At 40.2% G+C, this 72,089-nt stretch overlaps 2 protein-coding genes across 2 annotated transcripts; one reads left to right on the top strand and one right to left on the bottom strand.

Annotated features, from left to right (window-relative positions):
• The first annotated feature begins 28,042 nt into the window (after positions 1–28,042).
• LOC147631837 (uncharacterized) lies at positions 28,043–51,454 on the top strand. Its single transcript, XM_086807966.1, has 7 exons — positions 28,043–28,279; positions 28,372–28,949; positions 29,049–29,114; positions 50,148–50,259; positions 50,564–51,076; positions 51,172–51,224; positions 51,256–51,454. The coding sequence occupies exons 4-7, from the start codon at positions 50,179–50,181 to the stop codon at positions 51,452–51,454; spliced, it is 846 nt and encodes a 281-aa protein (XP_086664092.1). The 5' UTR covers positions 28,043–28,279; positions 28,372–28,949; positions 29,049–29,114; positions 50,148–50,178.
• Positions 32,249–34,264, bottom strand: LOC147631838 (uncharacterized). Its single transcript, XM_086807967.1, has 5 exons — positions 34,229–34,264; positions 33,061–33,866; positions 32,804–32,974; positions 32,580–32,669; positions 32,249–32,495 (listed from the first exon to the last, which is right to left on the bottom strand). The coding sequence occupies exons 1-5, from the start codon at positions 34,262–34,264 to the stop codon at positions 32,249–32,251; spliced, it is 1,350 nt and encodes a 449-aa protein (XP_086664093.1).
• Positions 51,455–72,089: the final 20,635 nt, after the last annotated feature.

Raw genomic sequence — 72,089 nt, 5'->3', positions numbered from 1 at the left:
GAAGAGGAGTTTCGGAGAGTCAAAGAAGTCTTAGGGGAGATGACCGCGGTGCAGGCTCCAAATTGGGAATAGGTTTTTTATGTGAATCCTTCAGTAGGAGGGGATGCTATTGGTGCTATGTTACTGCAAAAAGGGAAGGGGATCCAATATATGCACCCTGTCTATTGTGCTAGTAGGGTAAAGTCAGTAGCAGAGAGGGGACTGTCAGAAATAGAGTTGGTAATGGTAAGTGTGGTGTTTGCTTGCCGACGGTTTCGCCAATATCTTTTGACAAAGCCATTTGTATTCCTAACTAGCTACACATTCTTGCCTCAGCTAATCAATGGTGTAAACATGTCTAAGGCAGTGAAAAAGTGGGTGATTGAATTGCAGGAGTTTGAGTTCTCTTTCTTGGTGGAAGAAAGTAACAGAGCTACTTTGGCAGACTTGTTAAATTATAAGGAAAACCCTGTGCTTGTCAAAGAAGAAAGTATTAGAAAGGTAGAAAATGTGGCAGAAGTAAGCAATGCTCATGTTTTGTTCTTTGATGGTTCATACAGGAAGAGCCATGATGCAGCTTCTGGTGGTATAGCTCTTTATGACCAGCAAGGTAAGCTGATTTGTAAAAAAGGATTCAAAGTTGATGCTCATACTAACAATGAAGCAGAGTATTCTACATTGGAAGCAGGGCTAAACATTTGCATTAAGCATGGTGTAAAGAGACTATGCATAAGAGGTGATTCTCTACTGGTGGTAAAGCAAATACTAGGAGTATGGAAGAGCAAAAACCCTGCATTGAGGAACAAATGTTTCAAGATCAAGAGCTTGTTGAAGGAGTTTGAAGCATGGGGCATTCGGCATGTGGAGCGTTCTCTTAATACAGAAGCACATGAAGCAGCACAGGGAATGATTGGCGAGCTATATGTGTTAAAAGCAGATCTTCCACTTTATCGGGGTCGTGAAAGTCTGACACTGGAAGAAGAGTTTTTGTTGATAGGAGTCATTCCCAAGGACATTGAGAAGGCAAAGAAATATGGGTTTGTACGCAGAGCTTGCAAATACAAGCTCATTGGTGACACCTTATACATGCAAGGGGCTGACTTGGTGTTAAGGCGTGTACCATGGAAGGAAGAACTGTACAAAGTGCTTGAGGAGAATCATGAAGGAGCATGCGGTGGCCACTTTGCATTTAAAATCACATTGCACAAAATCTTACAGGAGGGTTACATATGGCCAAGTATACAAAAAGATGTGCATCACTGGTGTAGCTCATGCAAAAGGTGCCAGGCATTTGGAAAACGAGTTTTAAAACCAGAGTTGCGCAAGACAATCTTGGCCTTTGACATTTTTGAGAAGTGGGGAATTGATGCAGTAGGACCCTTACCCATTACCAGCAGGGGGAAGAGCTATATTTTGACAGCTGTGGATTATCTTTCCAGGTGGGCAGAAGCTAGAGCAGTGAAGCAAATTACGGCAAGAGATGTTGCAAAGTTTGTTTATGAAGACATCTGCTGTAAATTTGGGGTGCCCTTGGAGCTTCTTTCTGATCAAGGGCCTGGTTTTAGAGCTGACTTGCTAGAATACTTGTGTGCCAAAATGCGGATTAAGCATAATTTTACTACTCCTTATTACCCACAGTGCAACGGTTTGAATGAAAGATTCAATGGTGAACTTGTACACATTCTTGCAAAGGTGACAGAACATCAGGGCAAGAATTGGGATCTGGAGCTGTTCAGTGCTTTGTGGGCTTATCGTACATCGGTGAAGACAAGCACAGGTTTTACACCTTTTCACTTAGTGTATGGCAAAGAAGTTTTATTATCGATGGAAATTGAGTTGCCTGCAGTTAAAATGTTAGAAAAGCTGCTAGGGCCATCTAGCAACACATTTAAAGAGAGACTCTTACAGTTACAAGAGGTTCAGCTGGACAGGATGAGTGCCTTGGAACATTATGAGAAGATGCAAAATAGGGCATTGACAAAGATAAATGAGAAGATTAAGAAGAAGGGTATTGAGGAAGGTGATTTGGTGCTACGCTATAACAGTAAGCTGGATAAAACCTTTCAAAAGAAGTTCCAAGTGAAATGGGAGGGGCCCTTCAGAGTAATGAATTGCTTTGCTAATGGCACATATCAATTGGCTGACCTTGATGGGACCCCACATGTATCAAGGGTGAATGGTTTACGTCTCAAGTTATATCATGCACGACTGATGATGGTAGACAAGGATGAAAGAATTGAAGAAGTGAAAAACAGTGTCTTTGAGAACATGGCAATATCAGATACATTGAGTCTCACGACACTGTTTTCTGCTGACCATGAATGATCTAGCAGGCTAGGGGATGGGCAAACTATGTTAGGTATTTTTTGGTAATATTTTCTTGGCATATGTACACACTCATGCATGGCATTTACAAATAAAGGATGTCCATCTCCAAGGGCCAAGGGGGGTATAAGGCCACATGTGAACGGATCTAACAAAAATATGCAATGTGTACAGTTAATTATTGGTTTACCTGGATAAATAATAAATGGAAGAAGTGAGAGATGAGAATCAGTTTCACAAGACAGGTTTTAGCACTATCATGTATGGACAAGGTTGTTGACAAATAATGTGAGCATGCAAAGCATTATTTTTTTAAAGGCTGGATAGGGACCCGTTAGAGGAGGTCAGCTACAGTACCGGTCCTTGGCATTTCATGGGAAACAAAGGTGTGTGTGGTGCAAAGTCTTCCTTGAATGAAAGAGTCACCTTGGAATTTAATACAAGGCTTGCTAAAAATAGAAGGTGGCCTTGGATTGCCTTAAAAAATTCTTCAATTTGCCTCATTTTCAAAAGGGCGCCGTGTGGAGGTGGGGGAGCTCTCTGACAGGCCTTGGAGTATTATGAATACTATAATGGTCTTGGGTTGAACGGGCAGCGCACGCTGGTGTATAAGAAGTGGAGGGGAGCAGCCCATGTAGTAGAGAAGTAGTACTCGCAGCTCTAATGCAAAAGAGCGCAGCCCGTGAGCGTGAAAGCTACGTGTTCTGTAGCGCTTGTGTTTGTAGAGGGTGTGGAAGAGCTCAGCTCTAAGGTTCTCAAGGAGCTGCGCTGCTCTCTCCATTGGTGTGTAGGAGGGCTCTGAGAATCTCCAGTGGGGGGGACAGTGAGAGCTTGCCATTTTAATGTTCACGTAGAGCTCATCGCCCATGTGCGGGAGAGCTGTGTGTTCTGTAGCGCTCAGAGAGAAGCTGGTCAGGTCCATAAGTGTGTGTGGGAGGGGCTCAGCTCTAATATTCTCAAAGAGCTACGCCATACCCAGAGGACGAGTTCATCGCTTTAATGAATTCAGAGAACTGCGCAATACATGTGCGCAGCCCATGTATGTAGAGAGGAGGGAATGAGCCTTGTGTAATTTTCAGAGTGGTAAATGAGAGCTCGCCTCTTTAAGATTCTCAGAAAGGAGCGCAGCTATTTGTGTAGAAAGCTGCGTAGGTGTAATGTTTGTATTTGCAGAGTGTGTGTGGGGAGAGTTCATTACTCTAGAGCATTAGAGAACCTACGCAGCTGATGTGTATAGGGGATCTATAATTTTAATGTTCTTTGAGAGTGCAGCCCATGTGAGTAAGGAGAGAAGTGTAGCTTTTGTGTGAGAAGGTGCCGACTTCAAGGTGTGAAAGCCGTGTGTTTTTTTTATGAGTAAGAAGCTGCTCTCTGTGTTTGAGAGAGAAAGGGGACGAGCTCGTTTTCTTTAAAGAGAAGTACCCTCAGAACAGCCCACGGCACTCCAGTTTGGGAGGGGAGGAGAAGCTGCAACGCTACTTGTATGAATAAAGAGAAGGTGCCACGCCTTGAGAGTGCGGATCTCTGTCATGATGACAGCCCATGCAATGTAAGTGACGGCCGGCCAGCTTTTTTGTTCTTTTTTTGTGAATTAACTCATATACATAGGAGGAATCACCAGTTTGTGGCTTTGGAAAACCCATGTATATGATCACCAACTCTCTGATTTTGTGGAAAGCTCATGTGTATGAGAAAGACAGCCCTCTGGTTTTGCTTTGAGAGAATATGTATGTATGGTGGTATGCTTCTTCAACAGACAGACTAAAGACCATAAAGGGATTGTGCCTCCTAGTCACACACTGCTTGCCAGGTTGGGAGAATTGAAGTTCCTTACTGATGTTGACTTTTCTTGGGAAACTGAAGTCTTGCATAAAGCTCATATTTTGATGGAATGTAACCTTGCTTATGTCAAGTGGTTCTCTCACCACTTTTTCTGTGGTGATCATTTTGCTTACGGCCGTGAGCCTATTTCATAATAAGGGTGCACCCCTACATGCATATGTATCAATTGAGTAAAGGGTGGCAGATGTTGATGTGCCCATCTCCCCTTGCATGTCTTGATCAAATGTATGTAGGCTTCCCCCCGTTGCTTGAAAAATTGCATGAGGGTAGAGACAAAGTCTCATGCTTAAGAGGTTAAATGTTGTGTCAGCTCATTGAGAAGTTGACTGGTGTCCCTTTTTCTTGATGTTGGTGTGTACTCCGAACTGTGGAAAGGCATTGCTATAGAGGTGTTCCGTGTCTCTCTGCCTCCCTTCACAACGTGTCAACTCTGCAAAAAGTCGCGTGTATATACGCGGATACTCTGTGAAATGTGCGTGTATAGATGTGTCAACTCTGGAAAAGTCGTGTGTGCGGATACTCTATGAAATACGCGTGTATAAGTGCAGCTAAACTGACAAAACGTGTGTATACACCCTCCTATCAGTGCGTCTAAGCACAGCTAAACTAACAAAATGCATGTATACGCTCGTGTATCAGCACGTCTGACTATGTCTATACACGCGCTTTTACTCGCATGTCTCTGGCCGTGATGATACACGCGCTGATACACGGGCCCGTTACTTTTTTTCCACAAGTCATTTTTTGCGGCTAGGAGCGTGGGTATGAGCCCGATCCCTTGTAGTGTGAGAATATTCCCTTTAAAAAGTGAAACTAGGGGAGTATGGCTGATGTGGCAAGGTAAAAAATAGGGGTCATCATAGCCTTTGTCTCCCTTAAGCCTAGCTTTCTAAGCCCTAATCCCTTAAAATTAGGAATCCTTAGGAGGCCCTTTTTGGGTCCAAAAAATTCTTAATGTTCTATATTTGTGTTAAAGTTTTACTTGAAGGGCTGGTTCACATGCTTTGAAAGAAAGCATCTTCTATTTACCCACTCATCTCACAAAAGGGGTACATCTTCATAATGTCAACTTCTTGTGAATCGACCAATGAGAAACATATAATTAAGAAAAAGGTTAACAAGAAAAAATCTAAGCCTTTTTATTATAATGTTGCTAAAGCCATGAACTTCTTAGAGTTTTTATCATATTACATGCATTTATATGGGGATGGGGGCTTTTAAGCATTGTTTCAATCCTTGCATTCTCATGTTCTTTGTAAAGGGTTTTTTGACATTCAAATCTTGGTTTGAAAATGTTTATTTGGAGAAGGCGGGTTATTTTTAGGTATAGACAGGTTGTCGCGTGTAACAGCGCCTGTATTTTCGCGTTTATAATAAATCAGCCGCGTTTATACACGCGATTTTTAGGATTTAGCCGCGTTTATACATGCGATTTTCAGGAAGTAGTCGCGTTTATACACGTGATTTTCAGGATGTAGATGCGCTAATACACGCAATTTTAAGGATATAGACACGCTGTTAAACGCGATTTATAGAAATTTTTATACTTTCATTAAAAACTGATTATGATTTTGTGTTTGCTCTTTTGTACATAGGATGTCATCAACCTCCTCAAGCAATTTTGGTGAGGATGAGATAATGTGTCATCGTAATCGCGATGTGTGGTTGGGACAAAGGATCAAGTGTATGTGTAACCGATGTCAAGGATGCATTGTATGAGCACGTCGAATTACCTTGAATCACATCTCCATGTATGGAGAATGGAATCAAACAGGTTTAGAGGTGAGTAGATGTAAATTGATAGTATTCAAATGACTCATGGTATCCAAATTAAATTAATGGAGTTGTAATATATATACTCTAATTGAAGCAGGATGCAGTACCCTACGCGCGGCAAGAGCACACAAAGCGTCAACGAGATGATGCTGGAGCTTCGGGATCTATTGTCAGAGATGAGTGGGAAAGGGATGACAATAGCCCTGCACCCCACGAAGGTGTGGAAGAGGAAGTGTTTGATGATATGGTGCGGTATCTTTTTAGGGATGATCCCAAAGGTATGGACGACGATGATATGGAACAAGAGCATCTTTACAAGGCTTCATCGACACCGGTTTTTGAAGGGTGCACATTCTCTATTTTACGTGCTTCACTTGAACTACTCAATATACAAACAATTTATGGATGGAGTAATGCAAGTCTTGACGCATTATTGAAGTAAGCATTCTAACTTGCAAATTTGAATTAGTGGTTTAGGGTTTAGGATTTAGGACTAATTGATGATATTGGATGTAGGAGGCTATTATCAAACATGCTTCCAAAGGGGAATAGACTACCCACCTCAAGAGACATAGCGAGGCGCTATGTGACATCTCTTGGAGGATTGGATTATGATCGCATACATGCATGCGTCAATGATTGCATTCTCTTTCGTGGGACGCATAAGGAGGCTTGACATTGTCCCACTTGTGGTGAAGCAAGGTATAGAACAGATGTGAAGAGTTTTGATGATGTACCTCGTAAAGTCTTGCGACACTTTCCTATAATTCCTCGCATCAAACACATGTTCAAGTGCAAATCCATAGCAGAGCTCATGTCACGGCATTCCTCACATCGATCGGATGATGGCATGTGGAGAATTCCCGCAGACACTCCTGCTTGGAAGCATATTGAAGATGAGTGGCCCAGCTTTAAAATAGAGCCCAGAAACTTGAGACTTGGCCTAGGTATGGATGGAGTGAATCCATTTGGTTTCAAAAGTACCGCATACAGCGTGTGGCCAGTTGTGTTGCAACCTTCCACCATCAATGGCGATCAAGAAGAGACATCTTATGTTATCCCTTCTAATTCCAGGGAAACATAAATTCAAGCATATGGATGTTAATCTCAAACCGTTGATTGATGAGTTGGAGGAACTATGGAGAGGTGTTGCGGTGGTGGACATTAGTAGGCCTCCCTCCTCTCGACACTTTGACTTAAAAGCAGTGTTGATGTGGACAATGCATGACTTTCCAGGAAACAGCGATTATTCTGGTAAGAATTCTAATTACCTCCCTACTCTAATACTATTGGCTATATTAATTATAACTATTGGCTATATTATTATTCTAACTTATATTTATATTTTAACAGGTTTGAAAACATCGGGTAAACATGCATGTCTTGTTTGTGGCCCTTCGTTATAATACATGAGTATGCTGACGGTTTGTGTAAGACCATATTCGATAATCATCATCGATTTCTCCCGTCAGATCATCCTAAATATGTTGCTAGTAAGTTGGAAGCGTATTTTTTCTTCCTCCAGATGGCATGAATAGGCATAGTAATGTTTTTCAATCTTGTTTTGTGTAGTGTCTAATTGGATTAAAGATCTCATAGAGCAATCCCTTGTGTAGGTACTCCATTCATTTTCGGCTACCATATTGGACCCATCTTAAGATCAACCATCTTCTTGATCCCATGCACATCTTCAAGAATGTGGGATCTGGTATTTGGGAACATGTTATTGGTAAACGAGACAATAATAGCGTACGGGAGGACTTGCGAGTCGCAGGACGTATGCGTCAAGCTTGGCCACGAGAGGAGGGTGGGCAAGTTCGTCTTCCGCCTGCAGCATGGATTATATCAAAGAAAGAGGAGAAGCAGGTAAAGCAGGCCATCACCACTTTGCGTACTCCCACTGGATGCATGAGATCATTGAAGGGAGCCTTTACAACCACTAAGAAAAGAGGCATTGAGCAACTATATGGGTTGAAGTCCCATGATTGGCACAAGATGCTCCAAGTAAGTGTTTTCCAAGTCTTGTACATTGAAATTAAATTTTGTAATGCCATAAACCATACATACATGTGCTCTTATGTGCGCAGTTCATACTAGCATCGACCATTGTGCAAATAAGAGTTTGAAAAAATGTATTTATAAGATGGGCGAGCTTGTGAGATATGTAAAACCCATGTCAGATCACCCTTCATTATACCTTGCAAAATGAACGTGCATGAGGTATAATGTACTATTCATTTATTTTTCAGATATGTTAGTTCCAATGCAATTGATCCAGCCATGTTGGATGATGCACATGTTATGGAGGTGGAGGTGGTTTGTTTGGTAGAGGAGACTTTTTCGCGAACCATTCTCACAAGTCAACTACATCTCATTGTGCATTTAGTGGACGAAATTGCTTTATGTGGCACTGTGCATGCACGTTCGATGTTCTTCCTAGAGCGCTTCATGAAGACCTTAAAAGACTCTGTGAGGCAAAGTGCAAGGCCTGAAGGAAGCATGGCCGAGGGTTGGTTGATACAATAACCTCTACAGATTTGATGAAGAGCTTGGATCTCACTGTAGACTTGATCAAATTGAATTCTGTCTTCACCAGCTTGTACAGCATGCTTGAAAACACCTGGGCCTAAGAGGAATTAGGCTGATTCACCTTGAGTGAGTGCAGATCTAATATCTTTTGCTGAAAAATGGTGCCTGCTAAAATAGCAATTTCTCCTTCGTTCGCCGACGTTTTGCGCCTCTTTCTTGACTGGCTGGAGCACGAGGCTCATGGCTAGCTATGGTTAGAAGCAATAGGCCTAATTTTTAGTGTGCAAGGTGGCCATCCGGTCTGCCCCCATCAGTCACAGGCATTACAGCCTACGTGACACTCATCTAAATTGAATTTATGCATAGAAAAATGCATAAAAGATTAAAATTTAATTCAAAAGTGTCATTTTCATTTAAAATGAATTTATGCATAGAAAGATGATACCAGGCAATCCACCAGTGGAAATTGTTCTTTTCTTGGCAGTTCATGCATTTCAGAATTTCTTGGTCAAGTGGGCAGCTCTTTGCCACGACTATGGAGCAATGAAGAGGACTTGAGGATGACCTCTATTGTGCCTCAAGGAAAAGGACAGAGTAAAGTAATTGACAAAACATTGATTGATGATCTCAATTTTATTTGCATCCTTAATAGTGATGTGATGAGCAGATGGGTTACAAGATATGAGGATGCAAAGACAAAAAGGCAAGCAGAAAGAGCTCTCTTTCGAAGGAAACATGGCTCTCGTAAGGCATACCCTAAGCATCTAGCAACACTTCCGAATGATATCCATGTTGATTGGTTGCATGAGAAAATGGAGAGAGCAGAGACTGGCGAGGGGCTGCATATCACGGCGGAAGAATGGGAGTATGCACGAGGATGCATGTTAAAGGTACATAGAACTAATGTTTTGCATTAGTTATAAGTGATTTGCTTTTAATATTTATTCACATTGCTTACACAAATATTGCTTCTATTTTGGTCCAGTGCACTATGTTCAATGCTATATGGTGTGAAGGCAAGCATTTTCGAACATAAAGAATTGATGAAAAGAGGAATACACAAGATTGCGGTGTCATTAGTAGCTTTGAGGGAGCTAATGGAAAAATGGATGATTATTGTGGCACAATCCAAGACATATTTAGGCTTGACTTTCGTCGCTTCTTTGTGTATATTTTGGATGTCAAATGGCAAATGAACGTGGTGGAAAAAGGGCCTAATGCAACAATAAAACGCCATGCAAGTGGCTATGTAACTATTGACTCTACAAAGTTTTGGCTATGTAACTATTGACTCTACAAAGAAAGATAGGCTCGTATTGCCACAACAATGTGAGCAGGTATGTATTTTTTTACTAATGTGTTTCATGTACATATATATCTAAGCTCGCGTACCCCTTCACTTTTGATATGCTAATTAATTACTACAGTATATGTATTTGAGTAGGTTATCTATCTGCCAATGGTACATGACATTAAATGGTGGTACGTCATCCCTATTGCACCACGTTCCAAAGTGATGTATAATACATTCACTGATATGGAGTATATGGAGTATATGGAGGATGTAACAAGCCGCAATGAAGATGATGTCGAACATGCCAATGAAGATGTTGTGATCGATGATAAAGAAATAAGAGATGATCATGATAATGAGGATGAGCATGCCATTTCTCATGATCATGAGAATGAGGTGTCATTTCTCATGATCATGAGAATGACCCTACCATTGAGGATGATGGTGATGTTGATGAGGATGATCACGACATCGATACCATTATCAATGGACAAAAGAGTCGATAGTGGAATAAATTTAATGATAGCCTTACAAATTGATCAAATGGATATTGATGTTGATCGTTTGGTAAGGATGGATCTTATTGAAGATGAGATCGAACCCTAACCAATCCATCACTGTATCGTTCTAAATTGATGACATTTCTATTGTATATGTTGTCTTTTAATTATCATCTCATGATTTATTTTTGAATATATTTCATTGTTGTAAATGCATGTAGTGGGATTGTGTAATGATATATACTGTAATGTACTATGAGATGGTTACAAGAAAATAGTTTTTAATTTTGTAAAGGAATGGAGTTTTTCTTAATAAAAATCTCGCGTGTATATTTGCGTGTATATACACGCGCTGATACACGCGTTTCTGAAACCAGTACACACGCGAATTTAGATGCCAATATACACACGCTGGTAAACACGTTTCTAAAACTTCAATACATGCGAATTTAAATGCCAATATACACGTGCCCGATACTACTCATATACATGCGCGACCATACACGCGCCCGTAACTTATCGCGTGTATTGAATGCATATATGGCAGCAGTGTCTTGTAGTGTATTACTCAAGTCTTTACCTAAAGAATATGATCATGTAGTCACAACCTTGACTAACATGCCTACCTCAAAGCTTGTGACATTGAAGCTTCTCTTCTTGAGGAAGAGAGAAAACTAAAGACCAAGCAAATGGAGTCTTCATCATCTACTTTGCCTACTGAACATGCTCTTTATGTAGGATCTAACAAGAAAGGCAAATACAAAGGCAACGGCTGCAACAACACTCTTGTTTGTGACTTTTGTCACAAGCCTGGCCATGAAGAGAAGAATTGCTAAGAGGAGAGCTCAAAAGGTGTACTTCATGGAGGAACTTAAGGATGAAGAAGATCAAGATGAAGAAAAAGATCCAAAGGAGGACAAGGGCAAATATGAGGCCCTTACCATGATCAACAGTGATCATCTATTCTGAGTGCCCTAAGCAGGCATGCCCCATGCACATGTATTCCCTACCACTCATACATGCAACCAAATCCTTGTAACACTCTTCTAAATCCTCTGAACCCACACTCTCATACCTCTTTATAAACCTATCTAAAGCCTCTAAGTTCACATTGCCATACCCTTGTGTAAACCATCATTGTAAACCGCTAAGGTAAGACCTACGGGCACTAATCAATCATCATACATGATCATCACTAGGCATTGGTAGTCAGACCATGCTCATGCTGGTTATCACTGAGCATTGAGGAGTCAAGTCATGCTAATGGGAGTTATCATTGCTCAACTGTATCATTGAGTGGATCATGTGTTTGAGGGGGGGTGTTGAAATATGCAAACACATCCCACAGATTGTTGTATGGGGCTACATACATGCTTAGCACTCGAGTAGAGTGTGTAAACCAACTCTCTAACAATAAAGGGCATCATCTATGATGTCATGGGCACCTACTTTTTCACCTTTCCACTTTTTCCACCCACCAATACCACTTTCCACCATCTCAAACCACTCTTGTACTTGGCTATATATGCCACCCATTATCGTAATGCAAGTATCATCTTATGCCTTGATCTTGTGTCCACTCTTAGCTCATTAAGTCTTGTGCTAATCATCATTAAGTCCATTTAATCATGTGTTTACTTTTCCTTCATCCACCATAGCCTCCATGTCTCCATGATCCTCATGTTTCAACTAATGTTTCTAACTAGTACATCCCTTGTCGATTTCGATAGCAGAGCACCTATGAGTATAATCCCATTGGAAGCTAGTCCACCTAATGAGAATGAACAGGGGGACTTGTGGCTTCCTTCTTTGCCCAACTTTACTATGGCAGACCAATTTGATTATGTATTATTAACAGACATTATGCATCATTTTAATATTCGTAAAGACTATTGCTTGGTTGCTTTAGCAAATTATAATGAAGTAGACATGGGGTGGGTAGAGCAAGGAGTTGACAAACACCTCCTATAGTTGATTTTGCAGTCCAGAACTTCGAGTAGTATCTGCTTGGCAAGGAGATATGAAAGGACATGTTCAATGAAGCTAGGACATATGAAACCCAATTGCCTTCTGAGGACAAGGCTACAGTAATTGTAGACCATCTTGGTTTGGCAGATATGGGAAAATATAAAGCAGTTACCATACATGAAGACAGTAAGCCTACGATCCCTTTGTGGACAAGCAAAATGTTTGAGGGTGATGAAAATCAATAGGTAATAGTATCGAAAGTTTCTTAAGATATCAGTATTCGTTTTACGTGTAATTTGTCGATTAAACGTATTACATTGCTTCCAGGTTTTTGTATATGATGATGATTTTCTAAAGAGAGTAGGAGTCTTAAGATCATTTGGTGCTAGCAGTAGTTCATTGAAATCAACAGGTCATTGAAAGGATGCTGGTCTCGCTGAATATATAAGACATTGGAATCATCAAAAGGTACATATAATTTATGACACTTGCTTATAATTGATAGTAAGTTGACTTGAATCATGATGATTACAATTTTGATGCGCAGATCATTATGTTTCATAAAGAGTTCTCAAAAGACAATGCAAAATTTCCTTTATTCGCATTGAAAGTACTTTCCAGGTTTTGTGGTGGATATGATGTGCCTTTGAATAGTGAGAAAATGGTGCTGGTGGAGAAACAGTTTGCATTGCGGGTGTTTGGTCAGGGGCATGGATGTCAAGTGCTAAGATGCCCCTACTACCATACACAGCCCAGGCTCTTGAAATATGAATTAATGAACGAGACACATTGCCTCCTTGGGAAAATATATCTAATGTGAGGACAAGAAAGAGCCAGTGTGTTCCTCTAGAATTGTTGCCTCTAGAGGTGCAACTGCCAAGAATAGATCTCCCAATAGATGAAGTTGAAGAAGAAGATGAAGACGAAGGAAGACCACGGCAGAAGATTAAGCCCACCTTCTCATTAAGCCCACTTCCTCCCAGCCCTAGTCAATTGTAAAGTAGGGTGTATGATTATACATTATATGCTGCAGTCAATGATAGAACAAAACCAGATGTATGTATAAATTAGACTCGAAGTATTGAGATTCTTTAAGTTTTCTTCTTCTTCTTTGTGCATCATTTCTACTACTGTTACTGAGTACTTGAGTGTCTCCATGTGTTGATGTTGTATTACTTGGAATCCCCAATTTAGGATTAATGTTCTCATTTGCAAAGAAAGTGTTCTCTGTCACCATTTTTAAGAATAGCAGGTTAAAAAGGGAATTAGCTCGATCAGTAAAAGGAATTTTTTTAAAAAACAAACACCCATGGGTGCAAAATTCTTTTTTGGCAGATATGAATCATTAAAGCTTCCATACATAACTACCTCAAATCATCAAGATCTTCATTCTGACAAGGTTTACGTGCATCCAATTAAATATTCAAAAGAATTGAATCATCAAAGCTACATAATACATAGTCCTCGAGCACTAAATTTCATGAGCAACATAATAAACATAGACATGGATAAAAGAAGAAAACAACGCACACATAGAATCATAGAAGATCGAGTAGAGATGACAATAAAAGAGGACTGTAGAGGGATACTAGCGAAATGAAACTTGAAATATATTAACGCGGGAGATCATCGGAGTAAAAAAGAGGAGTGTTCTGTTAAAGGTTGACAGTCTTCAAACAATCAATTTTGTGACTCACAAACACTTCACCCAAGCTTAAACAAGCCAAAACCAACCTTCTACACTCTCAGTTTGATGATATTGATGTTCAGTTTGACACAGAACTAACTCTGTACCTTTTGAACTAATTTTGACTCTGAATCAGTTCCCTAGTCATCAGACTGGCTCACAAAGAGATTTAACCTTCGGGAACTCTATGAAAACAACAGTTTAACCATCCAAAAACATCAAACAAAAGTCTTTGTATCCACTCACAAATAGATTCAATCCAAAACCTTCTGTCTTCATCAGAGAAACCAAAAAACATCTTTGTCTCAATAGCCCTAAGACTGGGGCTCCAAGAAAAAAGAAGCGAAACACATAAACCTTTCAGAGATCTCAGTATGAACTTTTCACTACATCATCTTCATCCACGAGTTGAAACTTCTCAGATAACAGCATCAACAGACACCTAGCTCTTCTACCGTTGATCAGTTCCGACCTGGGCCAAGTCTCTAACGTAGGTTATGTATAGAGAATCTAAGAGACACACCTCTTAGCCAAGCCTCTGATCTTCTGCCTCCCTCTACTTTGATCCAATCAGGCTTTCTCACAAGTTTGAAGTGTGTAACATTGGTATCAGAGCAAGGAAGGATCCCAATGCTTGCCCCACCCTCGAAGATACTCGCTGCCATGTCAGTTTGATGTACTTGATTAAAAGAGAACATTGGCGAATTTCGGTGCATGCTTTATAAGATATGGCGTCGAGATTATCATTTTGGAACTATGACAAACACCGTGAGGAGAAGCAACAGATATATACAAACTTAAGAGATTTCGGCCGAAATAGTTATGTCCATCATGCTTAGTGAGATAGAAGGAGAGGAATTTTTTTGCCAAGCTTATAGAAGGTTACGGTTAGTGTTTAAGCTAGTAGGTGCGTGGCTGCACCAAGGCAATCCTTGTTCTGTAGATTGTAAGAAGGAAATCGACGAAGCTTATTTTTTTCTATCAAGTGAACAGTTGTTGCAGGGGCTTCCTTTGCAAACAATCATCGCTTTCTTGTGCACTGTTTTACAATACAGATTCACCAAACCATGTCTGTAGTAGCAACAAGGGGCCTTCCATTAAGTTTGGAGTAGGCAAAGAGAAACTACGGGCAGCTATCAATGCGACCAGAGCTCAAAACTCTCGAATGTCGCCCTTTTATAATCGGCCTTGTGTGCTGCGCTTGAGCCGTCACTTATAGAGCCCTTCAGTATACCAAATATTACAGCACATAGCGATCGACTTGAGGATTCCAGCTTCTATTATAGGCCCCATGTTAATTGGCATCTAAGATTCTAAGGTTGGGCAACGGATGGGTGTGGACTTGCACAGTCATGATCTGAGTTGTTCGATCGAGAGATTTATCTGTTATAGAAGAGAGTGGATCTGTATCATTCAGAATCAAGACAGCCATTGGGAGGTTGTTTAAATCTTGCTTCTTTACAAAGTGAATCCACCGACATCATTGGAAGCTTGAGTTAATATATGAGCATTCAGAAGATGGCACTTCTTTTTTTCTTTTTTTTGGGTGGCTGCGGTGTGTGTGTGTGTTTGTGTGGGTGTGTGGGTTCTAAACCCCCTGGGCACGGCTCTGGCAGCACTCCTAACCCTTCTTCCCTAAGATGACACTTCTTAAGTAGACATCCCATGGAAGATTAAAACAAAGGGATTTAAACCACCTCATCATAGTTTATTTACCTCTCTCTCTCTCTCTCTCTCTCTCTCTCTCTCTCTCTCTCTCTCCCCAATGTGTTCCAATTTACTAGCCGCCGAAAGAACCATTTCATGAGGAATCAAGAAGATTAGGATTTGTTGGCTGGATTGAAGTTGAAGACCAAGATAGAAGGATCAAAGCATGGGTCGAGAAAAGAGCGAGTCGACGACTCCGAATTCAAATTCCAAGACCTCGAACAAATAACAGGCAAGTGGTCATCGCATTTTTCTTTCTTTGAGATAAAGCTTTTTGCTTATTGTTTTTGGAAAAATCTCATTTCACAATGACGAGTCCATAGCGAGAGAGGTTAAACACTGAAAGTGAGGAAAGGGTAAACAAAGGTATCAAGATTGTTGAGGAGGTTGCTTGCAGTTGTTGCCCATGTTAGTCTTCATAGACCTTATGAGACCACCTTATTATATTATCTATAAATATTAGTTGTAGGATAGGCTGATCCCAGTCATAGTGTAGAATTGTGCAGCACAACTTCTACCACAAATATGTTTTTTCCCTTTGCGAACTATGACTATGAAGTCAATTTCTATTAGGATGAGCAACCATCGTGTGTATTGGCATGTGGTACATGGTTTGTTCACTAGAAAGAGGAGTGCCTCATGATCCACAAAGAATATGAATTTGGTAGCCAATAGGTAAATGGTAAAATTTCTTTATGGCATACACCATGGTCAACCCTTCTCTTTTTCAGTGGTGGTGTAGTTCATCTTTACAACATTGAGTTGGTGACTTGCAAAGCTAATGGGGAATTCCATCTTATATTCACTTGACTATGCCAATACAGACCCCTAGCCAACCCTTCTCATTCAGTGGTGGTGTAGTTCATCTTTGCAACATTTAGTTGGTGACTTGCAAAGCTAATGGGGAAGTCCATCTTATATCCACCTGACTATGCCAATACATACCCAATGGCATAATGTGAGGCATCATTAACTCGAAGCACATCATTAACTCGAAGCACATCATCACATAAGCACATTGTGCCATTATGACATTAACACATAAACAATTGAACACATTAGCACAAAGCACATATCCACATCATCACATTATTGCATAAACACATCATCACATTATTGCATAAACACATTATTGCATAAACACATTATTACATTGGCAAATTATCATATTAGCATTTTAAACACATGATTACTTCTTTAAAAACATAGGCATATCAATCCATAATCACTTTAGAAATATGCACATTAATACTTTAAGCACAATGGTTCATATACACATTAGCACATAATCACATTCACACAGCACATTAGTACAAGCAAATGTGATACCACAGGCAGCCTTTCATTGGGCAACACCTTGGTTGATAGGTATGCCAAGAGTGGCTTGCTTGCCAAAGCACAAGAAGTGTTTTGACAAACTTCCAGTTCGAGATGCAGTCTCATGGACTGCACTTATTCAGGGTATGCTGAACATGGGCGCAGTCTGGAAGCACTGAACTGTTTCAAACAAATGCAATTGGAGGGCATCTCTTCAAATGCGTTCACGTTAGTTTGCAGCTTGAAATCTTGTGGTAGCATAGGAGCCATATACAAGGGCCAAGAAATACATGATCAGATTGGCACAAAAGGGTTGTTGTTGAAAGAGATCCTTTCGTTCACAGCACCTTGGTTGACATGTATGGCAAGTGTGGTTTGCTTGCAAAAGCACACGAACTGTTTGAAAAACTTTCAGTTCGAGATGCAGTCTCGTGGAATGCACTAATCACAGCATATGCCAATCTAGTAGAGAGTGAGAACGTTTTTCTTGAATGACACTAGAAGACAAAACCAAATGGGGTCACACTCCTTAGCATTCTTATTGTATGCAGTGACACAGGTCTAATGGAAGGGCCAAACATGCTTTGAGGCCACGAGCAAAGACTATGGCATCACTCCAACTATTGAGCACCACACATGCATGGTTGATCTCCTTGGCCATGTAGGCCAATTAGAGAAGGTAGTAGTGATGATAAAGAAGATGTCATTCAATCCTATTCTTGTGTTGTGGCATACTGTATTGGGTTATTGTCCGAAGTGGGGGAGTGAGGAGCTTGGAAAGTGGGCCTTTGAACATGCAATAGAATTGGATAAAAAGGATGCTATAACTTATGTCTTGATGTTGAACATCTATGCAAATGGTCACATGAAGGAGGATGCTAAGTAGGTTGAGGTAATGAGACTAAAAGAAGAAGCATGGAAGAAGCCACGACAGAGTTGGTGAACTGATGTTGGCGGAATTGTGCATTCATTTTTGGTAGGGGACATAGGACATTTCCAAAGCAATTATATAGGTGCAAAGCTAGAGGGTCTTTCTCTCAAAATGAGAGAAGAAGGACACGTCCCAGATTTGCATTGACTGTCCTAGGACATATCTGATGGTCTAAAGGAATCTTAGTTATGTGGGCACGGAGAGAAGTTGGCTATCATGTGTGCCCTAATTAATACACCTCAAGGAGGTACCCATACATGTAAAAAACCTTCGAGCTTCTACAGACTATCATTTGGCTACAACACTTATATCCAAAGTAGAATAGTGAAGTATTCTTGTCAGAGATGCTAACTTCTACAGACTGTCATTTGGCTACAACACTTATATCCAAAGTAGAATAGTGAAGTATTCTTGTCAGAGATGCTAATTGCTTTCATGTTTTCAAGAACGGAAAGTGTTCTTTTGGGGACTATTGGTAATGGTAGTGTAACTTTGGTAGCATTTATTCCTTACTTGAAATGTTGATGCTAGCATGACAGAAACACCTAGTCAAGTGGACTCAGACTAGGAGGATGAATGAAGGAAAGTGAGGTGGTATCATGTTTGTTTTAGTGAGTTGCCTTTACAAGGTTGTGAATTTGTTATTTGAATCAAGCAATTTCTAAAAATCAAGTCTACATTTTCATCAAGAGACGTTTGATTTCTACAAAGTACAAGTTGTGAATTCTTCATGATTTTGTTAAGAGTGGTGTTTGCAATTTGTCTTATTACAGATTAGTCTCCCTAGTACACCAAAGTGTTAATGTACTTACATAGTGTTATATATAATCCCTCTCAAGAGGTTGCTACCATTCAATCATCTGCTGGGAATCTTTTCCAAAAGGTCTTTTGTTAGTTAGTTTTCTTGCACAAAGAGACACTTTCAAGAGAAAAGTATGGTTCAAGAGGAAAAATATAGGAGATGTTAAGTGCATATACAACTAGTGAAAAGCCACGATGCACCGCCTGAAATACAAGATGATACAAGGCATCCATCGGCTAGCTTAATATAATAACAGTCTCTTGTGCCTCATATACCACAAGCAGCCTTGTCTCAAAAAGGGAGCCTTCTACACTACCAAGTAATGTGAATCTGTACTCAATGAATTGTTAATGAAATCTTTAGTCAAAAACCTGTGTAACTCTTTCTATAGGGGCATTGCACCAAGGACAAGATTTGATATTCGTTGCACAGGCTCTGTACAAAGATGATAGTGGCCACAGGGTATTAGAATCCTAGATCTATCTTCAACCATACAAACCTTACACTCTGCTTGTGCTTGTAATTGATCCTGGAAGTCCATTGTCATCTTGTTATGGTACTCCTCATAGTGTGCCTTGAGCTCATTCTTGAAGTTATCCATCTCTTGGTGGAGCAGTTCTTTCATGTGTTTGATCTCACCTTCATGCTGCTGCTTCATGAGCTCCCTCTGTTACTCCATGTTGCACAACTCTTGTTCATATTGTTTTTGCAAAAGCTTGGAGAAGACAAAGATGAAATCCTTCGATTTAAAGCATCTAAATCTTATCTCAAGCGCCGAAGATTTGATCATCATTTTGGAGATTTGGAGTTAGAGAAGACAAAGATGAAAGCCTTTGATTTAAAGCATCTAAATCTTATCTCAGCTATCGAAGATTTGGTCATCGTTTTGGAGATTTGGAGCACATGCTTCCCATGGACAAATGGGCTTTGTATGGGGCTATTACCTAGACAACCCGTCTGACTATTCGCCAAGCCAAGGAGTCTAGTTTTCTTGGGGAAGCCTTGGAAGTGGGAAAGGTCCCTTTGGTGGACCTCCCTAATTCTCCTTCTCCTAGAGCAAGACATTTGGCCTCTTCTGGGATTTGGGTCAAGACATCTTCATGCTTTTCGCAGCATGCATGGAGCAGCAGAGGGAGCTGTTGTAAAAACAATATGAATAAGAGTTTGTTGCACGCATGGAGCTACAAAGGGAGCAGCAAAAACAGGATTTTGTTGCACGCATGGAGTAGCACAGGGAGCTTTTGCAGAAATAGTATGAGCGAGAGTTTGTTGCATGCATGGAGCAACAAAAATAATATAAAAAGGAGTCTGGTGCACGCATGGAGCAGCACACAGAGCTTTTGTAGAAATAGTATAAACAAGAGTCTACTGCATGCATGGAGCAGCACACAGAGCTTTTGTAGAAATAGTATAAACAAGAGTCTACTGCATGCATGGAGCAGCAGAGAGAGCTTTTGGAGAAACAATATGAACAGGAGTCTGGTGCATGCATGGAGCAGCAAAGGGAGCTTTTGCAAAAACAGTATATGAACAGAAGTCTGGTGCACGCATGGAGCAGTAGAGCGAGCTTTTGCATAAACAATATGAATAGGAGTCTGGTGCACGCATGGAGTAGCAAAGGGAGATTTTGTAGAAATAATATGAACAAGAGTTTGCTGCATGCATGGAGCAGTAGAGGGAGATTTTGTAGAAACAGTATGAACAAGAGACTGCTGCACGCATGGAGCAGCTAAGGCAGATTTTACAAAAAGAGTATGAACAAGAGTCTATTGTTGCATGCATGGACAACAAAGGAAGTAGTGGGAGCTTTTACAGAAATAATATGAACAAGAGTTATGCAACATGGAGTAGCAGAGGGATCTTATGATGCAGCAGCATGAAGACGAGGTCAAACACATGAAAGAACTACTCCACCAAGAGATGGATAACTTTAAGAATGAGCTGAAGGCACACTATGAGGAGTACCATATTAACATGATAATGGACTTCCAGCCTCAAATTAGTTGCAAGCACAAGAAGAGTGTAATGTTGTGTATGGTTGAGCATAGATCTAGGATTCTAATACCTTGTGTCCACTATCATCTTTGTGCAATCTGTGCAGTGATTCTTGGCTCTTGTCCTTGGTGCAATGCCCCTATAGAAAGAGTTACATACACAGGTTTTTGACTAAAGATTTCATTGAGTACAGATTCACATTACTTGGCAGTGTAGAAGGCTCCCTTTCTGACAAGGCTGCTTGTGGTATGAGGCACAAGAGATTGCTATTATATTAAGCTAGCTGATGGATGCCTTGTATCATCTTGTATTTCAGGCTTAGCATCGTGCTTTTTCACTAGTTGTGTGTGCACTTAACATCTCCTATATTTTTCCTCTTGAACCATACTTTTCCTGTTGGAAGTGTCCCTTTGTGAGGGAAAACTAACTAACAAAAGACCTTTTGGAAAAGATTCCCAGCAACCTCTTGAGGGGGATTATATATAACACTATGTAGATACATTAACACTCTGGTGCACTAGGGAGACTAATCTATAATAAGACAAATTGCAAACACCACTCTTAACAAAATCATGAAGAAGCCATAAACTGTACTTTGCAAAAATCAAACGTCTCTTGAAGGAAATGTAGACTTGATTTCTAGAAACTGCTTGATTCAAAGAACAAATTCATTACCTTGTAAAGGCAACTCTCACTAAAACAAACATGATACCACCTCATTTTCCTTCTTTCATCCTGTTAGTCTGAGTCCGCTTCACTTGTGTTTCTGTCATGCTAGCATCAACATTTCAAGTAAGAGGAATAAACAAACGCTGTACCGAAGCTACACTACCATTACCAATAGACCCCACAAGAACACTTTCCGTTCTTGAAAACATGAAAGCAGTTAGCATCTCTAACAAGAATACTTCACTGTTCTACTTTGGATATAAGTGTTGTAGATGCCAAATGATAGCCTTTACAAGCCCAAATATTTTTTACATGTATGGGTACTTTCTTGGGTGTATTTATCAGGGCACACACAATAGCCAACTTCTCACTGTGCCCACATAACTAAGATTCCTTTAAACATCAGATATGTCCTAAGACAGCCAATGCAAATCTGGGACGTGTCGTTCTTCCCTCATTTTGAGAGGAGAAAGACCCTATAGCTTTGCACCTATATAATTGCTTTGGGAATGTCCTTCAACTACAACCAAATCATCATGCTTAATCCAGTGATTTACTCTTTTGCACACCATACCCTGGGCGCAACTCAATAACATCAAATCGCCTAAATTCCCTAGCTCTTGAGTTGATTCCCACTCCAAACCTAAGCATAATTTCCACTCCTACAAGCACCTACTCATGATAGCCAAAGCCAATCCCATCACACAATTCCAACATGGAAGAAATTCACAATTCACGTCATCCACATAGATGACTAACAGCATGATTACCTATATCTGTCTTTTTCACATTAAGTGCAAAATTTGCATTGGATATATGAAATCCAATGGTAACAAGATACTCCCTGATCTTGTTTGACCATGCTCTGAGTGCCTACTTTAAGCCATATAAGGCTTTGTGTAACCTGCACATAAAATCTGGGTGTACATCACTCTCAAATCCTGGTGGCTACATCATGTAAACTTCTTCTTGTAAATCACCATGCAAGAAGCATTCTTTACATCCATTTGATGTAAAGACCAACCCTTTGCTCATCCATAGCAATGACAGCTCTCACGGTTTCCATTCTTGCAATCGGGCTGAATGTCTATTCATAGTCAATGCCAGAAGTCTGCGCATAGCCTTTGGCCACCAATCTTGCTTATACCTACTCACTGAACCATCATCATTATGCTTGACTTTATACACCTACTTACATCCAATTGTCTTCTTTTTCTTAGACAAAGGCACTAACTCCCATGTTGCATTTGTATCCAATGCTGCCATCTCGTCATTCATGGCATCTTCCCATTTATTATTTCCAAGTTCTTGCTTAAAACAAGTGGGTTCCAATTCTTGTATTTCTTTAACCATGTAAGCATAATGATGGGCTGTATATCCATCATATCTCAACTTGTCAATAGGGTACCGAACCCTTGTAGACTTGCGTACACCTGGATCACTACGAAGTGTCCTCAAAATAGCCCTCGTTCTCCTTACACTAGGAGTAACCGCAAATGGAATACCAAGCTCCTCATCAAGGCTCTGCTTAGAGCCACTAGATTCACCATCCACATATGAGTGACCTGCTAACAGATCAGGCACAAAGGGTTGATCTACCTTTTCCTTCCCTTTGTGTGATACATGTGTACCTACATTTGTCCCCAACCTGCTGACCATGGGCCAACATTGGATCCACTACTAGAGGACTCTCTAGGTCCATTGAGCACCTGTGATTTCTTCTCTACATGTGGTGTAGCATCAGCACTTCTTATATCTACATCTTCTGTTGCCTTCACTGTTGGTGCATACAGTTACTCATCTCGTTAAAGACAACATCTCTGCTTACTCGCATCTCACGAGTGGTAGGGTTATAACATTTATAACCTTTCTTCTCCATAGCATAACCAATAAAGATGCATTTCTCTGCCTTTGGATCTAACTTTTTTCCTCGGGGGGTGCACTACTAGAAAACCCTAGGTATCACGTGCGTTCAAAAAAAACCCCTTAACTAAAATTTTCCTCCCAATAACACAACCCCTCTTTACTTATGAACTAATAGATTTTTTTCTAAAGTTGAATTAAAAAACCCCTCCTGTTAAAGTAATCCTGTTAATTTTTCTCAATGTATCTAATTAAAAAACTCCTCCTGCACGTGGTACACTAACATTTTTTAAGGTGAACCCCCCGAGCTTTTTTCTCACTTCATCAAGAACATGCACATATGCAATACACTCAATGCTTTCAAGTGAGACACATCTAGTATTCACTTGTAAACTTATGTTCAGGCATCATCCAATGAATAGCTATAGTGGGTGTCCTGCTCATAATGTACACAGCAATTACTACTACTTCTACCCAAAAATAATGTGGCATATTCTTTTCAGCCACCCATCAAGGCATGTGCCACTTTTGCAATGTGCCTGTTTTTTTCTTTCTACAACACCATTTTGTTGCGGAGTGTACCTACATGTAAATTGTCTCTTCATTCCTAGCTTCGTCAAGAAATCGCTGAACTCATTGGAGAAATATTATCCCCCACCATCTGATCTCAGGCATTTTATATGCATGCCTTTTTTCTTCTCAACCAAGGCTTTAAATCTCTGAAAGTGAGCAAACACCTCACTTTTCTCCTTCATGAAGTAAACCCACACTTTCCTAGTGTGGTCATAATGGAATGTAACATAATACCTACAGCCTGCATTGTTGCAGTCTTGGTCGGTCCCCATACATCTAAATGTATGACATATAATGGTCTTGCACTGACATGCTTTTCATGTGGAAAATGGTTTGGCTTGCTTTTTTATACCAAGCTGGCATGCTTCACATACTTTGTGCATACCATCAATCTTAAACTTTGGCAAACCTGCAACAATATTTTGGGCCTGCATAGACTTCAGTCGTTGTACATTCACATGACCAATGCGCTTGTGCCATATTTCAATATCTACAATGACACCTAATCCATGCGCAAACATGGCTACCTTTACTTCAGGCATGTTCACATCCAAAGTAAACATCTTGCCATTTCTATTACCCTTTACAATCAAGTGAGACTGATTTTTGAAGTCTTCCACATACATCCTTGAGGATTGCAGACCCTTCTCAAGCATCTATCTAATAGAAACCGGGTTCTTTATAGTATTTGGGACATGAAGTACATCAGCCAAGTACTTCATTTTGACATCTTGCATAGACAATAGCACTTTACCAACATGCACAATGGGATACACAATATTATCACTTGTTTCTACATAACCTGGTTTTTTCATTTTTTGCATATCTCTAAACCACTCAGGATGACTCGTCACATGGTTAGAGGCACCAGAATCCACATACTATGTATCTTGAGATCTTGACACATCTCCTGTTATGGAGCCGAGTATATGCTACAGCACAAACAGTTACTCACTTCTGTCTCATCAACTCCTTGTTTACTAGATGATGCATAGTTGCCTTGCTACAACTTTCCACTTTTAATGTCATTTTGCTTTTTATGGCAGTCCTTTGCCATGTGCCCTAGTTTTCTCCACAATAATAACACTCTATGTTATTTGCATTCTGATTTGTTTGCCAGCCACCTCGGTCTCTTTGGCTCCCCATGCCTTTAGACTGGCCTCTTCCACCTATGTACGATTGGTGCTGTGAATCATTGGACTGTTGTCCAGAATTCAAATTTCCTTGTCGGCAACCACCTTGGCCTTGACCATGACCTCTACCTTTGCCTTTGCCTAAATTGGAGTAGAAGGCCGGTGCTACCCAGTACATGCTCAAATGCAGTCCGTGTTTAAAGAAAAAGACAAAGAGGGTGAGAAAGAGAGAGAAATAAATCTACAGAAGATGCTTGTAGAATTCAACAAAAGGTTTGAAGCTGTGTGGAGATGAAGATGAAGATTTAGAGAGCTATTGTGCTATGCAGGGAGACATCTGTATATAAATTTCCTCTATTTTTATGTTTTTTTTTCTTGTTTAAACCCAGAGTCTCAGGGATGTTGAGACTGGCTTTCATTTTGCAAATACGAAGAATACAGAGTGCTTCAGTTTGAACTTGTGTTATGAGTGGATGGTTGAGTTTTGGGATATGGTGTTTTTGGTTGTGATGGTTATGTTGTTTTGATTGAGATTGTTGAGAAAATCAATTATGAGTGATGTTTACGTTATTGTTGAGAGCTAGTGGCTGACTGATATAAGGGTAAGCTGAGGGTCAGCTAAAGGTGAGCAGTGGTCAGTCAGTGTCAGCTGAGTGTCAGGATAAGTTAGCTGAAGGTGAAGAAGAGTAGAAATAATCTTTTTGGGTTGAGAGAAAGTTAGTTAGGGTCAATTCTGACAGCCAAAAGACTATCAGATTCAGCCACTTTTTGTGAGTTAGAAGTTAGATGATGTCAGATAAGGAGCTATAGTGTTGACTCCTTGCAGGATCTAAGGTGTTTGAGGGTTTGAATGTGTCAGAGGACACAGAAATAGCAAGGTTTGAAGTCAATTGAATCAACGCTAAATCAAACAGTCAGCTAAGTCAGGGTTGTATCAGATAGGAATCAGTAGGCATTCAGCAGTGGTCAGTTGACATGGTCAGTAGGGTTTTGGAGTAAATAGTTATTGATCATGGAAGAAAATCTAGGAGTTTAGAGGATAGGAAGATGCCTGAAAGTATGATAAAGTCAGTAGGGATCAGACATGAGTAAGTAATAGCGAACTGAAGGTCAGGTAAGGTTAGTAGGAGTTCATAGGAGGTCAACTAAAGTGTCAAGACTAAAGGTCAGGGTTGTTGAGAGTCAGATCTGACCCAGGCTGACATTTTGGTGGGTCACCTGATTGAAGGTTAGGTGTTTGATTGTATCACCAAAGAGTCAGAGGAGATCCACAGGGCTGCTAGGTGACTTGAGTTGGGTGTTTTGAGGGATTTGGATGCTGTAGAGATTAGAGTCTTTTCGCTCTTCCCAAAGTATGCTCATTTGATTCAATTATTCCATGTTTTTATTATTTGTTGATCAAGTTTTCTATCCTAATCATGAAGCCATCCTCTCATTGATCTTATGCAACTGAGGATAGTTATAACCCAAGTAAGAGGGAATATTATGAGAATCACTCGTGTTATTTTTCTTATTTTATATTGGGGATGCCCATGTGTACTACTGTGTCAATGGTCCGCGTAGTTTAAAACTATGGTGGCCTATTTCTCAAGACAACATTGGGATTAATTGATGTACCTTCAATTCATTATTTAAATAACGTGGATCATGTTTGTGAGTATAGGTGGTGAGATGTGCGAGAGTATCGATTGAGGTGTCGCACATGCGAGGTTACTGATTGAGGTGTTGTATGGATGGTGGATTGAGGGGTGGTGTCACGTGTGAAAACAAAGATCATGTGTTAATTTTATGATATTGATTATTTTGTAGCCTATTAAGCAACTAGATCCACCTCCCTCTGTATAGGTGCCTATGCAAGGCCAAACTTCATCGAAATTTAAAACCTTAACTTTTCCTATAAAAAGTGACTTGTAATCATTGTTAAGAGCTGTCCCTTGAAAAGAAGACAAAAACGTGCAATTAAGTCTATAACATATATGACATTTAGCTTATGTGGAATAATAATTTAGCTTTTTGGGGACTCCTCACGCGGAGCTTGGAGTGATCTAGATGATGATGCCATCAAGTAACGAGACATCTTTGCAAAGGGTGCATTAGCTTATCAAGTAGAGCAAAGACTGATGCTTCATGTACTGAGCAATATCAGGAGGGAATGGCCCACCTCCCCAATGGTGACCACAAGGGTTAGCTTCAAGTATTGGTCCCTCCCAAGCATAAGACCCAAGGTGTCTAGACAGAAATGGGCTATGAGAATAGCTGTTGCCTGGAAGAAGGAAAACTGCACTCTGACAGTGGAGTATTGCAGGCAGAGAGCCAGGCAGACATGGGGCTCTACAGGCTCAGGCAGATTGGACCTACTCCTGTGGAGAATATTGAATAGGAAACTACCAGTTAGGGGCATAACCAGCAAGTGGAGCCAGGGGAACCCTTACTGTCCCAGGTGCAAAACCCATAAGGAATCTATGAGGCATGCCTTTTGGGAGTGCAAGGAGGTGTACCCTGTGTGGGCAGCAGTCAGCAGAATCCTCAGTGACTGTGGAGTGCTTGACAAGGTCAACTGGAAGCAAGCAGTCATTGGATGCAAGGGCAGGATGAACCCTGCCATATATCAAGTGTGGCAAACACTGAGAGGCTTGATACTAAGCAGGATATGGGAATCTAGGAATGCTATACTACACAGGGGTTCCAGCTGTGACTATAGCTCCATAGGGAGAGCAAGGAATCTAGTGGTAGAAGGTCTTGTATTAGCAAGGACTAGGGAGAGAGGGAAGATTAAAGCTACTGTGGATCTACTGCTTAGGAAAGTCCATAAGCTCCAGTGTTCACCTTAGGGTGCTGTATCTTTTTTTGATACTTAATTTAAATTTCTTTGCATTAAAAAAAAAAGTAACGAGACATGATTCGATACATGTGTAGTCAAAGATGAATACTATGAACACTCGTGACTATCCCATTCCATGATGTGAATGGAAAGTGGCGTCATCGCTTATGGATTAACTAGACCGGGGCTGTGTCATCGATGACCACTTTTCTGGGGTAGGTTTGCTAGCATGGCAGCGTATGATTGGTCGCTGGTCTCGCCCCTCAGCCTTGAAATTCTGTGAGAGACAGCACCAAACCCACCACCCATAGCCTTATTAGCTTGCCGCCCCCGCCCCCCCCCTCAGCCTTGATATCTTATTATATGTACTCGTTCGTCATTGGTAATTAGTACTAGCTGCCTTTGACTCCACTTGCGCTCTGTACTATGCCAGCTCCCTCCCCAGCTTGCGAGCTTAGAGGACATGGACGCGCGGTGTGCATTTACTCTCTAATAAATTAGCTACTTCACCAGTTGATTCGGCTAATTGGCCCCTTAATTCTCTACGAGCTAGCCTAGGAGATCAGTAGTAAGTGAAACTCTTTGAAGAATCGATATCAATATTGTTGAAAGTTCAAATTAGCTGGGCTGATCATCGGTCCCATATGATATTTCTTGCAGGTCAGAAGAGGGCGCCAATCATCATCCTGACGTATATGTATACAAGACCGTACAGCACTAATGAGAAGCATGCTAATTACATTTAGTTAACAGATCTGCATAACTACAGTAATCATAATTATAATGGGAGGCCGCTGAGGATCAGATACAAGTACGTGATGAGAAAAACGTGTTGATTAGGTCTGGTGTGGTGGGCGCTAGCTGCAGTTAATTATGCTCACTGTACTGTTCATGTCTTTGCGCGTTTGCTTCCCGTTTGCAATTGTCGCGTCGTCTACTATAATAGCTAATAATTATCTGAATCATCATGCAAGTAAAAAAAGATCTTTTTAGGGATGCTTTATTAGCTTGATCGAGCGCTGATTATATAATAAGCTTCTGCAAACAATGTTGCGCAGGATCCATATACGTTTAAGGAAGGGCACGTCGATGGGCTCCTCTAAAACAGTACAGCAGAGATTTCTTTGCGTATAGAGAGTAATGGCCAACCGTCTCTTTTTCTTCACATCGGCATAATCACATAACTGTCCAACAGCTGTGGAATCCGAATTCTCAGAGGAAAAGAGCCAGAATACAAGGTATTGATCCAGCAAATTATGGCCTTTCAACGATATTAGTATCTGAAGCCCTTTGTAAAATGAACCTATTTCTTATTATAGCGGTTTTTGAAAATTCAGGATGGCGAAAATGGGCGCACGAGATGCTGCCTAACTTGTTGTAAAAGCTACGGAAGAACCATGAAAGTAAGTTCCAAATTTGGCTTTCATAGTACATGCTTGAGAATATTTGTGGCTTTTATTCATATTGCTTCTTCTAATAGTGTCCATGATCATTCCAATACTTGAAGTAAACTTCTTTTTTGAACTACAACTTCTGTGCTGAGATGAAGGTTGTTTGAGAATCAAATTTTATTTTATGTTCTCATGGGCATTATTGTGAAGACCCCCTTATATCACCTTCATTGGAGGGTTATTTAAAATTTCCCTACCACCTTATTTTCAAATTCTAGTTACACCCTTTGTTAAATTTTGAGATGAAGTGTAAATTCTGTTTGTTTTTTAAAGGAAAAAACCCTTGTATATGTACTTTTATTACAACTCCATGTGCAAAAAGTCCTTAATTTATTGAACTCTCCTACAATCTTTTGTATTTTCTAGTAGCTACCTTAAGGATTGATTTTAGCATTAAATCCGAGTGAAAATGTTTGTGAAATTGTGAAGGGTTAGGTACAAAACCTTACCTTGATAGAAAAATAGAAGTCACCTTGATAGAAAAATAGAAATTAGAATAAGTAACGAAGCACTATCTTAGACTAGTATTCATCAAAATCAAACTACTGTGCAAGATTTAGAGGCCCTATCATCACAACTATATCTTCATGTTGGTTTAATCTTCACCATATATCTCTAACCATGACCATGTCCAATCTTCATACATTAGGAAAATTCTGGACTCAAAAGAGGGCTGTTTCAACAATAATATAATAATAGACACATAGATTGAGTGACATGTAATCTACGAACGAGATTCACCGGTGGTGGGACCTCTGTACAAACCCACCCAAAACGTGGAGAAACTCTTATCTTCATGAAATATTAAAAAAAACCATCACCTTGTCTTAAAATATTTAAAACCGTTTTTTTGTCAGAAACTAACACAATAAAAGAATGTTTTCCACATTCCTGTGTTAGACGTGGAGCACTAAAAAATTCTTTCCACCACCCCTAGAACTAATGAAGCTTGAATGCTTGGAATAGATAGATACACATTCTCCCGGTTATTCCCTCAACTTGGTTCCACTTTTGAATCTTGAAACATCTTTGGCGCCCAAAAAGAACACACCGTCCCTCATTTCATCCTCCCTCCTTGATCCACAAAAGCGGTTAGCCCAGTCATCCACTTTCTGCTACTTCTTCTTTCTCATACGTCTGTTATTCTATCATGGCACCCGAAAGTGGACTGAAACGAGCAAGGAGCAGTATCTCATCTGTTGTGTTGTATAACATAAAAGACGAGAACGAAGAATGGATTCCCCAAGTATACAGGAAGTACTCTTGGGTCACTATGCAGCCAGGAAAACAAGGCCACTACCGAGTGAAGGGAAAGGCATCTGAAGACTTGGCCAAACATTGGAAAGGAAGGATCCTTGACTTTAAGATGGCACCAGGAGGGAAAACTGTCAAAGAAGTGTTGATCCAGCATGTATTCATGCAAAAAGAGATTAACGTGGGACCATTGGAAGGACTTCCAAGACACAGACCACATTGTAAGTGCTTGTGTTTTGTATTTCAACGTTGCAAATAAGGTGATTGATATACATTTTTCTGCCTTGCACAGATTTGTACCCATCCAACCTTCAGGAGTGGGAGCCTGCACAATGCTTGACGGGGTTCTTGAATGTCGTACATGGTGAGGTGGGGGAACTTCAATATGAAGGTCGTGCACCAAGTGATCTCGCAAGAAGTAGAACATATTTCTATGACTCATTTTATACCTTGCCCACTCAATCGAGTCGACATGGAAAGTTGGAACGTATTCCGTTGCCCGCACTTGATAGTCCGGAGTGGCCATTGCTTGACACAGAAGTGATAGAGTCATACAGGACCAAAATGTTTAATGATATTAAATGTGCTATGAAGCCTAGCATTGGTGCAAGAAATGTGCACTTAAGTTTGTTTGTTCCAATTGCATGCTTTGTTCATTTATTTTCTGATTGTAAACAATTGAGAAAAACTAGAACAACTTTTGTGTGCAAAGATGTAGATGAAGTCTGGCTTGATCATTTGTTTGACAAAGGTTGGAGAGTGAAATCATCAAAGGGAGATGATTTGATCGAATGTCGATTGAACACCTCCGACATTGCATTTCGGTGAGTGTTAAAACATTAAAATGTATTTTTGTGAAACAGTTACAACGCTTATTTGATTATTCTCGGAAAATTATCCTAATGATATTTTGGAATCAGATACTATATTGCCAGGCAACATCTGTGCATGTCATTTACTTATAGAAGGTGGCGATGGATCAACAACAACTGGGAAAGCATGGACCAAGATACAAGAGATGGCAGCCACTCTTGCTTGATAGATATAGTTATGATTTGACAGGGTCACCCATCTTTGACATTGGAAGTGGAAGAGAATTGGACTCTCGAATATGTTAGGAAGGAATTAGAAGTAGCTATTCAGAATCCTCCAGATCAATTTTGCTTCAAGCTCGATGGTCGGAAGCTAAGTAAAAGAAGAGAGCATCAGATCATTTGTAAAGATGTTGCAGCCCCACATGAATTGGAGGCACTAGAAGATATATGATGTGACCATGTATACGGTGACAATGTATTTTCCATATGCAATAAACTTATCTATTCAGAACATTGCTTTTGTAATGCTTTATTGTTTAAAACAATGTAATGAAGGCAAGAATTCCCCAATTGAATTTTTATGTATACAAAAAAAGGCTTAAAGTAAGAAAGCAAGCAGTGAAGGAACACAGTAGCAAATTTGATCCTCTGATTTTCAAATGATAAGTGTATTTACATTTGATGTTCTCCCTCCAATACATGTATAGCTGCATATTTACGAACGTACATTTGTTGGAAGAAGGAAAAAACTATTTATGGCTGGAACCCATAGGTATCGGCTTCAGGATGGAGCCAGGGCTCTTCTCCTAAGTATGGAGCCCATGAAAGAGGCTCAGACGGGCCTATCCCCCCTCGTGGATTGGGCGGGATGAAGTCCACTGGCCCGTCTGGAGGCATAACTTCAGCGACCTCGATCAATTTCGCAATCTTTTCCTCCCTAAACGTTTGGACGTCTAGGTCCACGTAGCGAGACATTGATGGAAACTGCCATCACAATTCATCAAGGCATAAATAAGATCAACATGACAATATATAAGAAGATAAACAAGCGCACAAATGCGTATGGGAGCTGAAAATGCTTACATCCTCTGAAGGGAGCTGAAAAATGCTTCGTAGCAGCAACATTGCATTAAGTGCAACCCTCCACCCACAGCTGTAGCCATCTTCTTGTTTGGGGACACTAACCCTACGGATGGTCGATCGATCCAGGGTGTCGATGTCCATGCTGAGGCTCTCGTAAGCTGCCATTAGTTTCCTGACTCCACTGTAAACAGAGACCAATCATTATCCTGATCAATCCGGACTTCTAACTCAAACAATAATATGTATCTTAATGATTTTTTCTTACAGCAAAACATTTCCATGGACACCAGATGTCGAATTTGCAAGGTAAATGACATTTTCTTGCACGTCGACTAGTAGAAGACTCCAATGGGAACTGCACAATAGAATTCTATTAGTTTCAATCCAAAGGAAGCACTACATAACTCGTGTACGGTGATTCCTATAAACATCATGCGAGAGAGAGAGAGAGAGAGAGAGAGAGAGAGAGAGAGAGAGAGACAAACTCACTTTTCATGATATGCCAAAAAAAATACTCGGGCATCGTCCAGCTGGACCTCCCGAAACCAGTTCAGCACATCGAGGTACGGAACTGCCTCTACTACCAACAGTGTTGAGACCAGTGAATCAATCTGGAACACTCGTTGCTGTACATCCTCGGGCAATAGCGAAATAACAAAACTTCACAAGGAAACATATCAAGAGTGAGGCATCAACTTTAAGAGCCAAGAATGAAAAATTGTGGGAGGACAGAGAAAAGCGTATACCTTAAAACACATCTGAGCACTTTGTCGTTGACTTCAGTTTTGGGATCAAACAAAATGTTGATTTCTTCAGCATGAATCGGGAAATAACATCTATGCCCTCTAATATTAAAGGGTACATAGAACTCCGGCAACAAAAATTGCAGCGCCTCCCGATTCATGGCGTGGAGTGCTCGAACATTTTCCCTTTTTGTTTGCAATGCAAGCATTGCAGCTTGATGTTCCCTTTGAGCGCTTGTCATTAAATTTGCCCGAGTCTGATGCTCATGATCTGGACCTCCCTCGGTCACCTCTTCAATTCTCACTTTTTGTACAGGCCGGACATCCAAAATTTGTAACATTCGTTCATCAGTAAACGTAACTGGTCTAAGTGACTTATCGTATCTGAAACGAAGGGCTATTAGGCTGAAAAAATCTTTGTCCATTACTGTCACCCTGTGTGCGTGGGCAGCAAGAACGTAACTATCCAAAAAAAATTCGATCATCCAATCTTCTGTGGCCTCTTGCAAGCAAAACAAGGCCGATGCCTTCCACCTAAACAAAATTCCATTCTGCTCACAAATTCTCCTGGCAAGCCTCTGGAAAGGCAATCTGGGAATAGCAGCTGTCGGGTGCTTCATAAACTTTTTGATTTCTCGCAGGGCTGCCGAATGCTCTGCGAAACGCCTGAGTCTAGGCTGCGTTTTGGACAATCGGGAAGGACTGCTTGATTTTCTTGATCTTGAGGCTTTCAGAACGCCCATCTTCTTCCCAGTAGATGAGGGAGCTGCATTATCAATGGGTCTAGCTGTATGCCTTACACGAGCCATCTGAAAAAGCAAGAAAAAGCAGAAAACTTTGCTATTCAGTAGTACACGATTAACAATTCACCATAAAGCGAGAGAGGGGGGCCAAGAAAGCAATATGCACTTCCTCGCGTTATGGTGAATCCATTCACCATAACGAGAGATGAAGGTCCACAGAAACACAATAATTTTTCTCGCATTATGGTGAATTCATTGACAACAATAAGAGGCGGATTATCGTGCATTCTTTGAGCTTCGATCTTGCGTTAAAGTGATTTGATTCACTATAACGCGAGACTAAGAGCCAGTCAAATCAAAACAATCCTCCTCGCGTTATAGTGAATCGATCTACTACAACGGGAGGAGGGTTCTCCCGAATTTCTTACCTTTCCGTCTAGCAGTTTGGTGAGTCGATTCACCATAACACATAGAGCAGTATTGAGATTCTAATGACTCGTCGTCTGCTTTACGCTGAATCGAATCACCATGACGGAGGGCAAACAGTCGAAGAGAAAACAACGGCAGGGGCAAACAGTCGAAGGAAAAACGAAACAATCAAGTATTATACAAGAAACACAAAACAATCAAGTAATACACTTTCATCACATTCTATGAGTGGGAATGGATGGAGACTGTCGTGTAGGAGGTGATTTAATTGACACCAATAAGAGGTGGATTATCGTGAATCCTTTGCCCTTTGGTCATGCGTTATCACCATAACGCGAGTCTAAGGGCCAGTCAAAGCAAAACAATCCTCCTCGCGTTATAGTATATCGATTTACGCGAATCTCTTACGTTTGCCTTCTCCCTTGGTGATTCGATCCACCATAAGACATGGAGCTTATTGAGATTCTAATGGCCCGTCGTGTGCTTTAAGGTGAATCGAGTCACCACGGCAGAAGGCAAACAGTCGAAGAATAAACAATGGCACAGGGCAAACAGTCGAAGAAAAAACAAAACAAACAAGCAATATACAAGAAACTTACAAAACAATCAAGTATTATACAAAAACTTACATTTCTTGCGTGTGAATGGATGGAGACTGTCGTGCAGGTGTTGGAAAGTCGGTTCAGTACTGTGGCGGTAGTCGGAAGTCAGCTGGAGGCAAGCAGGAGGACGGACAAGGCAAAATCGATAAGAGGACGAAAAGGTGGCGTGATTAACGGCTTTGATTAGTCTTTAGAGCGAACACACGTGCTGGCGGGCTGCCAGGGCGACTAGGCGGCGCTAACGTGTCGTATAGCATTAAAAAGGGCTTTGATTAAACTTTATAGCTTGTACACGTGCTAGGTACACGGCGGGATGCCACGTGGCATTCATGGAATGGCGGGTGAAAACGCGGCGCTGACGTGTCGCGTAGCATTAAAAGCGGATTTTGTAGGATACTCATCTCATTTATTGCCTCTTTTGCTAGGTACACGGCGGGATGCCACGTGGCAGTCATGGAATGGCGGGTGAAAACGCGGCGCTCACGTGTTGCGTAGCATTAAAGACGGATTTTCTAGGATACTCATCTCATTTATTGCCTCTTTTGGAGTTTGTATTCTCATTTATCTCCCCACCAACGGCCTTTATCTCCATCAACGACTGACTATCTCCTCCAACCCTCCTTCATCAATCATCCTCCTGTATCCAACGTCAAAGACAAACCTCCAACCTCCTTCATCTCCATCTCCTGCGACGATTGTATACAATTCGTTTTCCTGGTATTTTTATCTCCTTTGTGCTTTTTTCTTCTTTTGTTATTTCGTTGTTTTGGTTTCAGTCGTGGAGAACTTCTTGCTTTGTCTTTTCATCGCGTTAAGGTGAATTGAAAACCTATGACTCCTCGCGTTATGGTGAATTGACTGCGAAGTAGAGTATTTTAATTCGTTCGACACCTCCTCTCTCAGTATGGGTACTGGAGAACTATCTTTATTTTTAATTCAACATAACGTTAGAGGCGTTGCCAAAGGATGATAAAGTCGTCATATTGCGGTGAATCAATTCACCACAAAGCGAGCGAAGGTCCCATAGGAAGCACAATACTCCTCCTCGCATTATGGTGAATCGATTCACCATAACGCGAGAAGAGGTCCTTGACTTAGCTGCAATTTTATTTGCGTTAGGGAAAATAGATTCACTACAACGCGAGGAGGAATACCTGGATTCCTCTGGCATCTCCTCTCGCGTTATGTTGAATCCATTTACATTTTCTTCTTTTGTTATTTCGTTGTTTTGGTTTCAGTCGAGGAGAACTACTTGCTTTGTCTTTTCATCGCGTTAAGGTGAATTGAAAACCTATGACTCCTCGCCTTATGGTGAATTGACTGCGAAGAAGAGTATTTTAATTCGTTTGACACCTCCTCTCTCAGTATGGGTACTGGAGAACTATCTTTATTTTTAATTCACCATAACATTAGAGGCGTTGCCAAAGGATGATAAAGTCATCATATTGCGGTGAATCAATTCACCACAACGCGAGCGAAGGTCCCATAGGAAGCACAATACTCCTCCTCGCATTATGGTGAATCGATTCACCATAATGCGAGAAGAGGTCCTTGACTTAGCTGTAATTTTATTTGCGTTAGGGAAAATAGATTCACTACAATGCGAGGAGGAATACCTGGATTCCTCTGGCATCTCCTCTCGCGTTATGTTGAATCCATTTACACCACAGAGATTTGTTGTTTAAGATCGACTGTCTCTTGATTCATTGCCTGCACTAATATTTTCCATGTCTTTTCTACAGACTTGAATTCAGCCATGTCGCAAGTTCAAGTCGAATTTGATGTGGACGAAGAGATCAAAGAAACTCCTGCAACTCTATTATATGACTTCCTGTACAAATGTCGACATCATGATTTGCACCCTGCAATTTCGTTGATGTTCAATAGCGATTTTTCTCTGGAGGAAACATTGTCTAGCCATCATGGATACTTCGAAGAGGCAAAGCAAGAGTTTGACGAGCTCACAAATGAAGAACCAATGATGATTGATGGGAAAAGTCACATTCATTTTAATCTCAAGGTTTCGCCGGATAAGAAGCAGAGGTTAAACAGGGATTGGCACAAGGTGCCATGTGACAAGAAGAGAGCCTTGCTTTGCCCTTTTCACAAAAGAAAGTGCCGCTTGATGGAATACTCCTACGCCTTCTTATGCTTCTTGCACATGAACGTGCAATTAACAGATGAAGAAGGTACAGAGCCGCTTGCAAAAATTGAAAGTGAAGACACGATTTCTCGTCAGGCAAGTCCCACCGCTGAGGATGCTGCTGAAGAGGAGGACACTCCTCATGTCATTGAGGAGTTCAATGTTGAAGAAGAGAGGAAGCTTAGTTCGGTGGTTGATATTGAGGCAGTTAGAGAACAAAACAGTGATGTAGGTCAGCTTGTGATTGAATCAGATGACTCCTCCCCCATTCCAACGCCATTTCTCCCCTCTTACCAAGTAGGAGATTCAGAGTATATATTGCTGACAGACATACAACGTGTATTTAACTTAAGGTAAGATCATTGCATAGCTTTCATAGCCCAGAATCTGGAGGTCGATGACAATTTTGTAGATGATGATGGGATAGACAAGTACCTACTAGTGGATAGCCATGTAAAAGACACTGAGTTCCTTTCTGCTGCAGCAACACTAAATATGATCTATGCTGATGCCCTTAGATATGAAGGAAAAGATGCCACAGAGGAAGAGCTACAAGAAGCAAGGGACAGATTGAATATCACCAACATGGGAGGGTGTAGGGATGTGCCAAACAAGTCAGCGGAAAACGTTCCTAGTTCGAGCACTAATTTATGGCAAGACGCCTTGCTTGAAGCAGATGAGAACCAAGAGGTTAGTTTTTTTTTGTTCTGGATTTGGCTTTATCAACTTTGTCCTGAAATGTTTGGTGATGTTGTTTCTGGCTAATGCTCCTTTATTTTTTCAGTTGGAAATATATGAAGACACATTCCTCAAACGTGCTTCAGGCAAGCGTATGGCGGGATTGGGCCACGATTCGACACTAGGAACATATATACACCGCCTAAAATTCCCTCAAATTGTGATATTCCACGCTAGCTACTCGAAGGACAACGCCAGTTTTCCTCTGATGGCGATAAAGTCTTTATCCAGGTATTTAGGTGGGTACCACGTAAGGCTGAATGCAAACAAGGCAATACTTCTGGAGCTACAAGCAGCTGTTCGAATTTTTGGAGAGGGACCTGGAGTATATTCGTTAAGATGTAAATATTATTTAACATATGCTGCTTACGGGTTGGCATGTGGAATCACAGATCCCAATCTGTTGAGTGATTGCGGGAAGAAGCATCTTCTTAGAACAGCAAGACCAATGGTCCCTCTTGTGCCATTAATAGAGGATGAAGAAGATGATGCAGAAACGTCAACAAAAAAGGCTCGGCTGGGGGAAGTCTCTGTTCAAGATTAACAAATTTAGATTGTTCCAGTTTCTCAGAAGTTTCGTCATATTTCTCAATACTCTTCTTGTTTACCATTGCAAACTATGAAATGTATATATATTGGAAACATTTATATGGGACATAGATGAAAGCTCTTGTTCTTTTAAAATCTTTCTCAGTTACATCATTGATTTACAATATATATTTCAATGATCAATTTTCTTCCACACTCTGCCCTGTCTTTGTCGTTGTCTTAGCCATTCAGCATGATTCTGCTTTCCCTGTGAGGAGACATATATTGAACGTCTCCGTTCAGCCTGAACCTTTCTTATTGCACATGACACAGCTGATTCAGCATGTTTGATCTTCACACGAGCCCTCACTTGAATCCGCCTATACCACCACTGACATAGTTGCTTCATGGGATTACTTTTCTTTATTCCTCCTCCATGTTGAGTGGCCCTTTGATAGGCACAACGTGCTTGCCAATGAGATCTTTCCATGCCTTGGGTAGACCAAATCCCAAGGCTTCCAAACTCTTCCGCAAAGAAGGTTCCATGTGCATGCAAAATGTGCTACAAATGCTCAACAACAACAAGACATTTAGTATCGTACAATATTTTTTGAACAACAAAAAATACTCAAAGCTGTAGGTTTTCAAGTAATAACCATGTATTGTGTCAAGTTTGTCGCACCCCATGCCTTTTCATAGCTAGTGTAGAACTCTGTCACAACTGCCTCAAATTTCTCAACATCCCCATCTTCAAACCTTGCTTTTTGCAACAAAGGTGCTAGGCGATCAAGCGCCAACCACGCTTTGGCCTTTGCCACCCTTGCTTGTCCTGAAGAGCCTCGGTCAGGTACAGCTGCATGAAGCTTCCTCCACACCTCAAAATCTGTACCCAGATGACCTCTCTGGGTATGATTAGATAAGAACTTTCTGGCTTTTGCACCTCCAAAACATGGTTTGCTAGGAACATTTCCGGTCTTCCCTGATCTTCTCAAGTCCTTCTCAATCTTCACTTGACCACAATGTAAACCTGCATCTGAAAGCACTTGCTCTATTTTTTTAATAGTTCTTTCACTCTCTACTGCTGGTTTCATATTCCATGAAAATTCGATGTACATGTAGACTAGTTTCTCAATTATTCTAACCAGCGCATGCAAAACACAAATATGAACTCTGATCAAAGGGATAGGAAGAATTGGATCCCAAGTAGGATCCACTCCTGGAGCATCACGATTTGGAGGTTCACGCCTATTACTGATTGCATTTGGGCATTTCCATTCTCTCTCTTTTCCTCCTTTGGAGACACCTCGTTCGGTCATACAATACAGGCAAGGATACTTGGCCATTGCTCCTTGGGAAATACCAAACATGCATTTCAAGGTTTTAAGATCTGCAGCCAGGTGCCATTCAACCTCATATTCACCATATCCTTCTACATAAAGCTTTTCGCCATTCGACTGCTGCTGGATAGTGGAAGGAAGCTCAGTCTGGTTGAAGTACCACTTCAGAATTTCATGGGTCTCTGTTGGAACCTGTTAACAACAACTATTAGATTGTCTACAACATCATAACAAGAGGATAGCAACATAATATTCTTTATTTAAAAATGGATAGCACGTCACCTCAAATGCAGCCAGCCACCAAATCTCATTTTCGGATTGTACACTAAAGTGCTTCTCATCAGCATTACTGATACTTGCATCCAAAGCTCTATTCATTAAAGTAATGCTAACCCTTTCCAGCTTCTGTCCTTTGATCACCTCACTCTCATCAAGTTTCAAAACAAATTTCAGCCTTCCATTGCACTCATGTACACTGATGTCATAAAATTTCACCATAGCCATTTGTAATTTACGAACATCCATGATGAAATTGTTGAACTCTGTAAGCTCTATAATTTTCTGTTCCCCGCTCTTTTTAGTCACTGTCAATGTGCTAGACACGTGACAAGGCTCTCCAACAAGTTCGACCATTCCCAAGTGGAGAATATTTCGAGCTTTGTTTACGTGAAATGGTTTTGGAATGGGAATTACTGTCTTTTTTCCAAGCTTGCAATTGAAACCCTCTTTTACTTTATTAAACAACATCCTGTAAGACTTTGTGCTTATACCAGCCATGTCACATATACCTTGTGCATCTGCAGGCGTGAATGCTTCACTCACCTCTTGCAAGGATTGCTTTGCTATGTCTGATCGAAGTCTTGCAAACTTAGGATGCTGTATTGCTGACTCCATGATGTCTCTTGTCAGAACTTTGCCAAATATATCAGAACCTTGCTCTTTTGGACCCACAACATCTGTTACCATCCTGAAGCAACAACGATAGCTATTTCAGTCCACCATTCATCTAACTATACCACCCCCACACCCAATCCCCCATCTCCAAGAAAGGAACTAAAGATGAAAATGAAAGTGAGTGCTCAAAGAAATTTAAGCTCAAAGAAATTATAGATCCCAATACCTGCAAGCTTTTACACGACGCTTCCATTGGCCACCTCCAACATTGAGTTCTTCCAATGGTTTGATCTTTCTCTTGCGTAATCGAGCACCTAATGGCGTGTCTTTCAAATATTGCAATTTTCTGTTGAACTTTTCAAGTTGTTTTCGAAGGTGTGCATTCTCACTCTCCAATGTGAAATTGTTGATTTCTCGAACTGCCAAAATTTCATTCTTCTCCTTTATAGTGTCCTGCATCTTACAAATAGTCTGCTGCAAATGATCAAACTCTTTTTGTAACCCAGCACAAACTTTTGCCTTGTCCTCGTTTGAAGCTTGCAAAGCTGTTGTGATCGATGCCAAGTAAAAATTCGCACCTTCAAGCATTTTTATCCTGGCATCTCTATCACTCAAATGTCTTTCAAAGATACTTTGACATTGGCCAAACAGTCTTTTGCAATACCCAAGCAATCCATTTTCACCCTCACACACAAACTTGAAGAAACTTGTCAACCCAAAGAATGATGGAGATTGAGAGGAGGTTGGATCTGGTGGGTAAATACTACCATCCAACCAAAGGTCCATGTTTTTCTTTCCTTCATTTCGAAGCTCAGTAATGCGGGCTTCGCATGCTGGCCTAGACCAATTTCTCTTACAGCAGGGAGCATAATCGGGTTCTACTTGGAAGTGGATGTCCACCTTTTTCCTCTTTTGCTGCACAGGTTCCATTGCATTGTTCTGTGCTTTAACAACACCAAAAAGCATAATGAACTCACACTTTAACCAAAAAAAACCTTAGATATTACACTTATCTCCCGTGAAGAAGATTGCTTCATTAAAACCAAAAGACAACATCACTAAATAATACCTCCTTGTCCATCAAACAAACTTGTTGGTATCCTGGATGAACCCAAATGTACAGAGTACTTGTAAGCACAACCCTCACTTGAAAAAGGTAAGAAATGGGATTGTTATTCATGCACAAGCAGGTATGGCGCATGAAGAACAAATACTTTTCCATCCTTTTTCAAAACTTGCCGCCTTGAGAAGAAGAGAAAATCAAAAACCTCCCGCTCAAAAAAACTCGGATTTGGAGTGGTAGTGGTTGTGCAATCGGGAAGACAATGAGGGAGACAATGCAAGATGATTGGTTGTAGGGACTAAGTTCGGTTAGCAGAGTTGGCTTCGTTACATTCAAAAGTGTAATGAAGAAAGAGAGTGGTGTCTTTTTTCAATAAAATAAGGCACCATAGTGGGAATAAAAAACTATACTCAAGATGCATTGTTTTGAATTAAAAAACACCCTACATGTCAGTTAATGGAATAAAGAACTCAAAAACGACGCACGTGCCCTCCAATATTATATGTGGATTTATTGGCTTGCTTTGTCCACATCACCATCCCAAGGGATCTCTTACAAGGCCCCTTTTTGAGTCCAAATTTTCCCTAATGGTAGTCAATCTCTAACTAGGCCCAATCTAGCCTTATCATTACAACTAGATCCTCATTGTCCAATGTCATCGGTTCAATCTTCGTCATCTATCTCTAACCATGTCTTCATCAAAATCTTAAAGCTAGAAAGTCAAATCACACCCTATGTGACAGGAGATGCATTGCACAAACTCATAGACAAAAGAAGCACACGAGCTCAAAGAGCGACATAGATGATAGCAATAGCTAGAATGTACTCACATATAATAAGGAGAAAGTGGAGTATAGCATACTAGTAGTTGTGCAAGGGTTGATGTGGCTGCTAACACACTAAGGGTGTGTTCTCAATCATGAAAAAAAACCCTGCCCCAGCACAGGGTGAAAAGTGCCCATGATCAACTTTGTTCACACCTAAACTTCCCAAAGGCAAAAGGCTAACACAATGCAATGCTTGACATAGGTAAAAATGTAGTGTAAGTTGGAGGATGAAAATGAATGCCAAAATCAAAGAATTTTTGCAAAACGTTGATATAGCAACTCCCCAATGTTAGGTTTAAGCCCTTAATGGTAGGGATTAGTGCACATAGTTAGCCTTGTCCTCTGTTAATTACATATAGTTATAAATCGAGAAAAGGATTGATTCTCATGGATGGAATGATTCAAGATTTGTTGTGTTTACTTCTCATAGACCCAATTGATGATCCCTAGAAATATTTTTCTTCAATCCCACTATAGGCACTGAATTTAAAATTTTCCTCTAGGTGGGTACTGTATTTTGCAGAGTTGATTTCATGGCAAAGTTCTTCAAACTCGTTGATGCCCTTTGATTTGGTGTGTGTGAAAGGGCTTAATAAGAGACGTATATACTTAGCCTTGAAATAAAAGTCTTGAGAGAGGGAGATCTCAACTGATTTGCAGGGAAGGGTATTCTTGTTATAAAGAAAGAAAAGGCTTAATTTAGCTACCAATGATGGTTTTAAGACCATATTAGGGAGTTTGGGAGAATTCCATTACTTTGGGAATTTACTTTTCAATCTACTTTTTGGCGCATCTTGAGCGCATATACTAGTTCCAAAGTTATGGGAGAATGTGGATTTAGAACCTACTCTTCAAGAGCTTTACAACGATATGTCACATGAGGGGGTTTTGACAAAATCTTAAAAGGGTTTACTATGCCTCCCATGTTTTGATCTTACAAAATGGGAATTAGGGTTTTCAACCATCAGCATTGTTCTTGACTTTATATACCCACTTACATCCACCTGCCTTCTTTCCTTAGGCAAAGGCACTAACTCCCATGTTGCATTTGCATCATCCAATGCTGCCATCTCCTCATCCATGGCATCTTCCCATTTCGTATTTTCAATTGCCTACTCAAAGAAAGTGGGCTCAACCTCCTGTATTGCTTTTACCATGTAAGCATAACATTTGATGGGATGTATATTCATCATATCTCAACCATCAAAAGGGTATCTAACCCTCGTGGACCTGGTACACTTGGATCACTGCCTGGTATACATCAAGCACAAAAAGTTGATCTACCTTTTCCTTCCCTTTCCATGATACATGTCTACCTGATCATTTCTCAACCTACCTGACCATGGGCTAACATTGGATCCATTGCTCGAGGACTCCTAGGTCCACTCAGCACCTGTGATTTACTGCTCTACTTGTGGTGCAACATCAGTACTTCTTACATCTGCATCTTCTGTTACCTTCACTACTGGTGCATACCAGCTACTCATCTCATCAGAGACAACATCTCTTCTTACTTGCATCTCACGAGTGGTAGGGTTATAACATTTTTAACCTTTTTTCTCCATAGCATAACCAATGAAGATGCATTTCTCTGCCTTTGCATCCAACTTTGTTCTCACTTCATCAAGAACATGTACATATGCAATACACCCAAACACTTTCAAGTGAGACACATCCGGTCTTATGCCTGTAGTGGGTGCCCTGTTCATAATGTACACATCCGGTCTTATACCATGAACAGCTGTAGTGGGTGCCCTGTTCATAATGTACACAGTACTTGCTACTACTTCTGCCCAAAAGTAATGTGGCATATTCTTTTCAGCCATGAAGGCATGTGCCATTTCTGCCATGTGCTTGTTTTTCCTTTTTACAACACCATTTTGTGTTGCGGAGTGTACCTGCATGTAAACTACCTCTTGATTCCCTTCTTTCTTAGGAAATCATTGAACTCATTATAGAGAAATGTTCTCCCCCTCCATCTGATCTTAGGCATTTTATTTGCATGCCTTTTTCCTTCTCGACCAAGGCTTTAAATCTGTGAAAGTGAGCAAACTCCTGACTTTTCTCCTTCATGAAATAAACCCACACTTTCCTAGTGTGGTCATCAATGAATGTAACATAGTACGTGCAACAACCTGCAATTGTTAAAGTCTTGGTCAGTTCCCATACATTTGAATGTATGATGTCCAATGGCATTGCACTGACATGCTTTTCATGTGGGAAAGCATGTTTGGCCTACTTACCAAGCTGGCATGCTTCACATACCTTATGCATACCGTCAACCTTAAACTTTGGCAAAACTTGCAATAATATTTTGGGCCTGCATAGACTTCAATCACTGTACATTCACATGACCAATGCGCTTGTGCCATATGTCAATATCTGCAATGACACATGTTCCATGCGCAAACATAGCTGCCTTTCTCTCATGCATGTTCACATCCAAAGTAAACATCCTGCCATTTTTGTTACCCTTTGCAACCAAGCGACACTTATTTTTGAAGTCTTCCACAAAACATCCTTGCAGACCCTGCTCAGCCATCTGTCCAACAGAAACCAAGTTCTTTGTAATATTTGAAACATGAAGTACATCAGCCAAGTACATTTTGTCATCCTGCATAGACAATGGCACTTTACCAACTTGCGCAATGGGACGCACAATATCATCACCTGTTTCTACATAACCTAGTTTTTCCATTTTTTGCATATCTCTAAACCACTCAGCATGACTGGTCATGTGGTTTGAGGCACGAGAATCCACATACCATATATCTTGAGATCCTGACACATCCCGTGTTATGGAACTAACATGTGCTGCATCACAAACAGCTGCTCACTTCTGTCATCACCTCCATGTTTACTAAATGATGCATAGTTGCCTTGCTCTGCAACTTTCCACTTTTAATGCCATTTTGCTTTCTGTAGTAGCACTCCTTTGCCATGTGTTATGGTTTTCTACAGTAATAGCATTCTATGCCATTTGCGTTTTGATTTCTTTGCTAACCACCTCGGCCTCTTTGGCTGCCCCTGCCTCTAGACTAGCCTCTTCCATCTGTGTATGATTGCTGCTGTGAATCATTGGACAGTTGTCCAAAATTCTGATTTCCTTGTCAGCCACCACCTTGGCCTCGACCATGACCTCTACCTGAATTAGAGTAGATGCAACTCTTGCTTTAATTGCAACTTCCTTGCCTTTGTGTTTGTCTGGAACATCTGAACTAGATTCTGCCATACAACTACTGGAGTGTTTGCATCCTGTATGTGTCCTATCATAGTGTCTGTGACACTAATTGAAAGCTAGTACATGACTTTTCTTGCACCGTGATTCCATTCCTTGAATGCCTTTATATCTGTAGGAGTGGCATTCTCCTCAGATAACTCTGGAGGCTCCTCATTGTCTCCTTCTACATAATCCCAAAATCCTTTACCCATTAGGGAATAATTGGTCATTTTGAACTTCCACCATGGAAATTATTCTTATCTAGCTTCTCACTAACAATCTGATTAGTTTCGTCATCAGACATGTTTTCCTGTAGCAATTAAATAACCTGCAAACAGACAACTTCTGTATGCAACTTGTAATACAGCAGTATCTCCTGTAACTGCAGCAGTGGTACTTCAGCACGGCTTGTGTGTCACCAAATGTAATACAGTAGTATCTCCTGTAACTGCAGCAGTGGTACTTCAGGCACATCAATCAAATAACCTGCAAACAGACAACTTCTGTATGCAACCTGTAATACAGCAGTATCTCTTGTAACTATCTCCTGTAAACTGCAGCAGTGGTACTTCAGCACAGCCTGTACTTTGGTCACCAAATGTGACCAGAGTACATGTACATACACCATCAACAATACATGTGCAAACCCTGTCTGTACTTCCAAAATGTACTGCTACACTATTACAATAACCAAATTTTGAGCAAAAATAGTTCTCTACCAGAACTTTCAAAAAACTATCGAAAATACCCTGCAGTGACGAAACGGGGCCCGTAACGTGAATCTAGCTGAAACAAGTATTGTCCAATAGGACAGAATACTTGCCCTCGTGTAGCTCCGCTCCCGCTTGAAGACAGCTACTCAATTGAAGATGTGTAACTCCCAGAGCTACTGAGCGGGTGTTGTACCTAAACCAAGAAGGGAAAAGAGATGATGGTGCTCTTACTCGTTTAGTACCGCTTCCTTCCTGGCTTGTTCTTACCTCTTCCTTGCCTCCTTAGCTCTCACACGAACCAGGCTCTAATACCATAAAGAGAAGGAGAGCTTCAAACCCTAGTAAGAAAACATAAACACATACAAGAGAGAGCAAGACACAAGAGAGAGATGGATAGCTAAATTTTCTTCTATCTTCTTCTTCTCTACTCAACCAACATAACATAAAGATAAGAGTACACACTATATGGGTTAGTACTCAACTACTACAACATACAAGGGTCTGTCCATAATGCGAACACGACTAAATGAGTTGGCGCTATAACTATGCCAGTCTCTAGTAATCCAAAATGGCTGTCACATAGCCTATCATCCCACTGGCTGCATATCACCCATAATCTCACCAACTATGCCAGTGGTGTAGATGCAGAAGCTATCACCCAGGCGGGTCATTAATGTCTGCCGTAGCACTAGTTGAGCTCGATATCTCAACACTAATGTGGTCTTTTTTAATTAATATAAACCTGGTCTTGGATCAGCTATACATGGATAAACTAATTAAACCTATGCTTGGATAAACTAGGCTTTAACACCACTCCTAGGTTGTGATTGACGAAAGCTTAAAGGGTGGATAGAAATGATGATTAGACATGGTGGTTAAGCATGGTGAACAAACTAATCTTGGAAACCAAGAGTTGTCACACCACCCATGATATGTCATGGTTCACACACCAAGGAAGAAACGAATGATTAGCCAACATATATGCCCAGTGTGCCCCTTTCGTGAGGGCTGCTAGCATGCCTAGAGGCACACAGTACATCTGCATGGGGCTACGGAGACTCTAGCATGCCGCCAAGGCATATCCGTAATCTACCTAACCAGCCCTCTAGTCTTCCACTAAAGGCAAGCTTGGAGGAGTTGACAATAGGAGTCGTCCCTATGGACTAGATATACCCTTTCATCTTCCACAGTACCTTTGTATGTGGTATTACTTTTGGTAATCACTTTGGACTATATGTGTCCATTCATCTTCCATACTGCCTTTGCATGTGGGATTACTTGGTATCCCTTTTTCCCATCTTGCAATTCCCACTACCCATGTACCTCCAACAACTAAGCAATAAGAGTTAAAATCTAATCATGAAAATGTTTAAGTCTGACAGAAGTGATTAGCATAAGCAGGGGCACTTCATTTATAAATTGGTGGCCTTAAATAGGCTTCAAGTAAAAGCCACTAAGGCCGAAGAAACTTGAGTTTTTGAGTTGCTAGAGAATAATTTCAAATGTCTCCTATTGTCTCCACAATTATCTCCTTGAATATAGGGAAATAGGTGGCTATCCTTGGCATGTACTTTATGCTAAATGTAACTACGATAAAACCTTCATGCTTTTGAAATAACATTTTATCCTTTAAACCTTTGGTCACTCTAATGGATGATTATTTTCTTCTTCCAACAATGTTTAGCCTTTTAAAAAAATCATCTTTAATGATAATGGATGATTATTTTCTTCTTTCAATAATGCTTAGCCTTTTAAAAAAATTAGTCACACCTTGAATCTTTAGACACTTATGCTTAGTCTCAAAAAACATTTATTCACATGACCTCAACACATGCTAATAAACCAAACTTTCAGTCAAGAAAAAACTTACTTTTTGGGGTGAAATATGATGATAATGAATCTATAATGCTCCTATAATGATGAACCTCCTTATCTCATAGATAGGCTTTACAAGTAATAAACTTAGCTCAAAGATAAGAAGGTCCCGTGACTTTACTTGATCTAGAGAGGAAAAGCATTATGGAATTAATCTTTTACTAAAAGTTAATCGTCAGACTTCACATAAGATAAAATTTGGGTTGTTTCTAGTAGGCGAGGGGTTCATGGAATTCCTAGGCAATGTAGTGACCTTAGATAACACTACAATAATGGAGAAACAATGTGGCATAGAAGAGTCGTGTAGAATTTAAAAGAAGGATTGAAAATGACTCAACACTTATGAAAAGAGATATTGCCAAGTGTTTATCATATGTAATATAATATAATTTTTTCAGGCTAATGTCATATAGGGGAACACTTGCAATCAAATTCAAAGACCCAAGTTGAGTCACGTATAGCGAGTTACCTTATCTTGACATTTTTCCTGTACCTACCCTTGATGGGTTGATTATAAGCATGTACGATGAGTTCACCAGCCCTCATCCCGGCGGGGCCGCCTCCACTTCACGGAGGCTGGGTGTGTGTGTGTGTGAAGGGTCATTGGTTGCTGTCGCCAAGTCATGGCATATTGCTCATGTGTAGTATCGGATGATTTTGTAAACTTGATGGAAAAGCACACATGTTGCAAAGTGGTGGGTAGCTTATAGCCTAAGAGAAAGGGGGTGAATTAAGGGTCCCTTTGTCATGTTTTGAGGGTCCTTGACCACTTGATTGTTTTGTTTGCAGGGGTCATGGATGCTATCATCAAATCATGGCAGATGGGTCACTGTAGTCAAAAAATCAAAGGGTGGGTCATTACATATTGTGTAGCCAAAAATCAAATGCAAACGTGGTGGAAAATCCCACATTTTGCAAAGTGGCGTCATAGGTTATGGGCCTATGGAGCCTGACTGGGCCCGCAGGTTCTGACTGCATGGCAACCTATGATTCGTGGAGAGGTCCTGGTCGACGGTGCGCGTTGGACAGTCTTGTCCCTGTGTAAAGGCCACTGCTTCTCGCATTGCCACAGACTAAGAGCTCTTGCGCCCTGCTCTTTACATGCGCAGGAGATAATCAAGCCCATTAACGTGCCCCTACACCAGCCATATATGGATCCTGCACAGAACTATTGGCCAATTAATCATAATGATCATCAGCTTGTTACTTTATCCCCCCTGAATCACATGAACACAGTACTCATGAGCCCACCTACCATATCGGATCAGCGTGTTTCTTTCAAGAACTCTCCAAGTCTTTTATCTCCCCCGGCCCCAATTGCCTCTGCCGCCGATTATAACTACGATTACTGTAACTGTGATTCTTGGAGTTATCCTAAGCAGGATTCTTCCATTAATGCTGTGCCATCTAATGACCAAGGTTCATTAATCCAACTAACTGGGCGTCAATTATTAGAAGCGGAGTCCATGATCTCTGGATGTCATAGTCCTCCTCCTCCTCCTCCTCCTCCTCCTCCTGAGAAGGATTGCTATAGTTATGCTACCGCATATGACCAGTCAGCCCAGCTACTTTCATTGATAACTCCAGTACCCTGCAATATTTGGCCAGCCAGTTTCATTGATATAAATCCTGCAAAGAGTCTCATGGCATGCAGCACAAGCAACAACTCGACAACACTACCCAGTACTCATGTTGGATTCAAGCCTTGGAGACCGCAATTTGATGAAGATATACAAATGCAGGGTGGTACTCGTCCTACGTCTAGCTGTTCTCTGTTGAAGAGATGTCTCACACGGTTTCTTCCAAGGCTGGCTAGTGTAGGTAGAGAATTTAGGGGGAAATTAGAGGACCATTCAGCAGCTGGTTCTCTTGAGGGAATTACTGGCCAGACTAATTTACTGACTAATTGTCTGCATGAGTTACCGAGTTTATGCACACCTTCCATTTCCTCTAATCTTAAGCTGGATGGCAATAGCAGAGTGCAGCAAAAGGAAGTGGCTAGGCTACACATGATAGCAGAGCGCAAACGGAGGCAAAGGCAAAGCGAAAGCTTCAAAGTCCTCAGAAATGTTGTGCCAAGTATAATGAAGGTGACGACTACTTCTTTCTACCAATGTCTAGCATATGCGTGAATTTTAAGGACGAGAGGCTGCAGCAATGTAAGGCTGTGCTTGTCCAGCCAGCCAGTGTGTGACTCAGTCATTAATTACATAGCGGGTGTATCTAAATCACATATAAATTCATAGGTCTACAGGGATCAGTTGCTTAATTGGTTAGCTGTAGTTATGATGATCAGTAATTATTCCTATATTATGAGTAAATTAGTGTTGTTTCCCATATAATCATATATCATGCATTCATTTTTTCTTTCTGTAATTTTACTTTGTCTGGCAGAAAGCCGATAAGGTGACTATCCTGGAGCGTACTCTCCAACACCTCAAACAACTCCAGAACCGTGCAGATGAGCTTGAGCAAGCCGTGCGTGTAATACAAGCTGCTTCAAAGCCTGCGCCCAATATGATCGCGGGCACTGCAGCTACTAGTAGCTGTGTAACGGCGGCGGCTAGCCACCAACTGCAGTACTTTCTCTCAACTGATCTGCATCAGCCGCCAACTCCTCCTCCTCCTGCACAGACCGGCTCTTGCAGTCGGTCAGTCTCTTCAGCTGATCCGCCGGAAACCCAGTACTCGGGCATGAAGGTGCTGACAAGCCAGCAGGCCGCTGGTCAACAACCGCCTCTTTTTCACATCAACATGAACATGACTGTCCAACTAGCAGAAGCTAATGACACCATTATCAAGGCTATTAGCGGTCTTGAAGAGAAGAAGCTGCACTGCATCCATGTAGAATTCAAGTTTTCTGAAGAAAACAACAATTCCAGTGTCAACATTTTGGCAAAATACAAGGTATAACCGCCCTTCCTCCTTAATTGAGCTATTTAATGTCTTGAATAATGAAACCTATTCGACCTATACACATTTTGTTTTGCTTGGGAATGCAGGATGGGGAGAATTCCATACCAAGTGCCGATGAGATATTACTCGAAATTAAGGAGTGGTGGTGGAGACATTCAAGTGTTCAAGGAAGAAGAGGGAAGAACCATGAAAGTGAGTTCCAGGTGTTTAAGGCTTGAAATAGTAGTTTCGGCCATGATCATTCCAATAGGCAAAAACTTTATTGATGTACAAGTTTCGGTTGAGGGGAAGGTTGCATTAAAGCAGAATTATGCCCCCGGCCCCCCCGCCGCCCGGCCAACCATGCCAGTTTTATGCTCACGGTTATGATTGTTCATATGTGAGCCAATTTGAAGAAGTCTCTTTGATGTGACGACCCGATGTATGCTACAAGAGCGAGCATAAATTTCGCCTATGTGCAAGTGGAGCATAAATTTCGCCTATATGTAGCTACATGCTCAAATGAAATTTGCTAAACATGTGCATTATTGGAGTATTTATCAATTCACACAAAGCATTATACTACTGGCACTTCAACTCACAACTAGCATTTCGTTAAGATAGGGGCTACCAAACGATAGGGCTCATGGATATTGTACCCTTTTTTACACTTTTATCATATAGACATCTATGTCTGGTTGGAGCTCATGCCCAAGCGTCCATGGTGACCTTTACCCATGTATTGGACTTCATGTAAACGATGTCTTGTGTTTCCAACTCCACGCTAACAAGTCATCTCCTTCCTCACTTCTTTCATTGGTATCAGAGCCTGATCTTTGGTCCTAGAATAGGTTTTCCTAATCGCGGATTAGCAAAATCTTAAAATTACAAAACCCTAAATTTTGTATTTTTTTGCCAAATCTAGGAGTTTCAACTTTCAACCATTTTATGGATTATCTCTTAGTTTTGATCTTGGTTTTGTAATTAGAGAGTGATTTGAGATTTCATCATTTTCGGATTTTATTTTTACATAGTTTTCAAATTTGCTAATTTCTTGATTTAAGAAGATTAGCAATGAAAATGTATTGACCATTTTTGAATTTGTATTAATCATTGTTTTCAAAAACCCTAATCCACTTTACTACTTGATTTCTTAAATTTCTTGAACTTGCTTTCTTGATTTTCTTATTTTTAAAATTAGGGTTTATAGAAATTTCAATTACCAATTTTGAATGATTTCTTGCATTATCTTTCTTAGGGAGCATACTTTTTCAAAGATTAATCCTTAGAACCCTTATTTCTTCAAGATTAAAACCCTAGATTACCAAATCTTTGAGTTCTTAAAAGAATATTGTAAGAAAAAGGTGGTTGTATAGTTCGTTGTGCAGTTTCAAGTGCAGAGTTAGAGATTCAACTGTAGAGTTGAGGATTAGTGAAGATTTGTTTTAACATTAGTGTAAAATTAAAGATTCAAGTGCAAAAGAGCAAGATTGGTGCAAAGATTCACAGTTGTGAGTGATATTTGTCAAAATCCAACACATTCTTTGCATCTCTTTGCTATTTGTTTTAGTTCTTATTGAATTCTTGCAAGAAATAGTTAAAGAATCAAGGAACAGTTGAAAATACCAAGAAATATTTGCAAAGAAAGATTAAATTGCAATGATTTGTGAAGATTATCCTCATATGATATTGTTTACAGTCTTATCAAGTAGATTCATACTAATTATATTAAAATATTCGTATTAATTTTGTGCAAATCTAAGTAAACAAATCACAGAGATACTGTCTTGATACAGTAAGTACAGTTTTGATAAAGATTGAGTGCAGATTGGGAATTGAACCCAGTCCACTACTAGTGTGAGCCAATGTGCCCCATACACCAAAGGGTTCCTAGCTAACCTGCATATAAGAATCAACAATAGTATTAAAAAAGAAAATAAAATTGAATGAAAAGCAAGATTACATCAAATGCTTCAACAAACAACAATGACGCAGGTGTAGTTATCATGTACAAGTGCAATGAGTAATGCAGAGTGCAAATGAAAAATCGGAGGGACATTACAATGCAAGAGGCTTGGTGAAGACCATCGATTGGAGTGAGAGTTTTGACAAAGAATCTACATGATGATGCATGGTCCAAATTTTTGAGAGGCAACCAAAGACCCAGCTATGTCCTGCTAGAGCAAAGAAAGCTACACAAACAGTAGGACTTGTGATAAAGAAGGTGATCAAAGTCACACGTTTGGCTATGCCACTGGATAAATAGAAGAGCTTATGCCTGTGATCCATGTTTTAGCATCTACAAGGCAGTCAACTATGTAGGTCTCTCACTGGCATTCCAACAATAGCACAAGTTACCTCAACATAAAAACAAAAAAAATAGAGGAGGAGATACCTCACACGCTTCGGGCAGCAGACAAAAGACAACCAATGTGGGGGGAAGATCCTTAATGTCTTTGCAAGGTCAAAATTTAGGGGCATCTTGTTATACTGCTCTTATCTTGTTCCCAATTACTACACACTTTGGAAAATGAAAGCCAATCAATGGGGGAGGAGTTCCTTAATGTATTTACAAGTTTGAAATTCAGGGTCATCTTCACATACTGCTCTAATCTTGCCAATTACTCTAGCTTGAAGAAAGCATCCTGGTGGAAGAACAAGCTCCTCCATAAGGACTAGTGCATCTATGGGATTATTATCTTCATTGTAGAGAGTGTGTGGAATAAATCCTTAATTATGAGGATAGTGTTGAAATGAGTGATGCCAGAGTGCCAAGTCACCTAGCCAAGTTATCCCACATGAGCTATCATAGCCTTGTTGTACTCTCCTCATACAAAAGTGGACCATTTCAAGAAATGCAAAATGTAGCAAACTCTCAAGCCTCTCTATAAGTATAAGTCTCAATCTTGTAACCTAATTATGCTTGAGTCTTAAGCTGAATTAGCTTAATTTATTCATTATGTTTGTTATTAGGTATCATCCACCCTATCTTAGCTTAGCATTAGTCACATGTTAATTAGATTAGGATTAGAAGCTAAGTAGATAGTTGATTATAATTAGGGAGCTTGATCCATGAATTTTAACATGGTATCAAAGCTTGGTTTTAGCTCCTCATTAGCTTAGGTCTAGCCTCTCTAATCAATCTTTAGTTTAATCTCATCATTACTCGTCTCCTTCTTTACTAATCTCACCTTAGCTACTCACCTCATTTGGGGCTCCGAATTGCCAAGCTTGGCATTGCTTACTCCATTATCTATTTCCAAATTCCTCTTGCAAGGAGATTCCTTAGCTCATTGGTAAGAGGTGTACCAGAGGAATTAGAAATCTTTTCATTCCTCAACTCGATTTTTGATGTATGGCTATCACTAGTGATTCATCTCATTTGCTGTATGTGAGCAGAACTATACCAAGCCATTCTAGAGTTATCTAGTACTTGGTACAAGCTTCTTATATTCCAAATCTCAGGCCAAACCATGTAGTACACGAGCCGATTAGAGGAAAAAACTAGTTTCCCTTATTCGTCGTTTTCGCCATTTTTTAAGAAGCATTAAGCTTCCTTTTAGTTCTAAACAAAAGAACTAATCAAGGGCAATAAGGCAAAGTAAAAAGTCCCATCAAAAGCACTACCAATGTGTTCAATTTCAACCTCCACTTTTCAGCTCTGTTAATCACAGTGATTAACACTTATTAGTAGTCATTTTGCAAAAATTGAGCTTAATCAAAGGCAAAATTGAAAAATTAGAGTGCTATTCCATTGTGGTAAATTCTTTGTTACATCAAAATTAATCTCAACCACTTGCATTTCTCAAACTTAAGTGATTCTTTCATCGCATTGAGTTTATCTCTAGCATATAGTTCGCAAATCTATTGTGTAAGAGTTAGACACTGCCTGAGCACTAAAATCAAAACTCAAGGTAAGAGCCCCTTATCATCATGGAGCATGTAGAAGTCATCTCAAGATTAAATGGTGATGGATTTTCTTACATGGCAAATCAAGACCATGTACTTGCTTATGGGTAAGGGGCTCTAGCACCGTATTGAAGATGAATCATCCTAAGAATAAAAAGCATGTTCAGGTGCAAATCTATAGCAAGCTTGATGACATGGCATGCCACAACTCGATCCACAGATGAAGTGATACGTGTGCCTACTGATTCACCCGCATGGAGACACATTAAAGAGAAATGGCCGGCTTTTAGGGAAGATCCTCGTAACCTCCGTCTTGGCCTAGCAATGGATGGTGTAAACCCTTTTGGTTTACGGAGCTCTTCATGGAGCACATGGCATGTTTGCCTTGTGAATTATAATCTTCCGCCATGGTTAGCAATAAAGAAAGGTCATTTGTTGTTGCTCTCATTAATAGTTCCAGGAAAGTACAAGGAGATACTTTTGTGTACGCCCAGAGCATTATGAGCAGGTTGTCTTTAAAGCGGATCCAAAAGATCCACGCTGGCTATTTGTGGTTCAAGTTGCCCCCTGTAAATAAGCAAATTTGTGAAGAATTAGAGCTACAACAGGGTGATGTGGATTCATAGGGTGGTGGGGAGCAACAAGAACAAGCCGATATCAACAATGAAGAGGAGCAAGCAAATGAAGAGGAGTAACTAGAGCAAGATCCAAATGAAGAGGTGCAAACCAATGAAGCTGGGAAATCTATTGAGGAAAAAGAGGTGCAAACCAATGAAGCTGGAAAACCTGTTGAGGAAGAAGACATAGATGATGAGGACAGCCTTCTCATCAAGGGACTTTTAATGATGAGGATGCTGAAATGTACATAGAAATAGATCTCTTTGGGGCTATTGATCTTAATGAGGATGATAGAATAGATAATGATTTTTAAAATGATGTATCTTAATGATTATGCAAATAGTTATACATATTTGTAATGATTTTATGACATTGAAGGTGCAAAGTGATATGGTTTACTATTGTTGTTTAGGAAAGTTAATGTTTGTCATATGGTCCTTTCATTGTTTACCATTGTTAATGTTTACCATCATAATCACTAGTGCTTGCACTACTTGACGTTTATTAGTAAAAGGTGGGGAGAGACAATCTCAATTCTCTGACCCAACACATAGAGTGCAGGTGCAAAGTGATATGGTTTACCATTGTTGTTTATCATTGTTAATGTTTGTCATATGGTTCTTTCATTGTTTACCATGTAATTTTCATTTCGCACAAGTTTGTCATATGGTTTTTTGTCCAACAGGCCATGGATGATGACTCATCGCCGCTCAACTACAGTCCTAATTTCTCATTTAACCCTACACCTCAGGGCATGAGTCCCGACCAGTTATATGGTTTTTTCTCGTCCATGACTCCAGAGCAGAGAGCCATGGCTCAGACTTATTGGGGTTCTGGAGGAGCAGGGACATCTGCCTTACCATCTAGCATCACGACGACAGTTCCCACACATGTAGGTATAACAGTAGTTCCCACACCTCATACCACACAGCCTTCCACTCCTCTTATAGCTCGATCTACCACCTCTTCACATAGACGTCGCTCACGTAGTAGGTCTTCAGGGGGAGGTTGTTGTGGTGGTAGTGCCACAGATGCTATGACACCACCACGTGAGCGTCCTTCGCTCTCATCTGTTGATAGCACACCCATGGGTTCACCTTCCACTCCTTGGGGTGCACATGACCACCCATGACAATAACAAGATATACACAATTAGGGATGGGGCACCTATAATGAATAGTGCAGGGAAGGCAATGAAGACACGAATTCGACAATTGTGCACTATACAGTTTCACAACTCTGTTATGACTTTATAGGATTAGCAAGATGAGGAGAAGAAAAATTACATAAATACAAAGATAAAGCAAGAGTTTCAACCATCTGACCCTAGGAATCTCATCTCTAATGAGTGGATACAATATACAGCTCGCATCGTAGGTCAGAGGCAAGGGATGCATTTAGGGACGGGAAAGAGAAACCTGTTTGGCTAGATGATAGGGAGTGGGAAGGCATAGCTCAGGAGCTCACAGAGACACCAGAGAGGTTTCAACAACAAAGAGATGTGGCAAGGACGAGACTCCAAACAGTAGGGGCTTCTCAACTTGGGAGTGGTGGTTCCGAAACCATGCGCCATGAATTCGTAAGTATTTGTAGTAATTTTATTTATCTAAATGTATGTATGTGAGCTAAATGTTGATTTCTAAAAGTTGTAATTGTTAATCGTTTATGTAGGAGTTGGTCATGAATCGCCTACCAAGTAGGCGAGAAGAGAAGTACGCTCACAAATATGGCCTTGTGGCCTTATTTGAGATGCTTGAAGCAAAAGGAGAGACCATCAATTGGGAGGCATTACCATAATGTAAGTCCTCTAAACTATTAGTATATGATCAAAATATTCATGAGTAATGTTTCTTTATCTAAAAAATACAAAAATGAGCACGGTTGTCCTTTGTGCTCTATTTTGGACAGAATGGTGTTGTCTGTTTACTGCTGTTGAGTCCTGTTGACTGCAGCATGTAGCAGGCAACACCATTCTATCCAAAAAAATTTACTGCTATGGTCGTCGATATGTGCACCGGTATGGCCTTCGGTATGTGCATCGGTATGTGCTTCGGTATGTGCGTCCGTATATGCATCGGTATGGCCTTCGGCGGAGGGAGTGTCGGTATATATATCGATGCAGATACCGATGTGGTTTTGACGCAGATATCGGGGTTTATACCGATGACGAGGCTTTTTTAGACCCCGTTTAATGACGTCGGTATAAGCACCGGTATTAGGCTATCATGTAGTAGTGTTGTTGCTACACTTAAAAATGTGCCCAACACTAAACTTCAAGATGTAGAATCATCTATACTTGAACAAGAATTATTCCAATCACATTCAAGTGAGCAAGCATTGTATAAAAAGGGTGGGAGGTTTTAAAGGATAAATCAATCAACATCTCAACTTCCAAGATGCTATCACTTGCAAAAAACTTGGTCATACCAAGAATGAATGTCAATAAAGATAAATGAAAGCTTTTTTATTACTATTGTGCAAAAATTGGTCACCCATAAGAAGATTTCAATCATAAAAAGAAGCAGGCAAACTACATCGAGTCCAAAGATGCCCCAGTTGAAGATGTGCTCTTCTAGAGAAAGAACCATTATACTTTTCATCCCTCTTATCTCTACAAAAAGTGTGATGTAATTAGTCTCTGAGACCATATGATGTATGCAAGTTGAAATTCATAGCCAAAGTAGCTATAAGGCCAAAGTAGCTATAAGGCCAAAGTAGCATAAGGGCCAAAGTAGCCTAGTACAAGGGGAGAGAGAGGAAGAGTGAAAGCCTAAAAATTGTACCCAATCTAGTATCAAGGGGGGGTGTTCAAATGAGTGATACTAGAGTGCCAAGTCACCTAGCCAAGTTATCCCACATGAGCTATCATAGCCTTGTTGTACTCTCTTTATGTAAAAGAGGACCGTTTCAAGCAATGAAAAATGTAGCAAACTCTCAAGCCTCTCTATGAGTACAAGTCTCAATCTTGTAACCTAATTGTGTTTGAATCTTAAGCTAAATTAGCTTAGTTCTTCGCTATGTTTGTTATTAGGTATCACCCACCCTAGCTTAACGTAACACTAATCACATGTTAATTAGATTAGAATTAGAATCTAATTAGAGAGTTGATTGTCATCAGGGAGTTTGATCCATGAATCTTAACAAATAGACATCTGAAGAGTATATCACTCTATCAATCTTTAATTTTGGTGTCCCATTAGTTGGAGGCAAGGGGCTCAGCAAGAGGGGAGCCAAGAGAAATTAGACATTTGAAGATAATATCACTCTATCAATCTTTAAATTTTGTGTCCCATTAGTTGGAGGCAAGGGGCTCGGCAAGGGGGGAGCCAAGAGACATCACCAAGCCCACCATTCGGAGGCTTGCTTGTTGCAGAGGAGCATATGCGTGATGCGACAACATTCAAGGCGTCACCAAGCCAGCCATTCTTAGGCTTGCTCACAAAGGAAGTGTAAAGCATATTAGTGGGCTCATCTACAAAGAAACTAGGGGGCCACCATTCGCAAGCTTGCTCGTAGAGGGGGTGTGAAGCTTACCAATGGGCTTATCTAAACAAGGGAGAAAACCTACACAATGTATTTTAGCAAACATCATAGAGCAACAACGTTGGAGCCAACCTACACAGTGTAGATCAATAAACGTTGTAGAGGAGTAGCATTGGAGCCAACCTACACATCGCAAATTAGGAAGCGTTGCATAGAGTAGTAGGGCTGGAGCCAAAACCTACACAGCGTAGAGATTAGCAAACGCCATATTTTTCTCTTAATCAACTTTTAGATAGTAACAAGGCTAGCAGTGCTGGAGCTAATGTGTAGGTCAGCGTAGTAAGATCAATAGAGAAAATGGGAGTTTTTGGAGCTATCAAAGCTCTTGTAGTAGCACATAGTTTTTTTAAAAGAACAACAATAAACAGCGTTGCCGCACAGGCACAATACATATTTTTAAACAACAAATAGTGCCACTTAGCAGCCAACAATTCACACATCATCCTTGAGCTTCAGTGTTTTTGGCCCGCCAATGTGTGCAATGGAGGAGAGAGACTCCATTGCTTCCATTTCTAGCTACCAATGTGAGAATGGAAAAAAAGGGGAGCAATATGTTTCGTTTTTCCTTTTTAGCCAGCCCATTTACACTAGGGGTAGTTCACGCATAGAGGCATGTTTGGGGTGATCTATATTGACCGCACATCTTGTTTACACGTAATGATGGTTTTAAGGTGTGTCACATGCATTAGCACATCATTAGCACTTGTTCATATATCCTTGCACATTGTGGGTTTTATTCAAACAATTTATGTTTTCATGGATTTGTTCACACGCGATGTGCGTTTTGTGCATTGCTAGCCTTGATTCATGCACACTTTGGTATTTTTAGCATTTTCTCACACTATATATTTGTGCTTTTATAGCCTTGTAGCACATTGTGGTGGGCTTGTGTCACACACTAAGGAATTTTTCTAGCCTTTGTTTGCATGCTTTGGCTTATTTGGTGTGTCCACACATAGCTATGGGTTACTCTTACTACTTTTACCCATCTTATCACCCACACACTACACATCATGTGTGTCATTGACGTCACTTCATTTCCCGATCGAAACCTGATCATAGGGCTTCCACCCATGCATTATCTTCATGGCTCTACACTCGTTATCACAAGGTTCCACTTGGTGTTGAGGATCACATATCATTTTTTGCTTTTACACATACCTTCGATACATTGAGGCTTAGACCTCTACATCTTCACACATTGACTTCTCACTATGACAAGGTGGCATACTCATGCCATGGGTGGATGTTCAAGTTTAGGGTTTGATACCTAGTTACTGGCATCATTTGTTTGATGAGAGGGAGGTTTGTGCCAGATGGTCCACAAACAGTGACTTTGTTGCTTCATTGTTTGGCTACCTTGATACGGAGGGTTTGGCATTGTTCACATGCAATGAGTCTTCTTTTGGCTACTTACATAAGTGTCCCACACTCTTGAGCTACCATGATTATGTTTCAAAGGATGTAAACTACATCATCACGGTGTGTGGAGGCTAGGTGATGGCCTTTATACACCACCAACATGCACATAAGAAGAGAATGTAAGAGGAACAGAACTAGGGGGCACTCAAATCGCGGCTCAAAGGCACTAGCTAGCTCAAGTCCTTTCGTCTACCCTCCAACTGACTATTTCGAACACTAATCGTCAATACCCTCCCAACCTCCCTATCTAGTCTAGCTGCCACCTTCAACTATCCTCCCCCAAGTCTTAAGATGATGCAAAAATTGCTAATTCTACCTCTGAAAGCTTGATGTTTAGCCCGAATCCAAAACAAGTCCTCCAAGTTGACCAGAAACCTCTCCTGACGACCCTAGCTGACATCCAGTTGACCAGAAACCTCTTTAGTTGCCTCTCTTGACCCTAGCTGACATCCAGCTGACCAAAAACCTCTTTAGTTGCCTCTCATGAGCCTAGCTGACCAGAAACCTCTTCGACTAACGCAAAAATTGCTGATTCTACCTCCGAAAGCCTAATGTCTACCTTTAATACAAAACAAGTCCTCCAAGCTTCTAAAACTTCCTCAAATGTCAGCTCACCTCAATATCTTGCCTAAGAAGCTCTTTGAACTAGTCAGCTGCCCTCTGCTAACACTTCTCTAACTCCCTTTTGAAGGCTCTAACTGAGACAGAACCAGTTGTCTGAAATAGAGTAAACTAACTCAGAAGACTCAACTAGATTTGAAACCTCCACACGCCTCGTCCTCTAACCTTCCTTGATTATCAGGTAGCTTCAAACTCAAAGAGATATCACCTTCAAGACTCAAAGCCGATTGTAGCCTGCTGACCTTATTCTATCCCAAATCTGACTATGCTTGACCAATCTAACCCAACTGGGTCAGAAATCCTTTTCATTGTGTCTGCAGACTCCTTTAAACCCTCAAAAATCTTAAACCACACCAAGCTTCACCACAGTAAACCTTCTGTTGACAACCAACTGACTCACAACTGCCACCGACACAACCTATGCCCACTAGCCTTTCTGCCTACTGCCTCCTGACAACTGACTTTTGATGGTCTTCAAATAGTTAGTTTTGTGACCCACAAACACCTCACCCAAGCTCAGAAGCCAAAGCCTTCTACACTCTCGGCTGATGATATTGATGTTCAATTACATAGAACTAACTTTGTACCTTCTCAACTAATTTTGACTCTGAATTAGTTCCCTACGAGTTGTCAAACTGGCTCACACAGAGATTCAACCTTCAGGAACTCCATGAAAACCAACAGCTTAACCATAGCTTAACCACACAAAAAATATCAAACAAACGTCTTTGTATCCACTCGCAATAGATTCAATCCAAAACCTTATGTCTTCATGAGATAAACCAAAAAACATCTTTGTCTCAATAGCCCTAAGACTGGGGCTCCAAGAAAAAAGAAGCAAAACACAGAAACCTTTTATAGATCTTCCACAAGTAGACCTTAGTAGTATGAACTTTTCACTGCATCATCTTCATCCACGACTTAAAACTTCTTAGATAACAGCATCAACAGACTCCTAGCTCTTCTACTGTTGATCAGTTCTGACCTGGGCCAAGTCTCTAACAGAGGTTATGTATAGAGAATCTAAGAGAAACACCTCTTAGCCAATTCTTTGATCTTTTGCCTCCCTCTACTTTGATCCAATCAGGCTTTCTCACACCGCTGCCCTTCTATCTGTAACCTTTTAGGAGTCCACTCCACTACATAGTCTACTCATCTTCTATCTCTGGTAGTTGCATGATACCTTCTCTGTGAGAGTCCCGCCAAATAAATTAATTTTCCTTCTTGAATTCGTATTGCCGCCTTTGATTCTTCTAGATTGTTACATCATCTGTCTTCTATGAGTCACCATATTGTTTCTATTTCCACTTTGCGCACCTCCATTTTTACCACGCACCGCCTTTTGCCATCTGGACTCCTTCCCACACCATCTCATCTACATTTCTTCTATCTACACATTGAATTTAGGAGGGGCCCATTTAGTTACCTGGACTCTTCTCACACCATCTCATTTACATTTCTTCTATCTACTCCTTGCATTTAGGAGGGGTCCATTTTTCTCCTCACATATATCCAACCCCCCTAGGTGAAACACATTCATGTGTTTTCCTGCTTCTTTTGTACTCCAAACTCCTCCACTCTCACAAACCACTATATACAGTTCTATTTATAGCAAAGGAATCATCCATCACTTTATAATCCCCCTTGGATCAAAGGGGTACAAGGCCATCCTCCACAGCCTTTTGACTAACTTGATCTAGCCTCCTCGATCAAACACATGAAACTTGTCTTCAATCAACATCAAAGTCCTGGCACTGTCAAATGGTTGCATCACATAAACATATTTACTGTCCAGTTCCCTTCTTGGCTCCTCATCCTTGTCAATTTTGAGTTCTTTATTTGACTTAGAACACTTTTCCATTCTTTGTACTTCCATTAAATCTTCATTACCTTTCCCCAATGCATCCTCATCATTACAAAAAAGTATCCCTGTAACAACTTGTACATTATCCTCCAAACACCGCAAGTCAACAACCTATTGCATCTCCAAGTCAGCATCCTCAATCTCCTCCTCCCATAATCCGCTCAAAGAATCTAGAAGCTCTTCATCCCCAACAACTATCACGGAACCCTTTAATCTTCTTGAAGAGAATAATCTAAAACTCATAAATTATATCAAATATTAAAACAATTACTTGAATTAAATTGAAAATTAAAGCACATAACAAAACATAAGGCAAGAGAAAGAAAAACATCACCATCAACACAGGGCTGGGTGCAATCTTCCCCCCCTTGTGCGTGGCCTTCTCCCCACACAAGAGTATTTTTATTAGCTTCCAAGCAAAAATAGGCCATAGCCCCAAAAAATATACAAAGTGTGCTTTTAGAGAGCACAACACTCTTCCACAACAAAAATAGAGTGTTCCAAAAATTGGGGCTAGGGTATTTAATGAATTCAACATTATAAATGTATTTTTTCCATTGTATCAAAATGGAAAAATCAACTACTATGGTTAGCTTGTAAAAATAAATATGATGCGTATAAGAAACATTCTCCTCAACATAATTCATCAATCCTCATAATCTTTGTCACCTAAAAATATAAGCCCAATTAATAATTAAATTAATCCCACAAATATTATATAGGCACAAACCATTACCAACTCATGACTACCAGGTCCCAGGAATCACCCTGCCATACAAACCCAACTGAAATAATCATAGATGGCCCCAAGCATACGTCATATACCACACGTATTAATATTTATAGTGGTGTCACCCACGATATTAACCTAGCCGGCATGATGCAAAAGTAACCTAGGCGTCCCCAAATTACTCAAGAGGGAAAAATAATATTATATTCTCATGACATCCCTCTTCCTTGAGTTTGCAATTGCCCTCAATTGCGGGTTTGCTAGGTTTGAAAAGAATGAAGGATCTCAGGATAAGCTCGGAAAAAATTTCTCGGCATCCATTTTGCATCTTCTTGAAGGATGGTTTTTGAATGTCAAAGGATATTTCATGTATTGGTTCCTAGTTCTTGTTGTTGTCGTCTCTTGATCAATAATAGCATCAGGAACTAAGACTTCTTCCTCTCCTTCAACAAGAGGTGGTTCCTCATAAATTGGGTGAGAAGGAAGTGTTCCTGGAAAGGGTTTCAAGAGATGAATATGGAAAGAGTTGTGGATATTCCAATTAGATGGCAACTCTAGTCTATGGGCCACATCGTTAATCTTTTCAATAATTTTAAATGGTCCATAGTATCTAGGTGCAAGTTTAACTGCAAGGAATTTTTTCACACTCTTCAATCGTCTCTTCTCAATTCTCAAAAGTACATAATCACCTTCTTGGAATGAAAAATCTTTACGCTTCCTATTTGCTTGAAAGGTATAATTCTCTTGAGCTCTTGCAATACAATCACGCACTTCAGATAAAATGCGATCAAAGTCTCGGGTATATTGGTCAGCAACTTCAATCTTATGGGAGAGTCTAGTAGAGCCGGAATAGGCAAAGCTCTACCATAGATAATCTCAAATGGTGCTCGACCAGTAGCAGAATGAGGAGTATTATTATAAGCAAATTGGAGTAGATGTATGTACTTATCCCATGAACTAGCTTGCTGGGAAACATAGGCTCTAAGCATATCCAAGATAGTGCTATTCGTGACTTCGGTCTATCCATTTGATTCAAGATCAAAAGCCGTAGAAAAATCTTAGTGCCTAAGTTTGAGAAAAGAGCAATCCAAAAGTGACTACAAAATTTGGAATCTCTATCAAAAACTATCACTTTGGGTAGACCATGTGATGAACAAAGATTTGCTTGACAAATATGGTCGCAGCTTGCTGAGAAGTCAGTGTCTTTTTACATGGAATGAAATAGGCTTGCTTACTAAACCTGTCCACTATTGTCCAAATCATATCATGATGACTGGAAGTAGTAGGAAAGCCTGTAATGAAGTCCATAGACACTTGTTCCCATGGTCGGTCTGGAATGGGTAAAGGCATAAGCAATCCCAAAGCTTTACCTTTGTAGCTTTTAATTGATTGACAAATGTTACACTCAGCTACAAATTTTGCTACATCATTTTTCAAATGAGGCCAAAAGAATTCTCGAGAAACTAGTTGAAGTGGTGCGGAAACTCCTCTATGTCCCATGAATGGTGGTTGGTGCATCTCTTCCAAGACAAGTTGTCTATAGGGTTGAGTAACACATAATCTTTTCTCAAAGAAAAGATAGCCATCATTATGAGAATAATTTCCTTGAGGTGTCCAATTGTTTTCATGCAATTTGATCCATATCTCAGAAAAATCTGGATCTACTTCATAAGTTTCTTTCATAAGTACAAATGGTTCACTTTCAATAGCGAAAATGTTGTTGATATGTGGTCTTCTACTTAAAGCATCGGCAACAACATTTTCCTTTCCAGGTTGGTATTGAATCATGGGTTGGAAACTTTTTATGAAAGATGCCCATTTGATGTGCCTATCTGAAATAAGGGGTTGCGAAAGCAAATGCCTAATGCTTTGTTGATCAGTCTTGATAAGAAATTCTGAACCCATTAGGTAATGCTTCCAAATCTTCAAGGCATGCACAACTGCTGCTAATTCCTTGTCATATGTACTATAATTTGTTTCAGTAGGTTTTAGCTTTCGACTTTCATAGGCAATAGGATGGTTGTCTTGCATAAGCACAGCACCAAAACCTTTGCCACTAGCATTAGTTACTACCACAAAGAATGGTCTTTGAAAGTCAGGTAGTGTAAGAACTAGTGCATGAGTTAATGCATCCTTGAGTGCTAGAAAAGATTTATCTTGTCAATGACTTTCGGTCCAATGGAAAAATGTAGTTTTCTTGAGAAGTTCCGTCAAAGGATGTGCAAGATAAGCGAAATTCTTGACAAACTTCCTATAGTAACTACATAGACCTAGAAAAGATCTAAGGTCATAGATGTCTCGAGGTGTAGGCCAAGAGGCTATACACTCAATCTTCTTAGGATCCACACGGATTCCTTCAGCTGACACTATATGGCCTAAGTATTCAATCTCTTTTTGAAAGAAAGAACTCTTTTCAGGATTGACATACAATTCATTTTCTCTCAAAAGGTTAAACACTTGCTCCAAGTGTTGCTCACGCTCTTGACGATTCTTGCTGAAAACAAGAATATCATCAAAGAACACCACAACAAAGCTTTGAAATTTTAGGAAAATGCGATTCACCATACGACTGAATGTAGCTGGAGCATTGGTCAAACCAAATGGCATAACCAAAAACTCATAATGGCCAGTCTGGGTTCTAAATGCAGTCTTGAATATGTCTGACTCAGTCATGCGTACTTGATGATAACTAGACTTTAAGTCAATCTTGCTCTATAGACCTTTGAACCTCTAAGCTTATCAAGTAAGTCATCTACCCTAGGGATAGGGTATCTGTTCTTGACAGTGATTTTGTTCAATGCTCGGTGGTCAACACACATTCGGAAAGTTCCATTCTTCTTTTTAACAAGAAGGATTGGAGCTCCAAAGGGTGAACTACTAGGTCTAATAAGGCCTCTTTCTAACAAATCCTCGATTTGTTTTTGGATTTCTTTTTGCTCTAAATTGTTGACTCTATAAGGAGCTTTACAAGGTGGAGAGTTGCCTGGCAATAAGTCAATACTATGGTCTTCAGGCCTAGACTTAGGTAATCTTGGAGGTAAATCTTCCATAAAACAATCCCTGAATTTGGAGATATAAGGATCAAGTTTTGGACTATTGGATGTGATAGACTCAGCGCTAAGCTGGTTAACCCAAACCATATAAGTCTTCTCCCTTTTCCTAAGAGCTCGCTTTGCTTGAGTATGACTCAATAAAGGACTCTCCTCTCCTTTGACTAGACATTGGAGGAAAATATTTTTCATTGTCCTTCCTTACACAAATGCTATGTGTATTATAGTCTATAATAGGGTTGTACATATGTCTCCAAGGCATTCCCAATATTACATCTACGCCTTGTAAAGGTGCAACTAAGAAGTCCCTTTTTTTTGTTAAGGAATTGATGCTTAAAGTTAAACCTTTCACCTCTTGCATGCAATTATACTTGGTTCCAGTAAATGCAGCTTTAACTCTATAATGTGTAGGTGAAGGTTGAATGTTTAAAGCTCTAATTGCCTTTTCAGAAATAAAGTCATGAGTGCTATCATCGTCATGCAAAACAATAACTTCCTGCTCATTAATTTTTCCTTTTATTTTGAGTAGCCAATGAGCTTGAGGTTTACCTTTTGCTTCTGAATAGTCGGGGTCAGAGTTAGATGTGAGTCCTGCCAAGTTAGCTCATTACACAAATTCATAATTTTTAAGAAATAATCCATGTACTCTTTAATAATTAAAGCTTCAATCACTTGTGCAAAATTAAAGCAACTTCACTAAATGGTGTGGAGAAACAATCAACGGATGGCAGATAGAGCAAGAGCCTTTATATGTATATATATATAATAAAATAATTTTCCTTCTACTAGGGTGCGCTCAGCGCATAAATAGAGAAGGGAAATGAAAAATAATAATAATATGAAGCTTTTTTTAAATTAATTTTTTATTATTATAAATCTTTATCTCTATAAAGCTTTGTTAAAGCTTTATTCATCTATGCAGCGCTTTAATAAGCTTTTTTTTTCATAAAGCTTTAATAAGCTTTATAATAAGCCCTCTTCAGTTGGAGAATTTTGCGCAGCCCATAGCTATGGAAGGAAGAGAAATACTCACAGCTGCCTTCTTCTTCTCTGAACGTGCAGCGCCCTTGATGAAGGAGGGAGATTTTTTTAAAAAAATTTATAGCAACAAAAATATATATATATATTATTCTGGTTTTATAAAGCTTTATCAAGGCCTTTATAAGTTTAAGCTATCAAATCCCTTCTCTTGAGTACTACCTGCAGCGCTCAGTGCGTAAGGAGAAGAGAAAAAATTCAGCGCCTCCTAAATTTCGCACAGTCGGCCAGGATTTGAGAGAGAAGGAGAAGGATTATATATATATATATATATATATATATATATATATATATATATATATATATATATATATAACTTTAAGCTTGCCCATTTGTGCCCAGCGCATCAACTGAGGAGGAAAAAGTAAATAAAAACCAAAAGTAATTTTTGAAAATGACTCTTGAACAATTCTCAACCCTCTATTATAGAAACTGAGCATAGGGAAGGTTTAGCAATTCTGATTATGGCTCTGAACGCTCCTTTCCTTGCTCTCTCAATCTGTACAGACAGATTAAGAAGAGGATTAGTGAAGAGGAAGGTGGTTTTATGGTTTTGGGAAACCCACTAATGGTTTTCCACCTAGTTTTACCCTTTGGGCAATAGATTGATGGAGATTGATTACCCAATGGTTAAAAACAAGCTTTATTTCATCCATACATAAACAAAAATCTCTAAACGTGTTCTTCTTTAATTTAAATTCAAGAAAATTACCAAAATCACCTCTGTTTTTGTCTCTTTCACCTCTTTTGACCGCCTTCAAGAAAATTAAATTATACCAAAGCTCTGATACCACTATCACGGAACCCTTTAATCTTCTTGAAGAGAATAATCTAAAATTCATAAATTATATCAAATATTAAAATAATTACTTGAATTAAATTAAAAATTAAAGCACATAACAAAACATAAGGCAAGAGAAAGAAAAACATCACCATCAACACAGGGCTGGGTGCAATCTTTCCCCCCTTGTGCGTGGCCTTCTCTCCACACAAGAGTATTTTTATTAGCTTCTAAGCAAAAATAGGCCATAGCCCCCAAAAATATACAAAGTGTGCTTTTAGAGAGCACGACACTCTTCCACAACAAAAATAGAGTGTTCCAAAAATTGGGGTTAGGGTAAAGCCTTTAGGCTTTAATAAATTCAACATTATAAATGTATTTTTCCCAATGTATCAAAATGGAAAAATCAACTACTATGGTTAGCTTGTAAAAATAAATATGATGCGTATAAGAAACATTCTCCTCAACATTATTCATCAATCCTCGTAATCTTCATCACCTGAAAATATAAGCCTAATTAATAATTAAATTAATCCCATAAATATTAAATAGGCACAAACCATTACCAACTCATGAAACTACCAGGCGTAAGGACCCCAGGAATCACCCTGCCATACAAACCTAATTGAAATAATCATAGATGGCCCCAAGCATACGTCATATACCACACGTATTAATATTTATAGTGGTGTCACCCACGATATTAACCTAGCCAGCATGACGCAAAAGTAACCTAGGCATCCCCAAATTACTCAAGAGGGGAAAATAATATTCTTAAAGAGGACTTAAAATATATTCTCATGACACCAACACACTCTTCAATACCCATCTGGGTAGCATTAGCCTGCTCACCATCATCTAGACCCACATGTCCCTTAAACAAACCAAATACACCCTCCAAGGCGTCACACCTCCATCCATGTATTCATGCACATATGACTGATGGTCCGTGCTAACATCATCAACCCCTATGTCAACATAGAAAGGCAATTTTGAAAAAGTGTGAATCTGGAGCCAAAGCATGGAAAATAGCCTCTCCATAATCACAAGCCTCACAACTAGCACACTCTTTCCTATGAGCATCTAAAACCAAAAGGTCATCTAAAATGTCATCCAATAGGTTGCCATCATCATTAGAATCTACCACATCATATCCCTAGGTGTCTTCCTCTTACTTTCATACACTACCAAGTCTTGCAATGCCTCAACTAGAAACATATCCAAGTCTTTACACTCAATAGCAACCTGCAACTCATTTAACTCCTTGCATGCAACCTCAACATCTGCATATTCATCAATTAAAAGCGTCTCCATATTCATCAAGTAAACCATGCAATCCACCATCAAACATATCTTCATACACAATGCATGCATTTGAAGCATTTGTGACTACTAACGCGCCATCTTTTGTTGGATATGTAGACCAACACACTCCAAGATCATCAACCACACCTACTCCTTTTTCCTCAATCACCTGCTTTTGCTCCAAAAAACCCCTTCTTCATGTTTCATATTTAGACTGTGTCTTCTAGCATGCTTCTTCCTCTTCACGATTTCTTGCTCTTGGTAACATGCATGATGTACTGCCTCCACTTACATATGGCATTGTTGATGCAACACCCTATCCTGCAACTTGTCATTCAAGCTTTGAATGAAGCTGATTAGTTGAAGCATCTCATGCACATGATCTATCTCATCAAAGAAAGTGCACATGATCTATCTCATCAAAGAAATAAATATAATCAAACCGAAGCTCCTCAAATCTAATTAGAAAGTCATTTGACAGGATCATTATCGTTGTGGATCAAGTCTTCCACATCCAACCATGTTGCATATTGATCATCACTAACTTTAAACCTACATATGAGAGCTTAGAAAAGAAGCCTCCAGCTGCATTTGGTCTCAGCATCATGTAAGTCTTTCCACCACAAGAGGGCATACTCCTTCAAACCTTGTGTAAGGAAGAGTGATTTCCTCCTATCATCCTCCGAGCTACATCTCTTGTCAATATATTGAACAAATGCATTGAAATTCTCATGTCCATCACCATGAAAATGCCAAAAAGTTTCTATGCTCACTAAGGCTTGAGTCAAACTTTAGATGGATTGCCTAAATCAGAGCCTTCATGATCCTCATTGGGGGCACCAAAAACATGTGTGGTCGCTGGGTGATGGCCTCTATACACCACCAATAGGCACATAAGAAGAGAATGTAAGAGGAACAGAACTAGGGGGCACTCAAATCCTGGCTCCAAGGCACCAGTTAGCTCAACTCCTATCCTCTACCCTCTAGCTGACTACTCGAGACACTTCTACAATCCTCTCAACACCCTCCCAACCTCCCTATCTAGTCTAGCTGCCCCTTTGCCAACTGTCCTCCTAGGTCAAATCTGACCTCCAGCACCTCTTATCTTTCTCTTAAGAACCTCTTTTGACCTTACCTAACACCCAACTGACCAAAAACCTCTTCAGCTAATGTACAAATTGCCAATTCTACCTCCTAAAGCCTGATGTCTCACCCTAGTCCAAAATAGGTCCTCCATGCTCCTCCAACGTCAGATCACCTCAATATCTTACCTCTCACTAAGCCAGTCAATTTCCCTTTGTTTAGACACATCCCTGACTCCCTTTCGATTTCTCTAACTAAGATAAACTCGATTGTCTGAAATACAATAAATTGACTCAAAAGACTAAACTGGATTCAAAACCCCCACACACACTTCCTTTGACCTTCCTTCACTCTAAGGCATCTTTAGACTCAAAGAGATATCACCCTCAATACTCACAACCAACTATAGCTAACCTTATTCTAACCCAAATTTGATTGTGCTTAACCAATCAGACGCAACTGGGTCAGAATTCCTTTTCATTGTGTCCCTAGACTCCTCTAAACCCTCAAAACTCTTAAACCAAACCAAGATCCACCACAGTAAACCTTCTGTCTGACAGCAATGACTAACTCACAACTACTACCAAAATACCTTATTCCCACTAGCCTTTCTCCTTGTTGACAACACTGATATTTGGTAGTCTTCAAATAGTCAGGTGTGACTCACAAACACTTCACCCAAGCTCAAACAAGACAAAGCCAACCTTCTACTCTCAGCGCGGATGATATTGATGTTCAGTTGTGACACATAACTAACTTTGTACCTTCTCAACTAGTTTTGACTCAAAATTATCTCCCTAGTTGTCAGACTGTCTCACACAGAGATTCAACCTTCAGGAACTCTATGAAAACAACACCTTAGCCATAACAAAACATCAAACAAAACTCTCTATATCACTCACAATAGATACAATCCAAAATCTTCTATCTTCATCAGATAAATCAAAAAACTTCTTTGGGGCTCCAAGAAAAAAGAAGAGAAACACAGAAAACTTTCAGGGGTCCTCCCCACAAGTAGACCTCAGTATGAACTCTTCACTACATCATCTTCATCCATGACT

Source organism: Cibotium barometz, chromosome 14, assembly GCF_041138505.1.
Source record: "Cibotium barometz isolate CiBa-2024 chromosome 14, ASM4113850v1, whole genome shotgun sequence".
Classification (NCBI taxonomy): Eukaryota; Viridiplantae; Streptophyta; class Polypodiopsida; order Cyatheales; family Cibotiaceae; genus Cibotium; species Cibotium barometz.
Note: the sequence above shows the minus strand (reverse complement) of the source record. Positions and strands in the feature narration are given on the sequence as shown.

Coding starts and splice junctions, on each gene's coding strand:
- LOC147631838 (XM_086807967.1), bottom strand. CDS start 34,264: ATGGTGAATCGACTCACCAAACTGCTAGACGGAAAG. Junction 33,867..34,228: donor CCAAACTGCTAGACGGAAAG/GTAAGAAATTCG, acceptor TTGCTTTTTCAG/ATGGCTCGTGTAAGGCATAC. Junction 32,670..32,803: donor TTTTTGGCATATCATGAAAA/GTGAGTTTGTCT, acceptor TCTATTGTGCAG/TTCCCATTGGAGTCTTCTAC.
- LOC147631837 (XM_086807966.1), top strand. CDS start 50,179: ATGATAGCAGAGCGCAAACGGAGGCAAAGGCAAAGCGAAAGCTTCAAA. Junction 50,260..50,563: donor TTGTGCCAAGTATAATGAAG/GTGACGACTACT, acceptor TTTGTCTGGCAG/AAAGCCGATAAGGTGACTAT. Junction 51,077..51,171: donor ACATTTTGGCAAAATACAAG/GTATAACCGCCC, acceptor TTGGGAATGCAG/GATGGGGAGAATTCCATACC.